Source organism: Sander lucioperca, chromosome 14 (genome assembly GCF_008315115.2).
Source record: "Sander lucioperca isolate FBNREF2018 chromosome 14, SLUC_FBN_1.2, whole genome shotgun sequence".
Taxonomy (NCBI): domain Eukaryota; kingdom Metazoa; phylum Chordata; class Actinopteri; order Perciformes; family Percidae; genus Sander; species Sander lucioperca.
In genome coordinates this window covers 27,347,494-27,408,441 of record NC_050186.1, presented here as the reverse complement: position 1 = coordinate 27,408,441, position 60,948 = coordinate 27,347,494, and the positions used below count along the sequence as shown (strand labels likewise).

Genomic DNA, 60,948 nt, shown 5'->3' with positions numbered 1-60,948 from the left:
GAAAAATGTGCCCGTGTACACTAATCAATAGATTAAATAACGTGACCATTTCACGAACTGCCGTGAGACTGGGCAGTTTCTGAACCGAACATACTGAGAAATACAGAGAGAGTTTTGTGGAGCTGATAGTCTTAATTAGCTTTGTAGCAACTTATTTGACAATGGCTTGAATGTTAACGGACGTTCATTATCATAAAATAGCTGCGCACTATAGCTTTAATCAAAATAATATATCATTTTTACATTGGATGAGTTTCTAGTATTGTCTTTCTCAAGATCAGACAGCTGTTTGTGCGTTATGAGGCTCAAACCTGTAACTTCTTTACAGGACAATCAGTAAGCTCAAAAATTTAGATACAGAAATTTAGAAAAGGCAATCAACAGGAGGCTCTGAGTAATCTGTAATACAGTCTCAACATATATTTCGGTAGAAAACAATATATTTACATTTTTACAGGTGTGTTTTTTTTTTACAGTACATACAGCATTTACATATAAATATAGTGATTTACAACATTAAAGTCAGTGGTGTACAAACTGTATACATTTGCAGAATGTCAACATTTTTGCAATTGAGAAAAAAATCAAATTTGAATTTCTTTATGTTCAGTTTGGCATTTAGCACCATTTATGGTCTGGCTTTATTTCTTAATAAGTGAGATGTTTTTACCCTCTAAGGACTCGCAAGAAAAAAGTACAACTTCAGGCGTTTATAAGTCCTTGGCATAAATCACAAATTAGTTTTTGGACTCTGCACTTGGACAAGAAAGATGTGCATGTGTTCTGCACACTAAATAGGTTACACAGAGATAATAGAGGTACAAAGTCTGGGCGAGAGGCTGAAGATTTGTGTAATATTTAAATACGTTGCTGCCCTCTTAATTATGACTTTTGACATTTGAGGTTCAGGGTATCTGCATCTGTTTGTGTGGTTTGGTCCTGAAACTCGTCCGATTGGAATCGTCTTGGGATGATGAGAATATATGAGATAATATAAGATTGGTCCATCCCAATACCCAAACTATTGGAACACTTAAGCGCTTGCCATGCGCCACCAATTAGTAGGACAGTTATTATTATTATCCCATCACAGCTTCAGAGGGATATTCAGAGGTACGTCTCTCCCACAAATCACCACAGTCCCACCCCAGTCCAGATGTTGGCAGTAATGCACCCACAAGTTAGTTTTAATCGCTGCCGAAAATCAACAGACACAAAAAAGTTGAACTTTTTTGACATGTTGGATTCAGCTTAAAAATGTTTCCTGTCCAAACAATATGCGGTTGGTGCTGAACTTTCAGAGATGGTTATCGCTTAAATATCAAACATATATTCATATTGATGAGACTTGGAATAATAGCACACATTTGACATTGTAAAAACATGTTTTTCTTTTGTGATTTAAAATAAACCAGAAATCATTGAAAAGATAACATGGTTTCTGAGTGTGAGTTTTTTTTTTTCCAGTTCAGCTGCAGTTGAAATAAGGGACTTGACTTCTCCCAAGTATAGAGAGTGGCCATTGGGACAGACCCAAAGGAACTGCAGGTAAACACATGTCAGAGACAGAATCTCAGGATCTTACATGAAGCTGGATTGGATTTTTGGTATTTGGTGTCACGGCGCCCCTCTGTGGACAAAATACATCACATGCATCTGACCACACTTGCTCTTGGATTGGGCTTCATCACGATCATTTCACACGCTCCTGTTAACCCTGTGTCTTCAGATGGCATAAAGCAGCAGGAAAGTTTCAAAAGCAGAGCCGGCGTCCGGTTAATTAAAGGGGAACACTGCCTGAATCAAGAATTCCAATATGTTATTTCCATGGCCTCGGAGAGGTTAGTCGATATGTGTGAACATGAGCTACTCTCTCTCAAAGCCAAAAACCACAGGAAGTCTCAAACTTGTGATGTCATCAAGTATAAAGTCTGGAACTGCTCCATAAACAACAACACTTTGATTTTGTCCTCTGTTTTTTTACCCAAATGAGATTATTCTATTTTATAACACGGCTTTGTTGAATACTTGATTCTGATTGGTCAGTTATCCTATATAAAAGAGACTACAGATACAGTATTAGGGGACCACTAAGGTCTATATAAAAGAGACTTCAGATACAGTATTAGGGGACCACTGAGGACTATATAAAAGAGACTTCAGATACAGTATTAGGGGACCACTGAGGACTATATAAAAGAGACTTCAGATACAGTATTAGGGGACCACTGAGGACTATATAAAAGCATCCAAAAAGCAGCATGTCATAGGACCTTTAAACCAATCACAATCGCCTTGGGCGATGCTAAGCTCCAGACGCAGCAACGGTTGCTCTGCAAAATGGTCTCGGGTAGGAACTTGTTTTGGTGGAACATTTGCACCCCGTAAACGAAAACGCCACATACAATATTAAATGAAGTTAATTGTTCACACAATACAGTAACGTGAGCTATTTAAATTAGCTGGAAACATGGTTAAATGTCAGTGTATCACCGTGTGTACTTGGTCCACAGTAATCCCTCCAATCGGTCCCAAAATGTCCCATTTAGAGCGTAAATGCCGTGAACATATTCTTTGTAAGTCTTTACAATCATTCCCTGAGAGAACCAAGCAGGCCTGCCTTGTTGCACGATCCAAATTTATTTCAAAACTTGCCATTATCAGCATGTAGCTTGCTAGCTCGAAGTTTGTAGCTGTTTCCCTTAGCAAAGGGAGTTTGAGAACAGCAACACACAGAGAATGGAGGCGGAGGGGCAAAGTCTAGCTTTATCCTGGAAATATACTTCCGTTGTTTCAGACTACCAACAGGGTGATGCAGGACTTGAATCAGCCTATAGTTAACAATGACCCACTCGCTCTACATCACCCATTGCGTAGTGTTCTCAGTTCCGAAACAGAAAATCTACCCATATACTCAAAACATTCCCCTGGAAGCTCTCCGTGTCATCAGTGTTACATCTGTCCCAATTCTAGTCTATGGAGCGGTTCCAGACTTTATACTTGATGACAACACAAATTCCACTTTAAGCATTCTGGTTTTTGGATTTCGGAGAGAGTTGTTCATGTTTACTCATAGTTTTGGACTATCTTAGACCATAGGAATAACATGTATGAAGTTTGGAAATGGGCATAGTTCCCCTTTTAAGATTTCTGGTCCAGAGAGTTTGATAGCTTTTAGAACGGGTTTATCGCTGTCAAAACTAAAATATTCCCTTAATAATTGACCTCTACTTTACACGTTTACAGTAGCTGATTTTGTCAGTGCACAAAAGATGTCGATGGCCTGCTGTGTTAAGATATGATTCTAGTTTGTCTTAAAGTGCTCATATTATGCTCATTTTCAGGTTCATAATTGTATTTAGAGGTTGTACCAGAATAGGTTTACATGGTTTAATTTTCAAAAAACACCATATGTTTGTTGTACTGCTCATTGCTGCAGCTCCTCTTTTCACCCTGTGTGTTGAGCTCTCTGTTTTAGCTACAGAGTGAGACATCTCACTTCTGTTCCATCTTTGTTGGGAGTCGCACATGCTCAGTAGCTAGGTAAGGACTACTAGCTTGTCAGTTGAAGAGTATGAGGGAGTGCCATGCTAGCAGCTAGGCGAGCATTATAACGCGTGTTACAAAGTGACGCACGTTCATCACGGAAGTAAAGGCTGGACTACAATAGAGCTGTTTGGAGCAGTTTGTGAACAGTGTTTTCTGTTGGAGATGGTAAGTCCCTCTGGGGTGGACTTTGGGCTTTTTCAATTTGTAAACCTATAACATGCACAAAAAGATATATAACACAATAAAGGGAAAAAGCCAAAAAGCATAATATGAGCACTTTAAATAATGTTCCATTAACTGTTAATTGCTAATGTTTTTTTTTCTTCGTCTTGTTATTACAGTTGACGTAAGTTGCATACACAACACCATGATGTCCGAGCAGTCAGAAAGTTACTGTCCTTGCTGTTTAACATGAAGCTTTGCTGTGCATTCTGGTGCAACCGCAGGTCTCTCCCACTGGACAGTGAGAGGTATGATCTGTTATTTCATCTGCGCGAGCGAGTTGATCTCCATGTGTCGTTGACGGAGACGCATCCTGACTCTCCGTTCTGATTTGGATCGACTGTGTTGATCAGAAGCCCAGTGTCTTTGTGTAGGGCTTCTGCAGGCAGAGCGAGCCGTGGTGAGGAAGCGGATGGCTGTAGTAGTGTTCGATCACAGCTGCCAGGGTGGGGAAGGTGACTTCATTGTCCAGAAACACAGAGTCCTCCTGGCAAAAAAAAATAAAAATAAATCACCCACGGTGAACAGGAGACTTTAATAATGTAGATGTGACATTCAGGGCTGCACAATATGACCGATTTTTTTGTCATCGCGATATCAACTGGCGCAATAAACAAACCGCGAAAGGCTGCGACGTATCGCGATAAGACACTCAGAGATTTTTTGTTAGCTGAAAGAAAGTATCAGTAGAAAACGGCACTTTAAAATGTAACTGTCACTTTTTTAGGTGGTACCCTTTTATATTTAATTTATGGTTCAATGTGTTTGATAAAAAAGAATGTTGGAAATAATTTCCTTTTCAACAAGCAATTTGTTGTCTTTTAGAAGAATAATGAAAGCAGCAGAAATGCAAAACTGAATACATTTTAATATTTGTTTATTTATCGCAAGTAACATGGTTGTCGTGATATTCAACAATGTTATCGCATATCGCATATTTTTCCTCACATCGTGCAGCCTTAGTTACATTGTCACGTCTGCACATAAATAATTATAACTGTATATATAAATAAGTCAAAGAACGCCAGAGAGCAGCAGGCCTCTTACCTCTTCAAACAGTCGGTAGTTTCTGGCTTTGGCTATACTGACATCCCACACCACCAGCACCTGGAAAACACACCAAATGATTTCATTAGGACCTATTTGTCAGTAACAGGTGATGTTTTTTTTTGCATATTGTGGCCCCCTCCCGAGGGCGTGGTTTTCCGAGTATGACGCGTTGCACTCTGTCTCTATGTAGCGACACTCATTTCTGCAGTGGACAGGAAACCTTTTTTTTATTTTCATCATTTTTTATGTCACTGACCACAGCAACCTCTTATTTTTTTATTTTTTTTTTACCTTTGATGTTTTAGTTCCTGAGTTCCTGATGGCGTACAGTCCATCCTGTGGAGGGATGGGGCTCTCTCTGAACAACCTGCAGGTACACCCATCACAGGTTATCAATAGAGACACATACTGTGAAAACATTATCACACGCTAAATATTTTGTCTCTTATTTCAGATTACTTTATGGCTATGAACTGTGATGAAGTACCGCTGCAAATAAGAAAGACTGAACCAGAATACATACTACCTCACAAATAAAGGAAATAAAGGCAATGTCGAAAAAAATAACTGCATGCAATACAGCACTAGAGGGCAGAAATGTTCTGCAAGTAGCAGAGCTGTGGCCTGCTGAAGGAACATTTCAGTTATTCAACTCTATATTACAAAAAAAGGGTATCCTTCTTACTTTTCTACGAAGCTGGATTCAGTCGTATCAATGAACACGGAGTCTGGCAGCTGCATCTGCAGATAGAAACAAGGTTAAACACACTGTGTTTATTGAAGCACTGATATTGGCTCAAATATAGGTCATTAAGATATTGAGATTTAGAAATGCACAAAATTCACTTTGGGAAATTGAATTGTTTCTCAAAGATTTTGTAGTTGTAGAAATATTTAAGTTACAGGTATCCATTTTAGCCCTGTCTTCGGCAATCTCAGCGACCTCTTGCGTGGTTTTCTTGTAATGCCACAAGAATTTATCGAATTCATCGACATTAAATGACTTTTCAAGCGATTCCACTGTCGCAGACAAATTTCCAATATCGGAATGAAATCCTGAGAGTTGGGGCGCGCTCCCGTCGTCTCAATCGTTTGGTGTGAGGTGGTCATAAAAATCAAGTCTATGCAGTCTTTTGTCCATCTAGACGTTCCAACAATATCAAATATAACGTTTGATATTATCAAAAGTTTTAAATCTTGTTGTATAGTCTGTGACTAAAAACTCAGTGACATTATGACAGCTAGTCTTAAGATGTGAGATAGTGTCAGACTTTAGCCTTAAAGTGTATGGTATAAATCTCTCAGTACACCTGGTCTGAGATCAGCACTGGGTTGCACCAGCTATGCGTAAATTCAAACGTAGACTAGTTTAAACGTAAATTCTAAATTAGGTTGGAGTTTGCGCGCTACTAACATTTTAACGGTTGCACCAGTTGAAGTAGTTCCACCGTAGTCCGAAGTTACAACATAAATCTTACACCTTGCCCTTGGTAGCCTATGTGTAAAGTCCTCCATAAAATCTGTTGTCCTGGCGCATCATTTTGAAAGTTGGGATAACTTGGAGGACGAGGAGGAGCGACCGGCTGTTTTGTGTCGGCAACGCGTTCTCCGGGATGGATTACACCCGTTGAATATGTATGATGATGTTGATTTGTATACACGCTTTTTCAACAGAGATGCTGCGAATTCCCGACCTGCTGGCAGCTGAATTACAACATGACACGGAACAGAAACGGGGCACTCGGTCCTTCTCTACAAGTGTGTCTGGCACTACGGTATTTTGCTACAGAATCATTTCAAAACCTGGTTGGTGATTTAATTCAAGTGCATAAATCCACTACGTGTGTTGCAGTAAGAGCAGTGGCTCTTTAATTATGTCGGCGCTTTAACGATTATGTAATGTTTCCAACTAATCATGAGCAACAAAACATGACCCGTCAGAAGCGCTACCAGATTGCCGGTTTCCCCGACATACTTGGTTGTGTAGTTCACTCACTCAATTAACGCCCGGATTGTATGTGACGCTGACCTTATTATAACAAATGCTGTGATCAAATGGCAAGGGGCAAAACATGACAGCTTCATCCTTAAGCAGACTAGCCTGTGGAGAAACTTTGAGGCAGGAAGATAACCCAAGAGGTTGCTAGGAGACTCTGGGTATCCCCTGAGAAAATGGCTCATGACCTCATACCTAAACCCAGCGAGTTGAGTAGTTTGTGCACCTTCCCGTAAACGTGACAACAGTCTGGGACAAAAATATCTGGTGGAATGAGTCGCATTTGACTTAGAGTCTTGTAGTCTGCACGCGGAATAAAGCTTCTATACTTGATGTGTTTGAGAGGCAATCAGTTGTCACATCACTTCAGTCTCTCTTACGTTCTCATAGTCCTCATCGGAGTCGTTTCCTCCGCTGTGTTTGGACGAGTCTCGTTTCCTCCTGAAGTCGGTGGGCGTCTCGTCTCCCAGCGAACGGAAGCTCTGGCCGTCTGGAGATGCTCTTCTGGGGGGAAAACAAAGCCTTAGTGCTGCTGCTTCAACCAGATTTACCTTGTGTGTTACATATCTGTGTTATTTTGTGTTCTTTGAATTCAACTTACTGAAGTGGTGTGCCTGGCTGCTTGGACTTGGCTGCAGGCAGCGGGGGTTTCAATGTTGGCGGAGGAGGTTTAGGTACCGGTGGCTTATTTAGTAGTCCAGCTTTAAGTAGAGGAGAGAGTGGAGGGTGGCCAGGGGGTGTCTTGTTGAGTGACAGGGTGTCTGACATCACAGGTCTGAGGTTAGCCCCTCCGATATTTAACTGAGGAGGTAGGCTCGGCTTGCTGTGGTGGTTGCTGCCCATTGATTGGCTCCCTAAAGCATTAAGAGAGCGGTGGGCGGGACCATTTAGGACCATCCTGCTCTCTAATTGGTCACAGATGGGCAGGGTGGCGGGGGTTTGGACTGATAAGCCCGGCAGAGGCCTCCAGTCTCTCCTTTCGTTCCCAGGCCCCCCCACTGATGCCACCCTGCTCTGAAGAGTTTTCTTTGCGTTGGGGGGAGGAGGAGGCGGCGGGGTGGGGGAAATGGACCTGTGCAGGTGGGGGGCAAAGGGCAGAGGAGGGGGCGGGCCTTTGTTGGGTTCCTTCAGTATGGAGGGAGGGGGGACAGAGGGCGGGGGTTTTTTGGGGAGTGGGCTGGTCGGGATTCTGTGTAGAGGCGGGACAGCAGGAGGCGGGCCTTTGTGGAAACCCGGACTGGAGTCTTGACGGAGCTGGGATACTGCAGGCACTGGGGGAGGGGGGTAGGAGGGGGGTGGCCCCGCGGGTCGACCTGAAGAGGTGAAAAAATTAAATAAAAAAATCAGACTAGTTGTTTGTTTTGGTTAAAGTGTTTTTTTGTAAATGTTTATTGCACTCTGATTTTCCCTATATGTCCAATAGCTACTGATAACTGGTAGAGTGTCAACCGACTATATTACTGAATTCTACATACATGCAGCATACATAACTGTACATTTTATGCATCTGAGGCTTAATACATTTCCAATTTTTTATAGATTTTCCTTGAAAAATGTGCAGATTGTTTAAATAAGTGGTTATCTTTTTTCTGTTTAACAGTGAACAAGGTCCACTGGTGGTGATCAGAATACACTTCAGTTGAACTAATATCAACTAGTGTGAATCTTTCAATACATACATGTTAAATCAACGTTGTTTTTTACAGTCACACAGTATTTTTGCTAATTGATTTTCATTTAATTTTAAAATGTTGTATATTTAAAATCAAATCTTCACACATTTTGTAATACTCACATAAACTATTGGATGTGTTAAAAAAAAAAAAAATGAAAAAAAATAGAAACTGAAAATTACGACCATGAAAATATCCAAAACACGCGTGGGTGTATTTATATGTACAAGTACACTTCCAGTTACAGTTCTCTTTATTGTCCTCGCTTCCTTCAACCAAATTATTTCCCTCTTACTGTCACTTTCACCTCAGCTTGTAGTTCATTTACAGGAAGTCCTAATGCGTATGATAAGTAGTGCGGGACGAAGACACTGTGGGTTCTGTGTCTCCACATGTGACCTTTGTCCTCACTACTATCAGTTCCTCTGTCAGAGAGTCAGACAGTACAGTGTGCGTACAGTATGTGTGGTGGGATTCCGTCACCTGTCGATGTCGGCGAACAGTCACCGTCTGGCTTCAGATAGTCTGGCTCATCGTCATCGTCGTCATCATCCTCCACATAATCTATACAGAGAAAGAAGAGATACCACAGTGTAATAACACGCAGGTACAACGGGTGTGTTACGTGTCTGCAGGGTGCGATTTGCCGTGGGAGATGCGTGGGATTTACCCCCTTTCTGGTCTACATATCCCTGCCTCTGCGGAAAAAATTGACCCTCCCCGCCCCTCAAAGTGAGCATCTACTTCACCAATAGCGTAGACCATATATTAATTATATACCTAAAATAGAAGTATGTTAAACTAAGTAAAGCGCTGTAACGTGAACAGTCTAAAGTGGCGTAGAACGATAAAATCCGAGCAGCAGTTGCTGGTTGGATTTAGCCGCTACAGAGCTCCGGGACGCCGGCTACCAGCGGCAGTTGTTTAGCCGCCAATAGGTGACTGCGAGCCGGGTACAGGCACCGCCAGATGACAGTCCTTTCAGGGGCCATGTGGTGGAGTTAAGCCAGAAAAAGTGAGACAGTTTAGTTTAGGCACCAAAACGACAAGTTAAGTTTAGGAAAAAGGGTGGTTGTACTATTTCATTTTGAGATTATTTAACATTGAATATTGAAGTGCATAAGTGTTTTGGCATGGCCGGCCGGGTGGCACTATATCCATGGTATTGGTATTGGAAGGGGGATTTAATTCTTGCATGTTTTGTTTTGTTGTGCATGATCAAAAAAAACATCCCCACCATCCCCCGCCCCCCCTCCCTTCGCATTTCTTCACGAAGCGCACCCTGCGGGTATGTACTGTATTCATTAAGGTGGTCTCACCATCTTCTGCGTTATTGAAGAGGTGCTTAATATCCATGGGCTTCTCAATGGTGCCATAGAAACTGTCGGCATCTGACTCTGAGTCGCTATGGCAACAAAGAAAATGTTATCATTAATACATAATATTAAAAATAAATAAAAAAAAAAAAAGGTACAAACATCAAGTGTGAGTGGATTTTATTGCCCGTATAGGTTCATGAAATTTTCTGCAGGATGTAGATATATGAATAGCCACTAGTCTGCTCTCAAAACTAGCTGTTATTGCTATAAGCTAGCCAGTTAGCTTAGCTTCCAACTAGAACCGCAAAGATGAATCGATAAATTGTTAACTATTAAATTAATCGGCAACTATTTTGATAATCAGTTAATTGGTTTGAGTCGTTTTTTCAAAATTCTCTGATTCCAGATGAATATTTTCTAGTTTCTTCTCTCTTCTGTGACAGTAAAGTGAATATCTTTGAGTTGTGGACAAAACAAGACATTTGAGGACATCATCTAGGGCTTTTGGGAAACACTGATTGACATTTTTTTTTTTACCATTTTCTGACAATTTATAGACCAAACAACTAATCGATTAATTGAGAAAACAATCGACAGATCGACTGCGATTTATTATGTTTTATTGACTATGAAAATAATCGTTAGTTGCGGACACACTGAAATTTTATAGTTATTAGTTTAGTTTAGTTATTCATTATGTAATTTACTATCCCAATTTGCCAGCTAGCCATGAGCTTTTGAATGAGCGGCTAATGTTCTGAACAAAAAAATCTCTATGCTGGTAGCTTAGTAATCAAAAACAAGCAGCCATTTTTATTTGCCTGCAAAAGTTATAAATTAGCCTGCAGAATGCATTTTTTTAAGTGTCATTAGTCTGCTGGGAAAAAGTTGCATTGGGCTGTTGCAACCTATCGATGAGTTTGCAAAGTTCTCAGTCAAGAGTTAAAGTTGACCGAGGTCACACCGATAAAGGCCGCTGAGCCATTGCATTTTTCTTTTCAGTTCAATTGTGCTTTGGGTCTTGTATCATGTATAGTTGATGCTTTAACTGTTTTATAATATCAACACAACTAGTATTCATATATTAAATACTTTCCGTATCACACATGGTATGACAGTTAAGAGTCTACAGTGTGTCATTACCTTGAAATCTGGGAATCTTTTCTTTCGTTATAGTGACCTATCTCCCTTCGCAGGTATCGCATCCATTTCTGTAAAAACAAAACAATAGGTAATATCAAGAATTTTGGCAACTGAGAGGACAATGTGTGACTTTTGCACCCTATAGCCTGTGAGCCAATAATAGCTCATATATAGGGCTAAAAAACACTATTGGAATTCAAATCTCATTGTATAGGATGGACAAATTCCATGTGTGAAATGGCACAAAAATAATATCAGTTATTATTAATAATGATATTATTATTAAAAAGGCATTTTGGCAATTGAAAATGTTGAATTGGCAATTGTTTGAATTTGGCAATATTGTGAGCCACACATGCACGCGCACACACACACACACACACACACACACACACACACACACACACAGTATATATGAGTACATGTGTGGTTGTCCTCACCCTCCTCTCGTCCTCGCTGGCTGCAGAGAAAAACCACGTCCTGTGTTTCTTACTGAAGTGGACGATCTTAAAAGGAAACACATTACTGGACGTTGTCTCCTCTGCTGCTCTCATCACTCTGTGGAGGAGGAGAAATGTGGGAAGAAATATTTCTATCCGCGAAGGAAAATATGCTAATTTCAACTCTGTTTATGAGCCTGAATCCATCCTTGTGATAGTAAGACAAGAATTTCCGACTACCCTAATGGACTACCTGTACTAGTGGCTGTCTGTCCTGTAGATAGGGCTGGGTATCCTTCGGTTCCTAAACGATTTTTTTCGATACCAATTTTATAAAATCCATTTTAGCAACAAACAAAAAAAAGACAACATTATGGTACCAATCTTTACATCTATGTGACGCACTTTAGTCACGCCTCTCAAAATACAACAACACACGTGAGCCCCGTCTCTGTGCTTAACGCAGAGTTGTTCCTGCCTGCCTCTACAACGTGCGGACAGCCAATCACCAGCATGATTAGATCTTGATAGAAGCATGCTGCGTGCTTATTGGCTCATTGACACTGATGAGATTTACTCCTTAGGTATTGAAATTTGTTACTGAATGACATGGCATTTTTCTATGCTCGATGCTATGGCTAAGGCAATTCGGAGTTTTGTACCCAGCCCTACCCATAGAGCTACTGTCCCCTGTTATGGACGTAATGGCAGCCACAGTCTGGTGATACGCTGAGTGAATAGTTAATGATAATGATAAAGTTCCCTTGGCCTTTGGAATTAAAATAGCCCCATATCATCACATACCTTTCACCATACCTAGAGATTGGCATGGGGTACTTTCCATAAAATCATCTCTTTATCAGGATGCATAGTATCCAGGATAATATGCATCCGGATAAAGTTCCCTTGGCCTTTGGAATTAAAATAGCCTCACATCATCACATCCCCTTCACCATACCTAGTGATTGGCATGGGGTACTTTCCATAAAATCATCTCTCAATGAGATTTCTGTAACAAAGAAAATTGGTGTCCTTAAAGGTTGGATTTTTCCTAATTTTTTTAATTATTATTCCTCTATTTAGTCAACTTTAGCATGGGTTCATAAACTTATGAGTGCCACTGTATATAAAGATGGATGATGCTGTCTCTAATACGTACTAATTCTTTAGTGTGGCCCATGTCCCATCCGCTAACATGGAGGGGGCGGGGTTTATGACCTGTACTGCAGCCAGCCCCCAGGGGGGCGATCAGGATGTTTTGGCTTCACTTTCACAGCCTATGCATCAACCCTTGGTTGTTATCAATACACCTATGCTATTTTAGTCATTTTGTGCTATGACAGGGTACAATGTTATGTATTACTTTCCTACAACATTACTGATTAAGGACTGTCAGCAGCTGAAGAATTTTCACTGACCTGTTGTAGCCGTTGAGAGAGAACGCCCCCTGTGGTGCAGGAGAGGTACTGCTCTTAAAGTAGTAAACGCAGCCCTTATGGATGATGATGTACCTCAGTGGCCCTGTAAGACACGCAACAGATATTAAAAACTTTTCCATCCATCCGCCTGTGTGATGAAATTGAACATGGTTTGACTGAGGTGTAAAAGTTGCTGGCTCAATAAATTAATGCAAAAAAAAAGATAACTGTAGATTACAATACATTGTCAGATCTTCTGCTCATTGTGTCCACCCACACTTCATATTTTCGACATGAACTCACATTTCAATAGGCTGAACTGGCTGCCTCCCTTCTTGTGGAGGTATCCTGAAGTGGAAACTCCTCCCGGCATGGTGAGGAGGTTCTGAGCCCCGATGGCTCGCATCGGCACCGGCCAGCACATCTCTGGAGACGACATGGTTCTACCAGAGAGGAAGACAGAGGAGACGTTGTTATCATTATTGCATTGTTGTGTGACAGATTACCTCAGGAGTCGCACAAGATCATGGAAATGTAGGATTGAATCCCAGCAGAAACAACAGCAACTCTGTTCTTGTGGAGAAGTTAGTTTTGAGGATAAAAGAAGGCAAATCAAATATTTGAAGATCCAGAAAGAATTAAAACCCATAACCACTCTTGTTTCCTAACCAGCTAAGCTTTAAAACCTTAAAATAAGCCCTATCTTACAATGTCTTTAAAAAAAATGTATCTGCACCTGGATTCAGGTTAGCAGTAAAACATATCTTGCTCCTCAGTCTCCTGTAAGCTTTAAATATAAAAAGTACAAACTCAACACAAACTAACTTCAAAACACAGTATTACTGTCCATATAGAGGGGCATTTGTAATCCCTGTGTGCTACTGTTACCTTTAGTTGACAAAAAAATAGATGTTTAACTAGACTACTAGTGTCATTGGTACATTGGTATCAATACAACTATGATATCATTAATACATAGGCCTATATGATATCTTGGCTCCCACCTCTCGTCCACCCTCACAATCAGCTCTGGCACCCCACAAGGCAGCGTGCTGAGCCCACTACTGTACTCACTTTATACACATGGTGACTGCACAGCAATCCATACCTCCAACTCTTGTTATTAAATTTGGTGGGACTCATCTCGGGAGAGGATGAGTCGGCCGACCAAAACGAGGTTCAGAAACTGTTGGTGTGGGGTGGCCAGGTTGGGACAGTGGGTAGAGCAGGCACACATAAATATAGAGTTTTATGCCTCGACGCAGAGGTCGAGGGTTCGAATCTGACCTGTGACGATTTCCTGCATGTCTTCCCCCTCTCTCTCCCCTTTCTCACTTAGCTGTCCTGTCCATTAAAGGCGGAAAAGCCCAAAAAAATAATCTTAAAAAAAGAAAAGAAACTGTCGGTGTGGTGTTCCGACGACAACCTGACGCTAAATACAAAACTCCCCCAAAATAACTCATCCTAGAGTTCAGGAGGTGCAGAGCTGATCCCCCTCCCATCTTCAGAAATGGAGAGTGTGTGGAAACAGTTCACAGTTTTTAAATTCCTGGGAATCCACACATCAGGAGATATCTCTCCTGGTCTCCCAACACCACAGCTGCTGTCAAAAAAGGCACAGCAGCGTCTGCACTCCCTGCGAGTTCCAGAATCAGTTATGTGGAAAGCTGCTGGCAGCCTCCTACCACTCTGCAATAGAGAACATCACAACATACTGCCTCACAGCGTGGTATGCTGGCTGCTCAGCAGCAGACAAAAACAGCACTTCAGAGGGTCATCACAGAAAATCATCGGCTGCCCTCGCCCCTCACTCCAGGACATTGCAAACACCCGCTACCTTTCTAAAGCAAAACACATCATTAAAGACTGTTGTCACCCTCTTTGATCTCCTGCCCTCAGGGAGACGCTCCAGGTCCATCAGAACACCAACCACCAGACTAATGAACAGTTTCTTTCCTAAGGCCATCCACACTCTAAATCTACACACATAATGCATTTTATTATTGTTCTTACATTCATTTTTTGTGCAGTATTATATTATTATTAAAATCTGTGCAATATATTTATTATCACAACCTAACGGCCGTTTTATGACAAATGTTGGTTGTTGAATGAATGTTCTTGTTTTCATCTTCTATATACGGATGTGTGCAATATAATTTAGTTTCTTTTAAGCACCGCTGGGAGGGGCATTTGCAATTTCGTTGATTCATTGTCAAATCATGACAATATAGGCTTCTTATCGTATCGTGTATGATAGATATTTGCGCTATGACAAGGTGCAAACTTACTTATACTGTATACCTCCTTACAGGCCCCTGTGAGGCTGTGCTGTATTATTTCAGGCTGTCCCACATGGGAGTTAACTGGGATTGAAACTGGAAATGTTTGGTTGTTAATTTAAAGTCCTCAACCCAAGATCACACCGTCAGACACATTCAGACCCAACACAACCTGCTTGACAATTCAGGACCAAATTCTCCCATTGCAACTGCTGCTGCGACCGTGCCCACATAATCTCTCTCTCCCTCTCAAAAACAAAACAAAAATCTGAACTGACTTGTTTTTATCTTCGTCTCTGCAATTAACCCTAACCCTAACTAATGAGGAGCAGTGGCTATGGCTGCCATAGTCCGGTGCCTGGGGTTCTCCAGTTGTAATGCCAGTACCTAAGTGAAGGGAGAGGTAGTCTATATCCTCAACGTTTTCTGTTGCACGACTAAAACAACTTTTGGACGTCCACATGTTCCACCAAAACAAGTTCCTTCCTGAGGCTATTTTGCAGCGGCACCGCAGCTTTTCATGGTGCTTAGCACCGCCCAAGACGATTGTGATTGGTTTAAAGAAATGCCAATAAACCAGAGGGGAGCGTGACTATGTTCCCACAGCCCTATGTTCCCACATTTCAAAGATTCTTTTCCAAAATTAGGCCCTATGTTCGCCTAACCCCTAACCCTTGAAGGGAAATGTAGGAGCACAAGACCTAATTTTGAAAATGTCCTAGAAATGTGGGAACATAGGGCTGTGGGCACATAGGGCCTAATTTTAAGAAAAACTTTAGAAATGTGGGAACATAGGACTGTGGGAACATAGGGCCTAATTTTCAGTGGGAAAAAAATTCTTTAGAAATGTGGGAACATAGGGCTGTGGGACCATTGGGATATGGGACCATTGGGCTGTGGGAACATAGGGCTGACCCCAACCAGAGCACGTTTTTCTCATATCCCGGAATGCTGTGTGGACTAGCCAGACCCTCCTCCGCAGCGTCGCGGTGGAGAAAGGTCTGGCAAAGCGAGACTAAGGGAAGGGTAATGGCAGGAGTTCCTATGCATGTCTTTATGGTGGGAGGAAACCAGAGCACCCGGAGGAAACCCACAGAAACCCGGGGAGAAGAGGCACACTCCACGCAGAAAGACCCTGCGCTGCCTCGGGATCCAAACCAGTACTTAGCAGTGCTAACCACTGACCCACCATGCAAGATCTTATGATATACAGTTCATGGATGATCCACTCATTAGGGGTTTGAACTGTATGGGGTGTGCAGTGGTGGAAGAAGTATTCAGATCCTTTACTTCAGTGAAAGTACTAATACCACACTGGAAAAATACTCTGTTACAAGTAAAAGTCCTGCATTGAAAATGCTACTTAAGTATAAGTTTATAAGTATCATCAGGAAAATGTAAGTAATAAAAGTAAAAGTACTTAATGCCGAAAAATCCTCACATTTTAGAAACTGGAAAAGATCCAAACAGCAACTAAGTGTTTACTGATCTGATCATTTCAGCTGGACTTGTAGGCTGACATATTGTTGGGTAGTTTAATTTGTAATAAAACATCATATTTAATAAACTACATGTGTTTTGTGTGCAAAAATCTTAATTTGTAAAGTAACTAAAGCTGTCAGATGAATGTAGTGGAATAAAAAGTACAATATTTCTCTGAAATGTAGCGGAGTAGAAGTAGAAAATGGCATTAAAAAGTAGTACCTCAAATTTGTACTTATAAGTACAGTACTTGAGTAAATGTACTTAGTTACATTCCACCACTGGGTGTGCGTATTCACTCTATATGCTTATCATGAACACAACGATGAAGCATGCAGTTGAGTTTCCAGAATTCCAGTCGTCATTATTATAAATGGATAAAGTGATTGGACGGATGGAGCTAGCCAGAATCAGAAAAAGGATTTATTGGCTGATGCTATGGACAGTTACTTCATATCTCTCAGTCTCAAAACTCTTTTTTTCTTTAGAAAGTCATCCTGACCTGCTCAGGCGTTGCCTACCTCCTGTTGAGCCTCCTGTTGATGCTCTGAGCAGCAGCGCTGTCCCTCAGCAGGCTGACTGTGGAGGCTAACACTGTGGACGCTAACGCCGACAGCAGGTCCATGACAGAGACGACCAACAGACTCAAACTCCTTCTCTTTCTGTCCTCAGTGGGTTCACTGTTGCGTCTCATCTGATCCAAACTGAGAGGGTTTTTTTGTCTGTCTGCTTTTCAGCCTCCTCTGATCCCACTCCCTTTTCATTTCTCTCTCTGATGATCTCTCTTTCTCTCTCTCTCTCGTTCTGGCTGCCTTTGATGATGTTTATCTCTCTCGCCCTCCCTTGCACATAGCACACATTTAAACGGAGATAGTGCAGCCTACTTAGGTGTTCAAGGCTTCATATGTGTGTGTGTGTGTGTGTGTGTGACGGAGATAGCAGTAGTCAACATAAACATCCCAAGTGAAGTTCTTCATCCTCTAATGTGTTTATGTGGAACTTCCAGTCTATCAACAGCATCTGCTGACCTCAGAGGGAGAAGGGAGGAGGTGTGTGTGTGTGTGGGTGCGCACTTAGGAATAATTAACCTCAATATTTACCAGGACTTCTTGCCAAAATCCATTCCATTTCACAGAGATAAAACCCTGCAGGAATGGTTGTCTACTCAGTGTACTGAAACTAATCTGCCTCTCCACCTGTTCTATGCGTGAAGGGACCTTGACATGCAGTGACTGGCAGGTTGTTAGCTTGCTATCTGACAGTTGAAGAGCTGCTATGATTGACTAAGGCCAGCATGTTGTAGTCACTTTATCACCAAGCTTGCAGCACCACCGATTTTGCATGAGTGGATGAACTATAGTCACCGGACGACACAATCTTCTGAACATAGTCATACTGAGAAACACAGAGAGAGTTGTGTGGAGCTGAAAGTCTTAATCAGCTTTGTAGCAACTCATTTGGCAATGGCTTGCATGTAACGGACATTCATTAAAATAAAATAGTTGCGCATTATAGCTTTAAATTGTACCTTTTGTAACCCCTGTTGGCAAAAAAAAGCGACGTTGAGTCAGGCTTCAAGAATTAAAAAAGAAAAATAGAGAGAGAAAAAAAAAAGGAGGAGGGCGTGAGAACGGAAAGCTGATTAAAAAATAAATAAATGGAGGTGAGAAACCTGCCTGATGTAAGACACAATATATAACTAGGGTGGAGCTGCTGCTAGTTTCTGACCACTGGGTGCCCTGTAGTTTGTGTGTGTGTGTGTGTGTGTGTGTGTGTGTGTGTGTGTGTGTGTGTGTGTGTGTGTGTGTGTGTGAGGACTTCAAAAGGACCCAAAGGTCATCATGCGGTTTGTATACTGATAACAAGCGCACGCAGGCCACACACACACACACACACACACACACACACACACACACACACACACACACACACACACACACACACTTACTTAAGTTACAGCTAGCGGACAACACTGAAGCAACATGATGACACTGACTGCACTCAGCATTTTCCTGTTTTCTAGAGGAAGTGGCCTGCAACTCTATACGTTTCAGCATTGGTCCCTTTCCCACAGATAGAGGAAAAAGATGTGCTCGGGTAACAGAACAGACAGACACACGAGGGACATCCTTTTATCTTTTTTTTCCACCCAACAGTTGCCCTGATTTTTTGTAGTGAGTTGTAAATGATAAAAATGAAGTTGTGATTTGTATGATGATACAACTATCTATTAACAAAGAGGAAAGCAGTTTACATAAAACGTAGGTATCAAAGAAAATGTTGAAGTTAAAATTACAATATGATGCACTAATATCAAAATTGTTGTTACTTAAAACATAGCTCTGCACTTTGTCGTCACACTGAACTTTTGGGGTTATAAAAGAAATATTTTGTTTATAAAAAAAAAAAGTCTCTTTTTCCAGAAAATGATGCAAAACTAACAAATGAAAGAAAAACAGCAGAGAGGCAACAGAAAAGGGGATCCTGTCATCGATAAATTGATAAATTGAGAAAAAGTTCTTGTGCCAGATGAGTGACTTCCTCCACTCAGAGGAAATAAACGGTGAAATACAAATTTTCTCTGTCAGTGTGGTTACAGAACACAGTCTAGTACGTTGATGTCGTATTTTAAGAGAATAAAAGTGCGAGTTGAGGCTTTGAACCCTCTCACCCTGCTAGTCCATTTAAAGTTCCCCATCCTGAACTCTGCAGAGATTTATGAGCCAGAGATGCTAATCAGAAAGCAGCAGAGTTTGTCTGGAAGGGAAGCACAGGAGCTGCACACATACCAGACTCATTCAAACATATTTCCTCCCTAGACACACACACAAACACACAATGTAAAACAATGTCTGGGTTCAACAGGGATTTAAAGTCCCCTTCATATTTTAGATTGTAACACTGTGTTTTCAGGGCTATTATGTGATGTTGTGAGTCCATTTTATGGCAAAGTAAGTTTAGTAGCTGTAGAGCAGACACAACTAAATCTAACAGGATCAGAAAAAAAAAGTGTAGATGACTGACAGGCGTTGGGGTGGGAATTTAACCAACATAAAGGCATCATCCTCTGGGTTTTTAAAAAATAATAAAATAAACTGTGATCATCTGAACCAATGAAAGCCTAAAACGGATACAGGACCATTGTGAATACAGCAAGGAAGCTGCTACACTACAGAAATCCTAACAACACACGCTATCTGAGAGGCTACGTCTGCAGAAGGCCGCAAAACAGTTGCTTTACAACCCAAGCATGATGCCTTCGTTGTGTAGTGAAAAAGGATGCGTCTCATGTGAGTTTGTAAACCTAAGAGGTAAGTCTGTAAAGCGCTCGTCTCTCACAGTGAACAATGGACTGACCACAGAAACAGAAGATGAAACTAGTGCAACTGTGAGATAGAAAACCCCTGATGAATCATGTCGCAGGACATTGAATTTCCCCATTACAACATGATAGTGGCAAGATAATACAATACATTTATATCTATGTAAAGGTTCAAGTTCTAACTTTAAGTTCTAATTTAAGGATGTTTACATCCATATTAGGTGAAGAGTGTAGCTTTGTTGTACACAGTCTATACACATAGATATTTGGTGTCAGAAACTTTTGCAGTCAGTGGCTGTCTTAAGTCTGTGACCTACAGACAAACAGCACGCTCTTCCCTGCTATTGTTCTGTCAGGCCTGGACTGTAGCCTGCATCACATCCTGCTGGTTTTGGGAGACGTTGTGCCTTTAGTCTGCCAAATTGGTCATTTGCTAGTCACATGTTTTGGGAAAACTGGGTGAAATTAGATTGAAAAGGACATTTTGTACAAACAAACAAACCTGATCTTTTTGGAAGCATATTATATTCAAATATTGTTATCTGTTCTTTTACCATCAAAACATGTACATTAGTGATAGGCACCCCGAATAGAGTCTGCAGTTTTTCCTTAAAAGTAGTAGCTCAGATTTTTTTGAAGTGGAGTTGTATGAGGTACTTTACAGAGTCCAAAATTAGCACCATCTAACAGCCAACTGCTGGTAAAATATGCAAGTGGCTGGTAGATTTGCTTCACCAACCAGACAAAAAAAACAATGGTAATCTATTGAGTGGCTGGTAAAATTTGATCATTCACTAGCCATTTGGCTGGTGGACAAAAAAGTTAATTTTGTAAACCTGGGTACTCTTTTATAGTCGGTGTATTAGCTACAGTAGATGGCGATCTGCACTAACCCAGTTTGGAAAAGCAAACAGGAGTACTGGCACAGAAGCAAAGTAATGTACTGCTGTGGATGGGGGCAGCAGCTAAACGTATTTTAGCCCACCTTAAGAAAAATCAAAATTAGTTTAGGTGTACGCTATATTTAGAATTTTTTTTTCACCGCTTTATCTTGCTGTCAGACAGCCCTGTCCCACTAGGAACTGAAACTGTTATCTATACTGCCACCAGACTCCATTGAAATAAAAAAAACACAGTATTTTACCTCACAGAACACAGGAGTTCTGGTCTACCGTTGGCCTGCATCGGTTTTGTTTGTTCGTGTTATTGTGTGCTTAAGGTGAATCCGAACTTACCCTTACCCTTACAAATCCGACAGTACCGTTCACGTATACATGCGGGCGGCATCTTGGGAAGGAACACCGTGTAACCAGTAACCAGCAACATAGCTCAAGCACGGCGTTCGTCATTTGACTGGTCGTGTTTTCCCAAGATGGCGCCTGCCTGTATATGTGAACGGTATTGTCTTTATAAGCTATCTTTTAAATAAACTGTCTGTACACTTACAAAGTTCTCAATGCTTCGGTTTACATGTAGGAACCCTCATTATGCTACCGTGGAAGTGTGGTGCTATTTTGAGCCTTGTTAGCGGTATAGAAATAGAGATTGCTTTTTACTTTACCCGTGCCCCGACGACTAGCGTTATAAGCTAATTAGCGGTTTGCGTTAAAACTGGTCACATTCGATTAGCATGAAAACAAATCCCAGAGAATGGTCGACTCGGTACACGTGTTATTAACCCCTAGGTTCATTTTGCGCCGGATTTGTCCTTTAAAAACACCAAAGTCATACAATAACATAAACAAACTAATCAACTGAGGCAGCGGTAGCCTAGCAACTCCTGTGTCCTGATGGTAAAAAATGTTTTTTTGTCAGAAGAGTCTGATGGCTTAGAAGAGAGCATAGATAAGGCTTCAGTCCCCTGTGGTAAAACTGTCTGACAGTAAAGCAGTGAAAATATTCTGAATAGAACTTACACTTAAACTGATGTCAATTTTTTTAGGCGGGCCTTTTTAGCTCTCGCCATCTACTGTAGGTAATACACTGACTATGGATAAGTAACTCATACATGCCCACTTAAAGCTAAAATGTGTAATTATTTTATATTAATGGACATCTGTTACATCAAAGCCGTTGCCAAATGAGTTGATACAAAGCAAATTAAGACTATCAGCTCCACACAACTCTCTCTGTATTTCTTAGTATGGCTGTGTTTACAAAATGGTGTAGTCCAGCGACTTTCGCGCGCAGCAGCTTGAGTGATGCGTTTTAGCAACGTTCAGCGTTGAAGACAATAAGGACATACAAATTACAAGATAATTACCTCTTCTGAAGAATCCATGTTTTTTTTTTATCCTGTGTCCTCCTTGATTTGTCGGGATAAACGCTACAAGCAACTGTGTGCGCGATCACCAAAAGCTTGCGTCATGTGGATGCACCAACAGTGTTGTTGTCATTACTTAGAATTCCTCATGGGGGCGACAGAAACTATGCACTATAGCTTTAAGAAAATCCAAACGGTCCGATAGACAACCTCCACTAATCGGGGGATTAGGACAGCCTGTGCGTGTGTGCCCACGAGGCAAAACCCGGGGTGAAAAAAATCCACTAAACACAGATTGCAACTGAAGAGCATCATCATAAACAACACAATGTGAATACTGAAGAACACAAGCAGATTTCTTGCTAAGTCTGAAATGACGTGGTTTTTAGTGAAGCCTATTAATAAACAGACAGACTTCTCAGTAACCATGAGGTCCTGGATTTGATTTCTAAAACAGCATGCAACCGTGAGCAGGATCATTAATCAGCAGATCCGTCACCATGAAAATGGAGCAACCTCCATCCACTAATGACGACTGTGTGATTTGGCTGAAAAGTTGGAAAATTGGAAGTGGAGTGCATAGAATCTCCCAACTGTCGTAGGGTATTTCACACACTTGTTGTATTCTGTTGAGCTGTTCTGTTTGGCAGCATGGCCTAATTGTTTGTACGGTTATTGTGGGCCAAAATATATTTCAATTTACATGTGTACATGCTACCTCAACATCTGCAATGGTATGACACAGATTACAACAGCTGCCTGGTGTGTGCGGCTAACCAATGACCTTTCTGTGCTATGGGGAAAGTGTGTGTGTTTTAGGCTCAGACCTGATCATCAAGCACCCACTGTGTCCCGGAAACACACATGCAAACACACCACCACGAGCAGATGGAAAGGTCGTAGGTGAACCGCTGTCCGAGCTGCAGCACACGCAGACAAATGTCTGTCCTGCCCAGGATGAGAAACTGTCATGCAGAGCTGCGTTTGCTTCCTGTTCCCCTTGACGACGGACCACAACGGTTCCTCCACTGTGTGAATGCATGAATAGAAACTGAGAGTAGTATTTTCAGGTTTATGTGAACTGATTAGTTTATTTGTCCAGGTGAATGATTAACAGGGCTGTGACGGATCGTTGCACACTGTAAACATGAACAAACCATCAACAAGTCAGAACAATGACTTTGAATTTTTGTATGGTATTGAAAATGCCAATATTGATTGTTTTTGTTGCAAATGATTTCTGCCTGTGGTATTGAGACAGATCATTCACGAATCAAGATATGGACTATGTAGGTTGAGAAACAGTCTAAGTGTGCCAATATTTGGAAAGAATCAAGACAAAATTGCATCTCTGGTGTGCAAGAAGCAACACTTTGGACGCAGTTTTGACCTTGGTCGGGGAATACCTTTAATTTGTATGGGTACCTGGTGGGGATCGACCAATACTGGTTTTCAATGCCGATACTGATTATAAGTAGTTAATGAAACCGATAACAGATATTTGGAACCGATATGCAATATGTAAAAATTGGTAAACTCATTTCAAGCACCGAAACATTTGGTACAACACATCATAAGTTAAGGGTTGTTTTCAAAAGAGATTTGAGGAATTTCAAAAAGCGAACATCAACGTTTCAGCTTTAGCGCCAAATTATCTCTTGACACATTTGGGCCTCACTATACGGAAAGCTGAGTTTGTTCTGAACATTTCGATATAAAACACATGGGGGATTGGTTTTATGTAAATACCCTAAAAGGTAAATTTAAGAAGATTATGTGAAAATGCCCGAAAGCAGAGGGACAGACACAGAGCTGTAGCCGAGCCAAAGTAGCGCACTTTTTAATTCATTATCTTTATCGGTTATCAGGCAATTAAAACACTGTTACAGATAATCTGCAAACGGCCAAAAAACGGCCCCGATAATCGACCAGGGCCGATAATCTGTCTATTCCTAGCACCTGGTGCTGCTGGTGTCATCTGATTGGTGGAAATTAACATACAATATTTACACATATTGTTGCTGGTTCCTTATCAAAACAACAAAAACAGAACAGAAACTGAAAGTTAACTTAATACTTTACACACACACACACCTGCAACAGTGGGCTTAATGAAAGCTGAAAAACCAGGTCCTCTTTCTCTACCTTTGGCTTTTCCTATGCATCATCACTTCCTGTGTCCAAATATGGCCATTACACTACACAGGAACTGTCACACTTCCATAACGGCTACAGGAAGGAATTTTCTCAGTCTAAGAGAGAGAGAGAGAGAGAGAGAGAGAGAGAGAGAGAGAGAGAGAGAGAGAGAGAGAGAGACACGCTCTACAAAGATTAAAAATCATACTGTATGAGTTACTGTATGACTTAGAAAGACAGATATGTATAAAGAGGAAGAGAGAGGTAGAGAGAGAATCAGAGGCAGCAAGAGAGAGCGAGAGCATTGAGATTTTGCGCTGACTGTATGCCCACCCTCCCTCCCCCCCCGACACGGCGTCGAGAATGAGAACACATTTCCTGTAAATGCTCCCTTTTCTCTTCTCTGTCTCTGACAAAAACCCTGCTGAGGAATTACCCTGGCGACTGACAGGTGACGTGACTGGAGCACCATCGTCGAGTCTTATCTCCACTGGAAAATAAAATCTATGTGTCTCTGAGGAGAAGAACACCAGACAGCCGTGATTTATGTTTGATGCCTGTGTCACGCTTTGTGTAGATATTCAAGTGTTTGCTGCATATGCAAACCAAACCAAACCCCATTTGTGACATTGGCACAGAAAAGAAACAGAAAAGTTTGCCTCTCTAGTGGGAACCAAACCTGTGAACTCCCCTTAGTATTTTCTCTTATGGTTTCTGATCTTCAGATAAATCCCTTTGGATTAAACTGGGCAGAACAAGGCACTAATTAAGACTGTATTCACAAATTGACTAGCATCTGAAACATCCAAAAAATAGGACGTGACCTACTGCACAACATACTTGTGTGCGTAATAATGTGCTTTGCAATGTGGTTACATCATATTCAGCCTCTGTATTCAGGCCTCATTCACAGTGATGTGATCAAGTTATCTTTGCTCAAGTCCCGAGTAAGTCTCATGTCATTTGGTCTTGAGCAAGTCTCCAGTTATTTTTTTTGGGCAAGTCAAGTCACAGGTTATGTCAAGCCAAGTCAAGTCCTTAGTTAAGTCAAGTCAAGCACTCTAACCTGTAGTATCTGGTCTTTATTAGAGATGTTCCGATACCGATACCAGTACCGGTATCGCCTCTGATACTGCCTTAAACGCTGGTATCGCTATCGGGAAGTACAGGAGTTTATGCACCGATCCGATACCACATAATAAAGCCCTAAAGAAAATCTACGTTAAAGTAGTTTATTTATGTTCTTTTTCCATTATAACTGACTGTCAAACTGGATAAAAAAAGAAAGTTCTGTGGCGTTCATTGTTTGTGTTTGCTCATGTTTCACAAAGAGTTTAACCTGAGCCAGACCGACAACAAATAATATCACATCCATACAGGGATAGTAGTATACAGTTGTTAAAACATAATAAAATATATGACATGCTGGTATCGGATCAGTACTCGGTATCGGCCGATACGCAAGTTCAGGTATCAGAATTGGTATCGGGAAGCAAAAAATGGTATCGGACCATCTCTAGTCTTTATAAAGAGAAAGGACATCTAATAAAATGATTGGCTAGTTTGTATAACTAGTACAAAACGTATGACAATGAATTTAGTGAAATGAATGTAATCAAAGCCAAAACAAATTAGTATTTATTTATTTCACGTTCCCTCCCTATCACTTCTTAAACTGTGAAATACTGACAGCCAGACTACAACATCACACATTTTAACGTTCAACTTGGTGCATCTACAAACCCCAGTTCCAATGAAGTTGGGAAGCTGTGTAAACTAAAAATGAAATAAAAAACACAATACAATGATTTGCAAATCCTTTTTAACATATATTCAATTGAATACACTACAAAGATATTTAATATTCAAACTGATCAACTTTGTTGTTTTGCAAATATTCACTCATTTTGAATTTGATGCCTGCAACACATCCAAAAAAGCTGGGACAGAGGCATGTCTGCAGGCAGGCCAGTCTAGTCTACTTTTACAAAGAAGTCACTCTGTTGTAACACGTGCAGAATGTGGCTTGGCATTGTCTTGCTAAAATAAGCAGGGACGTCCCTGAAAAAGACTTTGCTTAGATGGCAGCATATGTTGCTCCAAAACCTGTATGTACCTTTCAGCATTAATGGTGCCTTCACAGATGTGCAAGTTGCCCATGCCATGGGCACTAACACACCCCCATACCATCACAGCTGCTGGCTTTTGAATTTTGCGCTCTTTGAACCGGAGGACATGATGTCCATGATTTCCAAAAACAATTTGAAATGTGGACTCGTCAGACCACAGCAGACTTTTCCACTTTGCGTCAGTCCATCTCAGATGAGCTCAGGCCCAGAGAAGCCAACAGCGTTTCTGGGTGTTGTTGATATGTGGCTTTCGCTTTGCATGGTAGAGTTTTAACTTGCACTTGTAGATGTAGTGACGAACTGTGTTAACTGATAATGGTTTTCTGAAGGGTTCCTGAACCCACGTGGTAATATCCTTTACATAATGATGTCGGTTTTTAATGCAGTGCCGTCTGAGGGATCGAAGGTCACGAGAATTCAATGTTGGTTTTCGGCCTTGCCGCTTACATGCGGTTATTTCTCCAGATTCTCTGAATCTTCTGATGATATTATGGACTGTAGATGATGAAATCCCTAAATTCCCTGCAATTGTACGTCGAGAAACATTCTTAAACTGTTGGACTATTTGCTCACGCAGTTGTTCACAAAGTGGTGAACCTCGCTCCATCCTTGCTTGTAAACGACTGAGCCTTTTGGGGATGCTCCTTTCACACCCAATCATGACCAATTAACCTGTTCACCTGTGGAATGTTCCAAACAGGTGTTTTTAAAGCATTCCTCAACTTTCTCAGTCTTTTGTTGCCCATGTCCCAGCTTTTTTGGAACGTGTTGCAGGCATCGAATTCAAAATGAGTGAATATTTGCAAAAACAATAATAAAGTTTATCAGTTTGAACATTAAATATCTTGTCTTTGTAGTGTACTCAATTGAATATAGGTTGGAAAATTTGCAAATCATTGTATACAAAACATCCCAACTTCATTGGAATTGGTGTGTGTATATTTATTTGACATATCGAGCTCTTTGGGTAGGTATATGGATTTCTTATTTCCACCTACTATTTAAAAAGGTGCTGTAAGTGATATAACGTTTGTTAAAATAAGTGTTAAACTGTACATTAATCACAGTCAACACTGGTAGAGTGTTTGGTAGAGCTTTTACATTTATTTTTTTTAGATACCGCACCTAACCGCACCTTAATGTCTCGAGTCATTAACTTACAACACTAAGTCAGGTCTCAAGTCATTTATTTTTTGTCAGGTCGCAACAAAACGGTGACTCGAGTCCAAGTCACCAAGTCTACATCTTTGCTCATTCAATATAACGTGTTTGCCTCTCTGCTCTGCTGCAGTAGAACAATGATGCCTATTACATCTCCATTCTCTTCTTTTTTTGTGTCATACTGCTTGGCAGCACAGAGATAGCGTGTAGACAGTACAATCTAGGTATTGCTCTTCAGCCTGCTTGAAATACAATGGACGTTGCTTATGAATGTTTTGAGATATTTGAAAGCTGTCAAAATGCCTCTACATCAAATGGGTCAAGAGAAAATGCGTACGACATCCTATCAGGCACAAGTTGTTGTAAAACTGATCACTTAAACAAGACAGGTAAGGACAACCTCGAGTCAACTTATCTGGGAACACATACATACATTTAGTCACAAAAAGTCGACAGTCGAGACGAGACGGACAACAAAAGATGAAGTCAACAAGACAAAGTGTGCCAGGCTCACGGAAAATGAAGACAGAGTCTGAACTTACATGACGTCCCTGTGTTCCCGACTACATATCCTGGTGGGCTTGCAGCTCCGCGCAAACGACTTATTCTTCCTCACGGACAGGGCGGACATGTCGGCGGACATGAGGGCGGCAGCACGGCGCAATGTACCACCATACTTTTCAGCCGCGTGGACCGACAGAGGACGGATGCACGGTTGAATGGAGACCAGAATGGTATAGAGACACGGATTCGAGATTTAAGGGCTGGTTCGATTTGGAAGGAAGAAAGCAAGGATACCAATAAATGAAAAAAAAAAAAAGATGGAGTAAAAGATGAAAAGAGTGACAACAAATAGACGGGGAGATAGAACAATCAGTCGTGTTGGTTAGGAAGTCTGTTGGCTCTCTGAACCCCTAATACATTGCCAGTGGTTTCCCTGAAGGGGCCTCTTCCTCCAGCCCAGGCTTCTCATTGGTCGACTGGCTGCGACATGTTCCTTCCTGCTTTCTCAGAGCTGGTATGTGGTTGGCTGCCGGATACAACCCACACCGTTACACACACACACACACACACACACACGCCTCGGACACAAAGGACCTGAGAAAGAGGCTTTGGGACTTTCCATCCCCTAAGATGGAACAATACAGAGGTCAAGTACACACACACCCACACACACACACACACACATACATACATGTGTAAATATATATATACACAACAAGATTATAAACGCAACACTTTTGTTTTCTCTCAAATATTGTTCACAGATCTGTCTAAATCTGTGTTAGTGAGCACTTCTCCGTTACTGAAATAATCCATCCACCTCACAGGTGTGGCATATCAAGATGCTGATTAGACAGCATGATTATTGCACAGGTGTGCCTTAGGCTGGCCACAATAAAAGGCCACTCTAAAATGTGCAGTTTTACTGTATTGGGGGGGTCCGAAAACCAGTCTGTGTAAAAAAAAAAAAAAAAAAAAAAAACAAAGTTGTAAGCCCCTCTAAAATGTGCAGTTTTATCACACAACACAATGCCACAGATGTCACAAGTTTTGAGGGAGCGTGCAATTGGCATGCTGACTGCAGGAATGTCCACCAGAGTTGTTGCCTGTGAATTGAATGTTCATTTCTCTACCATAAGCCGTCTCCAAAGGCGGTTTCAGAGAATTTGGCAGTACATCCAACTGGCCTCACAACCGCAGACCACGTGTAAAGTAAAGGAAAGTTTTATTTATATAGCACATTTCACAGATTAAAAATCACAAAGTGCTTCACAATAAAATGTAATACAGTACAACAAATTAAAATACAAGAAAATGAAATACAAATAGAAAACATAACAAACAACCATAAGAAACCCTCGACTAACTAAAAGCCTGCTTGAAGAGCAGAGTCTTCAGTTGCTTTTTAAAAGATTCAACAGAATTCACACAACGCAGAAAGGTAGGCAAAGCATTCCACAGCCTAGGTGCCACTGCCTGGAAAGATCGGTCCCCTCTAGTTTTAAAATGAGTGCGAGGAACCACTAATAGCCTCTGACCTAATGACCTCAGACTCCGGGTGGGAGTGTGAAGCTGAATCAAGTCATATTATGTAGGTAGGAACTTGACTATGCAGGGCTCTAAAAGTAAGGACCAGAATTTTAAATTGAATTCTATACTGGACTGGTAACCAGTGAAGTGCTGCTAAAACAGGTGTGATGTGTGCAAGGGCGTAAATCCCAGGGGGGTCGGGGGGGTCAGGACCCCCCCATCTAAGGGTTGCCCCCCCCCCCCAGAAAACCATGCTGTGTATTGTAAATAACATTAAGATGTATACTTAACATATCTGTGTAAGTAGTAAAACAATACAAACCCCCAAAAATGCCTTTTTAAGTTTAGGAACATTTTGAGTTCCCCCTCCTTTGCCTCACAGTGGTTTGGTCCACTGCATGCTGTACTAGGAATCGGATCTGCAGCACTCGACTCACAGTCACATCTGTAGTGACAGGAATGTAGTAAGTAGGCGGTTCAAGGCTGTTTTCTGTTTTATTCACATTAAACATCGGATGACGTTCTTTTCTCAAATAGAAATGATGCTGAGTAATTAATGAATTAGTCATGACAAAACGTTTGCTATGTTAGTAATGTAATGTAATGTTACCTAGCTTGTTTAATAGCTTGTTGGATAGAAATGCACCCACTACAACTAACGTTACCATGGCGATAAGCCTAACGTTATGTGTGTGAACTAATATTAGGGTTATTATTATAGCCTGTATATTGAAGATCTACAGTTGTGTTTTGTTAAATATGATGTTAAGTGGCAGATCAGTGGGTTTGCTGCAGACAGTGTGGCTCATGTGGCTGTCAGGGTGAGCAGATGAGCTTTACCAGTGGCTCACTAATTAACATTATGATCAGCTAACTTAACAAGTGTACAAAAGTATTGTATTTCTTTTATATGGGGACACTTTTTCAAAATAGGTCATTATGTTTTAAGGTATTTTTGTGGCTTGATTGTAAACAACTTAAAAATAAATACATGGTTTTAAAGAAGGATATTTTGTTCAATTTTGTCAGCTTTTTCATTGAATCAAGAGAAACACTGAAAAGAAGGATAATGGTAGTCTCCATGCTACACTAATGATAGTATTAAGGCTTTCCTCTGTGTACACATGTCCTCTACGAGTATAATTGTGGCTGTATTATTTGTGTCCCCTTCAAAAATTGCTCTTCAGAAATTTTATGTTTATTGTCCCCCCCTACTGTCAGAACAGATTTACGCCCATGGATGTGTGCTCTTTTGTTAATGTGAGTTAAAAGCCTTGCAGCCGAGTTCTGAACAGCCTGGAGACGGTAAAGCTCCTTACTCAAACAGGTAAAAAGACTGTTGCAGTAATCTAAACAAGAGGAAATGAAAGCATGAATGATCATCTCCAACTCACCCTTAGTCACCTTTAGTCACCCTTAGGCAGCCCAGGACCTCAATATCCAGCATCTTCACCTCCAAGATCGTCTGCGACCAGCCACCTGGACAGCTGCTGCTGCTGCTGTACAATCGGTTTGCATAACCAAAGAATTTCTGCACAAATTGTAAGAAACCATCTCAGGGAAGCTCATCTGCATGCTCGTCGCCCTCATCGGGGTCTCGACCTGACTGCAGTTCGTCGTCGTAACTGACTTGAGTGGGCAAATGCTCACATTCAATGGTGTCCGGCACTTTGGATAGGTATTCTCTTCACGGATGAATCCCGGTTTACACTGTACAGGGCAGATGGCAGACAGCGTGTATGGCTTCATGTGTGTGAGAGGTTTGCTGATGTCAACGTTGTGGATCGAGTGGCCCATGGTGGCGGTGGGGTTATGGTATGGGCAGGCGTATGTTATGGACAACGAACACAGGTGCATGTTATTGATGGCATTTTGAATGCAGAGATACCGTGACGAGATCCTGAGGCCCATTGTTGTGCCATTCATCCACGACCATCACCTCATGTTGCAGCATGATAATGCATGGCCCCATGTTGCAAGGATCTGTACACAATTCCTGGAAGCTGAAAACATCCCATTGAGCATGTTTGGGATGATCTGGATCGGCGTATACGACAGCGTGTTCCAGGGCCTGCCAATATCCAGCAACTTCTTTTTTTTCTTTTTTTACTGACTGGTTTTCGGAACCCACCGGACCCCCCCCAATACAGTAAAACTGCACATTTTAGAGTGGCCTTTTATTGTGGCCAGCCTAAGGCACACCTGTGCAATAATCATGCTGTCTAATCAGCATCTTGATATGCCACACCTGTGAGGTGGATGGATTATCTCGGTAAAGGAGAAGTGCTCACTAACACAGATTTAGACAGATCTGTGAACAATATTTGAGAGAAATAGGCCTTGTGTGTACGTAGAAAATAGTCTTAGATCTTTGAGTTCAGCTCACAAAAAATGGGGGCAAAAACAAAAGTGTTGCGTTTATAATTTTGTTGAGTGTGTATATATATACATCCAGTTTAAACACATTCTGTAGAGTTGGGAAGTGGGAGATGTTGAACAGTTGGTATTGTATTTCCCCCCGCTGTAAATTCCTGTTTTTCCTGTTACATTACCAACCATCCAGACCTCTCAGGTGGTCTGGGACGGGTCTACTTTCTTTTATGCACCACATTACTGAACAAACTCTCAGAAAACTCGAGGTCTGCTTCAACTTTAAGTTTTTTTAAATCACGGCTTAAAACGTTTTTGTGTGACACTACATTTGACTAAGTTACAAAGTGTGCGACCACACAGGGCCTCACGCCTCTAGGAGCCTGGCACCTGGCCTGGAATCCTGCAGTTTTTTTTTTTCATGACTTGACCCAACATGCCTATGAAATGAAATTCATGTGCTTTATACTGTATAAAAAAAAGCTTTATTAGTTCATGTAATCCCTGCAGCATCTAAATGCAGCAGGACTGAAATGTTAGTAAATCTGAAGCCTCAGAGCACAGTGCCATTATGCACGGCCTTTCACTAGGTTTACCTTCATTTAGTATATCGACAATGTTTTACTTCTGGGATTGTTCAGGTGCCGTCGGAAATTCCGCCGGATGTCCCTTCTTTTTCGGCCGGATGGCCGTTACCTTGAGCTTTCTTTGTGTTGGAATTCTAAACTCCAGTGGATTTCTGAGGACTATGGTTAACTGCTCCTCAGATCTCTGCAGGGTAAATCCAGACAGCTAGATAGACTATCTGTCCAATCTGAGTTTTCTGTTGCACAACTAAAACAACCTTTAAACGTACACATGGTTGTTCCACCAAAACAAGTTCCTTCCCGAGGCTATTTTGCAGAGGCACCGTCATTGTGTCCTGGGATTAGCGCCGCCCAAGACGATTGTGATTGGTTTGAAAGACAGCAGCAATGAAATTCTGAATGGCGCTTTTTATTTTCCAAAACTCCCGGACGGGTCAAAAGCCATATGCACATTGTGTAAAGCCGAATTAAAATATCACCGAAGCACATCAAGCTTGAGCTACCACCTCCGAGCTAAGCATAGCACAGTTAACGTGACTCAGGTTGATGCTAGCAGGCTCAGGCAAAGCACTATTTTGGAGAGTGCTACTTGCTGACCTGCCGATGAAACCAAATCCAAAAAAATGACTACCGCTCTTGCAAAATGGGTGGCAACTAACTGCAGACCTGTCCGCATCGTAGAAGACTCTGGTCTTAAAGACGTACTACGTTTGGCATGTTCTGACCCGTCTTATACATTGCCGTCGAGTTTCACGCATGCATACAGCCTGTACGACACGGAGAAAGCAGCCAAACTGGAACTGCTGCAAAGTGATGCAAGGTGATCACTGGACGTCAGTGAGTAATACTAATTATTTAGGAGTTACTGCACACTATATTGACTCTAGATTCAAATGTGTGACTAGATTCACACATTTTTCTTTTGTTAACAGCAAATATATAAATAAATAATAAACAAATACAAATCTTAAAATCAAGTTCATAAAGTAACTTTCTTTGCATTCATTTGATTGCCAATCAAGATACACTGGTAAGAACTGCTTTCCATTGTTAATATGTACTTAAAAACAGTTCTGAAATGCAAAATAATAGAATTTTAATCATGTGATAAAACATGCTATTAATCGCGATTAACTATAGAAATTGAGCGATTAATCGTGATTTAAAAAAAAATAATCGTTTGGTAGCCCTAATTATTAGCTAAATTAAATCGGCCTATTTATGAAAAAGATGTAAGGCAATCTCTAAAGTATCCAAAGATAAAGTTTATCCTAAGGATTCACTGTGCCACATTTATGTTTAGTATGAAAACATAAAATCATGCCAACAATTATTTTTTGAATAGCTTAGTATTCTTTTCACTAAAGAGGTATGTATATAGGCTTTAGGCCGCCCTACACGTTATTGTAGGCCCAGTTTAATATGCAACTTCATTTTAAACAGTAATGTAGGGGGTCCCTGATCCATCTCTCTCAGTTAAGGGGTCCTTGGCTTAAAAAACGTTGAAGACCCTTGGTCTACACACATCCGATTGGTACTTATAACTCGATATTCTGCTTTTCGGTTAACAGGGCTCATCATAGCCTCTTTTCCAACTTTCTTTTTAACAAAAGTACCGTCTGGTGTCTTATCCTAGAAACCGATTGCAGTACAAACGCTGTTGTGTAATATTAATTACTAAACTATGTGACCATTTACGAGGCGAGATACATTAGTCATTGCCAAAATAGCAGTGGTCTGAATTAATATAAATGGTCTCACCAAATCAATGACTTTATTTTTTGATTTCTATCGTTATTATAGTAACTACCTGATGGTTGCTCTAAACCATCCAGACATTTCCTGAGGAAAAGCCTTCCGTTTGATGAGCTTTCTTCATCACGTTTAACTGTGATTGGCACAGCTGTTTCAGAGCTATAAGACCATTGATGTGAGTATCTAATAAAAATAATGGTCACAAAACCTGCTGATGTACTGTATATTCACCTTCACCCAGTCCTATTGGTCGTCACACTGCTGCACATACACAAACCAAAATAGAGGCTGAGCACGGAAACGCCCACGCAGTCTGTGCACCTAAAAATAGTGCATTACATTTAGCATTTATTTACAAAATTTAAATTGGGAAATTTTAAACAAAGGGTGCAATGCATGCTTTTGCCCCCCCCCCCCCCCCCCCCACCCCACCCCCCGTAAATCTGAAACTAAAATAGCCATGTGGGTGTTACAGTGATTCATGCGTATGCATGTCAATGAGCAGGGCCTCGCACCTGCACACAAAACACATGTAGTTTATAAAAAACTAAGTTTATTATCAATTTAACTACTCAACAATATATAGGTTTACAAGTCCAGCTGAGATGAGTAAACAAGACTTTTTTTCCTTTTCTTTTTTTTCTTTAAGTGCTTTTTCCTGATGACACTTACATATGTTTACTTAAGAAATGCTTTCAATGCAGGACTTTTACTTGTAACAGAGTATTTTTACATAGTGGTATTAGTACTTTTACTGAAGTAAAGGATCTGAATACTTCTTCCACCACTGGTCATGAGGCTGGCAGGCCAGTGGTGATAAACCCAATTCCTAGCAGACTGCCAGCATTAAGAATCTCTGAGACCCAACAGCAAGTCCAGTTTGTTGTTTTAATGACCTAATTGGACATTGTGCTTACTGTAAGTAAGTAAGTAAGTAAGTAAGTAAGTAAGTAAGTAAAGTTAATTTATATAGCACTTATCACAGACAGAGTCACAAAGTAATTTACAGGCTAAATAAATACATACATTAAAACAAATCGACTGTATGTGTGTGTGTGTGTCTGTGTGAGTGTGTGTGCGTGCGCACGCGTGCATGCAATGGCATTTGCAATTTTGTAAAGCAACTCAGTTGCTGCTTTGTACAATGTGATCTGACCTCTGTTGCAAACTACAATGAATAACTCAGCAGCACAAAGTCTAATTTTGGTTGCTAGACTTCTAACCACTGCCTCAGCTAAAACTGAGGCGTTACACTAAAGTTAGTATTTGAAACCAACTAAAGAGCAGGTTCTCTTGCTACTGCTGCGGCTCAGTTGCATCGCCAGGTTTAAGATAAAGAGTCAGAGACTACATCACATAGCATACAGTCCTCTGTACTCAGCAACACTTAACAGATTATGTCTCTGGGTCTAAGCAGGCACCATACAGCATTAGAATGAAACATGATCGAAGGGTAGAAAATGTAGTCCTCATGATAGAGTTTTAGCCCTGAAATCTATTGTTACTTTAAATTCCAGCGTCTTTTCAGTATGTACTATGGTAACATGATCATCTTGAGCGACTACACACACACTTTCACAGTTTGTTTTGCACCTGGCTGATAGTCAACTTGGTCACATGCAAGTTTGCAAAAGCCTTAGTTGTTTGTTTTGCAAGGTGGTTGACCGAACTGAAGCTTGATCGGTAAATGCTCAAGGGGAAGCTTGTGCCCAGTACTTTCTGCATCCTGTCTTAATCCTCCCGTTCAACTCAAGTTAGATTTCATTAGAGGGGTTTTACTTGATATTCAGAACATTAATATAGCATCAAACAAGTACTTGATATGTAAATATGTAGTGAAGTAATGGCATCCTGAGCAGAGAATGTCACACTCCTTCTGTGTGTGTGTATGTGTAATTCGAGCTACTCTGTTCTTTGTTTTGATAGCCGGTCCACCTGCGGGTGCATGTGGGTGTAAAAAAAAAAACATAGGTAGTGGTATGAGTCCATATTTCAAAAAGAAGTGCTTGCCCACATTTGGGCATTACATCTTTTTTATGTAAGTCAAGTCTGGAGTGGTTATCATTCAGGTCAAAAGAGGAAACTACAATGCCCCAAACAGCCATTGATGACAATATTTTTTTAAACTTTACATTCTTGTCAAGTACACCTGTATAAAATCTTAGAAAATAGAATTACATCAAAAAAGAAAATGTTTTTGCAGATCCGTCAAGCGGAAAAAAAAAATAGTTGAGAATTCTTTTTTTCAGGATATCGATGACGCAAAAGGACCTCAGGCTACAGTTGTTTTGGAATTTAACTTTTGAGTGTGTTACTGCAATTACTGACAAGCATGCTGGTTAACCACAGGAAATGCCACTGCAGCTGAAAATAGATTAAACTAATGATGTTCAGTGAAGATGTAGTTAAGACTACAGATTCTACATACAGTATGAGCCCACTACGAAGATTTGCACCGCAGTGCTGTAACACACAGCAGAGACACAATGAAGTGTGTGTGGTGTGACTTATGATAGTTACATTAGTGAGGACTGGATTCTGATTACAGTGAGTCATCTGCCCTGTCTCAAACCACAAGGCCTTTGTTTGTTAGCAAGCAACAGACTGAGTCAAAGCAAAACCGGCTGGCACTAACACACTCTTCTTGCATCAGCTTACTTACGTACTGTATCCAATCAATTAAGTGACTACCAACTACTACTGTCCATGCTTTCATCTTAAAGAAGAATTCTGGTCGATTTCAACACGTAGCTCTGTGGTTTGTAAATTCTCTTTTTGGTGTTGTAGTTTGTAGATGGTCCCTAAGCACTCGTCTTGCCGTCTCAACACCGGAACTAAACAGAGCTGAATTAGCACAACTTCTCCTGGGTGCTAACGCTAGCAGGAGGATGACACGGTGTGGGCAACACCGATTGTTTTCGTTTTTTTTGGTACTGACAGCAGTCCAAATTTACAAACCACAGAGCTATGTGTTGAAATCGACCGGAATTCTCCTTTAAACTTTGACCGTCTCACTGTGTGTTTTCACTTCATTAAAGTTAATTGGAACATTTTGGTCACCTAGAAATGTCGTCTTCAGAGTTCTTCCAACCGAACTAGCTAGCTATCGCTAGCGGCACCAGTACCCGGAGGCCCGCGTTTCCCCGCCAGATAAAACTCTGCTGGATCACTCGCGTCACAAGGGTATAAATTAGCCGACTTCTACATCTTCAGTGGCAAGCTTAGCGCAGCGCCATTGAAACCGTACACAACACTGGTTTAGACATGTCATCAGCCCCAGCTCTGCCCTTTTGTCCAAATATGGTCACTTCTGGCTCCAAAAAAACAAAATGGCGACAGCCAAAATGCAAACTCCTGCTTTCGAAACGGCAGTCCACAAACCAATGGGTGACGTCACCGATGTTCCATACGTGCTTGTGCAAATGACAGGGAGAGGCCATGGATGTATACAGAGAAAAGCCATAGGTGGGAGAAGGACAGTCAATCTGGGGCTAATTTGTTTCGGTGTGGAGTTAAAATGTCAACAATCTTTCTCCAGAACCGCAGACTCCACCTTTAACTTCCTCCTCTCTTTTTCTACCTGTATGTCTTATGCTAGAACACACAATATTTTATTATAGTGACATAAATGTTTGTTGTGACTTGGCTTGGAGACATGGCAGACTACTACTACTGTAAAGTTTGCTGTCCTCAAACTTAGAAACACCTTATTCAGCTGCATACTGCTGTGGGAAAGGCAGAGAACCATGTTTCAATGGATTAAACATCAATCCTCTTGGCTTCTCAATGTTTACAGTTGTGTTCCACAAGTACATGTGGAGGTTCATTAGCCCTACTTGTGAAAAGAACCTACAGCTTAACAGCAGGACTAGCTGGAGGGCTACATTATGAGGACACTGTTGCACACACTGATAGAAAGCAACACGCACATGACGGCTGAAATAGCCACATCTAACACATTTGAACAGCGACAAGGGCTATGATCCCATCCCAATACAGTACACAACTACTTGTTATTGTGCGTCTTAAATGTCACACTTTGAAACGGCTGGAACCTCAGAAAGCTAGTAATTGGACTCGTGAGTTTGGATTGTTTTGTTACACATACTGTTCCCAAAGGCCAAAATGAACTTATACGCTCAAAACTCTTTTGTATTAAGAACAGTCCAAGTTAAATCCAACTCTACATATATTTTACCGCTTAACGTTCACGTATAGAAAAAAGGCCTACATGCCACAAAACATTTGACATCAATTTATAAAGGAGACAACAGCAGAACCATGGCTACATGGCTTCATATAAACCATATGTTGTGTGAAGTCGTGTTTAAACAAGAGTAAACAAAGTTTATTATCTTCTTACCACAAACTACCCAATAAAAAGCCATTAAAGAGTGAAAAACAGATCAGCACACACACTGTGTCCCCAGTGCTACCACCAGCATAGCTTAGCATGGCAACAAACAAGCTTTACAAATCTTTATCAACTGTATAAATAAGGATATTTTGTGACATCAATATATATCAAAGTATTGCATGTGTTCAAAGCTGTGTCAAAGCTAAACCCCTTCACTAGTGATTATCCAGTCATATGTTAGCAACCTAGGCACGATAGGCCTGTCAGGTTTAGATTTCTTAGCCTGCCAAAGCATGGGGCTGTATTAAGATTGATACTTAAAATGTGAAAAGTTTAGATGCTCCTATTATTTTTAAATAACCTTTCCACAACCAAAACACAGATTAAAGGACAAATCCGACACAAAATGAACCTAGGGGTTAATAACACATGGGTACCAAGTCGACCGTTCTCTGGGATATGTTTTCATGCCCGCTAATTAGCTTATAACGCTAGTCGTCGGGGCACGGATAAAGTATAAATAAATCTCTATTTCTACACCACTAACAAGGCTCAAAATAGCACCACACTTCCACGGTAGCATAATGAGGGTCCCTAAATGTAAACCGAAGCATTGAGAACTTTGTAAGTGTACAAAGAGTTTATTAAAAAGACAGTTTACAAAGTACCATTAACGTATACAGGCGGGCACCATCTTGGGAAAACAGTTATGACCAGACGACGCTGTGCAACCAGTAACCAGTAACAAAGCTCAAACACGGCGTTCGTCTTTCGACTGGTCGAAACATTTAAAGGTCGCAGTCAGAGCGTCCAACCAACTCACAGAGCTAACATTAAGTAAGCTAGCTAGCTGCTGACAAAATCTTCCAGCGACAGTTGTTATTTCAGTCAAGGCAAAATTCATGATCACAAGCTAAAATTGAGAAGCCTGCTTTTCTCTACTCTTGTCTGAAATCAAAAGACCCACTCTTTCAGAAATGTACAATGAATTTTGAGTTATATATCTGCCACCGTATAAGAATTAACGTTAGACTATTGGATATTATCATAGACTGTTTATATTAATGGACAGAGCATGTGTGACGTCACCCATTGGTTTGTGGAGATCTGCTATGTGTCGTCGAGTTTGCCGTTACGGGCGCAGCCATCCTGGTTGCGGATGTGACGATTTTAGACGAGAGGGAGGAGAGAGGGAGGAGCCCTTACACTCTACGTTACGTTACACACTTTCACTGGCAATCACATCATAGCCACGCCCTGAAACACCCCCTGCTTTATTGACGATTTTAAAATCAACGAGACCATACGAGACCACCATCATTCTGTGTTGCAGAAGACTTAAAACTAGCGATTGAGACCATAAACTCATTATGAAAATGTTCACTGAGGTAGTAAATCAAGTGATAAGTGGGTCACTTTCTCATAGACTTCTACAGAAACCAACCTCATTTTGCAACCCCACGTGTCGCTCCCTGCTGGAATTCAGATAGAATGCAGGTTTAAGGCAGACAGGGCTATGCAGTGGGGAAAGGCTAAATTGTGTTCCATTGTTATGCATTACATGAGATGAAACTATTCATATCTTTGAAGCAAACGCTTTGTGGTAATTATTTCTGTACGACAGCAGTTTATAAAGCAATTTTGAATCAAAATGTCGTGATACAGATCGGCTGAGTAGGTAATGGTGCAGTGGATATGCCACATGCCTTTGGTGTGGGCGATCTGGGTTCAATTCCCACTGCGATACATCAACCAATGTGTCCCTGGGCAAGACGCTTAACCCCTAGTTGCTCCAGAGGTGTGTGGCCTCTGACATATACAGTACAGCAATTGTAAGTCGCTTTGGATAAAAAAAGCGTCAGCCAAATGACATGTAATGTAATGTAATATTACATAACTGCCCTGCCTTACACTTCATTGCATAGGAACTTTACTAGTTTGTCTCATTGGTCTAGCTTTTCTTTCCTGATCCATGTATTGGTCCGTTAAAACCAACAGAAACAGCATATGAAATATAACAGCATATAAACAGAAAACGCTATATAAATGACTTGCCTATCTATAGAGTGCGAGTGCATAGAGAGAGTGCTACACACAGCAAGTGTTAAAACAATCCTAGCAGCAATGCAGCTATCCTTTCAAATAGAAAATAAAAGAACACATATTGGATAAAGTCTTGTTAAAATGTGTAATTAAACTCACCCATGGAGTGCTGCGTCAGCTGTGTAGCTCCTCTGTCTGTGTTTGTGTCATCAGTGGTTTGAGCCCTGCAGAACTCCGCTTCAGCCTGGTTCACTTCCTGGCGTGGCGCTTCAGAGCTACTGTATGAAGTGTCATGACACCCTCCCTTCAACCACAAGAGAAACTGGCTGCAGCTCTCATACAAAACACAGCCAGGCAGACATACAGTGCTGTTTTATGGTGTAACATTAACCTTAGTTTGCAGCATTTTGAGTCAGGCTGCTTGAATCCTTACTAGAGATGACAACACTGTGAGAACATGTATGTGTGTATACATGTATCATGTTTCGCTGGCTGTATGACTGCAGCCAGAACATCATGACTAACTTCCCCTTTACAGTATCGATGGGCCACTCCTAGCATCTGGTCAGCAATTATGTCATGAATAAACAAGAAGATAGCAAAAAGAAAGTGGCATGAAAAGCAAAGACTCAAGTAAAGTACAAGTACCTCAAGTGTGTACTTTAGAACAGTAATTGGGTAAATGTACTTAGTTACATTCCACCTTGGTACTTTCCACAGGTCACATTAACTTCTCCTTTCATCATCATTTTCATGACAAGAATACTGTTAATATGCTGTTACTGAGAAACTGAGAAACTGATAATGACTTATCAAACGCTGGTGCATTTACTTGTATCTGGTGCTCTAAAATACAGTCTGGTTTGTTGATGTTTTATTTGAAGAAAAGAAAAAAGTGTTGATGTTTTGAACACTCTCATCCCTCTAGTTGTTATTTCTTTTAGTTCCCCATCCTCAACTCTGCAGAGGTTTATGAGCCAGAGAGCAGCAGAGTTTGTCAGGAATGGAAGCACAGCAGCTGCACACATACCAGACTCATTCAAACATATTTCCTCCCTGGACACGGACACACGGACACACACACACACACACACACACACACACACACACACACACACACACACACACACACACAGTAGTTGTGAGTGTTTGGTGTCTGAAAAGCATCAATGCATTACAGAATAGCGATTTGATGTAGATGTGTTGCTATTCTTACATCCTTTGTTGCAGAGTTAAAAATGTCAATTTTGCCCTGAATGTGGCACTACAGGGTTATGAGGTCATCAAAATCAGTCTGGTTCATCCTCTGGAGGGCATGAATGTGAACTGTTCCTTTAGGGAGCAACTGATATTAAATAGCATAGTTTTTTTTTTGCTTTCTACTCTGATATACTGTATAATTCATGTATTGTGTTCCCCTTTGAGAAATAAAAAAACAAAACAGGAAACAACCTTTTTTTAAATTTTAAGGGGCTACACTCAACATTCAGAACATTAATATAACAGCAAACATCTTGAATATTGTGGTTACTGTGTCATCTTGTCTTGATTTTTGTCTGGGTGGGATATGCTCATGTTGCAAATTGTATTGTAAATGATTTTTGGTATTTCTCATATTGGGGTCAGAACTGTGTGGAGGCATTCACAGCCCACTGTTTTTTTCAGTATTTCAGGTACAGCCCCTTTAAGGTACCCTGCAACGTGACATCATGACTTCGCGTAAACATACACACCACTTTCTAAAGCCAAGTGGTGTGTTATCTGTGCGCATTTTTAGCTATCCACGTGTATGTCTACGCTGTATACAGCGGACGGGTTGGGTTTAGGAAAAGAAGAACGGGACGGTTGGGTTTAGGAAAACAATAACGGGACACGGGAAACAACGGCACGGTTGGATTTAGGAAAAGAAGAACGGGACGGTTGGGTTTAGGAAACGTGACACGCAGGACACGATCCCCGGTCTCCTGGGTGAAAGTCCTCTGTTGTTTGACCCATCCACCACCCCAACCAACCTCCCTATGCAGATTTTCTGGCTTTCATACTACTCGCTACGGCGTAAATTGACACGCAATCGCAAGGTAACTTAAGTCAATGGAGGCCAAACGGCGTTGAAAACATGCTAAAAAGCGATTACGCTTCTTGATAACACGCCAAAATGGCATACGAACTGGCGTGTCATACATACGCCACTTATTGAGATCAGTCCGTGGTAAAATGAAATAAAAAGGCATGTATTCAGTAATCTGTAGTGGAATATGTTTTAACAGTAACCCTCCCAACACTGTGTGCAAGACTCTGAACAGAAGAAGAAAAATGTTTTCCCATTTGTTAAAACTTGTCTTCTTGTGTATAGCCTGATTATATACGATACATCCGTAGTGTTGTGGTAGTGGTGTCGACGTAAGAAATCTGACTCTGAACTGTAAAACAATCATCTGCAAATCAACAGAAGGACTCCCAATAACCGGTTGTGTTGATCATAAATCTGGCTTCAGGCCTGCTTTTTTTTTTGTTTGTTTGTGTAAAGGCAGACACATCCTTCTGTAGGATGTATGGTGTTTACTTTGTGTCAGTCTAGAATTTGAACATCAATCACTTGACAGGAAGAGTATATTGACTGTGGCTTGTCTTTGTCAGTGCACAGGGAATAATCACAGTGACTGTATGGAAACTACAGTGACTGAAATGGAGCTCTCCTCCACCGCAGCTTGTCTGTCTGCCTGCATCATCTGTGTAGTCTGGATTTTATGCTGGTTTGGAGAACTTGGATAATTGTGCGACAAGATAAACTCTCTTCTTAACAAAAACTAGAGCTAGTGTCTGTAGACACAGAGCAAACCCTTTTTTTTTACTTTCACTTAAACCCATATTTAACAGCACACACACACACACACACACACACACACACACACACACACACACACACACACACACACACACACTGATTTGAAGCCAAAATGAGAGATTTAAATACCTTTGCTTGGATGAGCCAACATGTGGGGATACAGACTTGCTGGGTTTTAAACTTCTGCCTTCTCTAGCTGCCTGGATTTAAAGAAAGCCAGAGACTTTTAGAGAAAACCATAGACACGCCCATACAGCATGGTGACCACAGCTGTTTCAGAAATGTTGGAGCAATTAAAAGAGGATAAAAATGGCAAAAGTAAGAGCAAAGTACACTTCAAAATCGTATTCATAATCTCACCTGCAGTCACAAATGTTGTTTGGTTGGGCTTATCTTGTTTTCTTTGTGGGAAATAGCGACTGTATAGCACTACTGATGATCCCTTTCAAATGCTGAGGTTTGTGACCGGTTTAATTTTCGTTCCTCCATTTCAAAAATAGCATCCCAGCTACACAACAGAACCAGCCTGACCGACCAGAGTAGACACAGCACATGGAATTACAACCAGTCATTATATTTTTCTACAGCTCTGCAGTAATATCTGCCAGGCTACGCCACTATATGACCCTCACTGCCTCACAATTGCTAACCCACAAGCCTCTTAGTTTTATTTAGTTTCCCCGTCTTTGGCAAAACTCTCTCTGCTGTGGCAACGAGCCTCGATAGGAAAGCAAGTATGTGCACACTTGGACAGAGGTGGAAAAAGTACTAAAATATTGTACTCAAGTAAAAGTACCAATACTTTGATGAAATATTACTCAAGTACAAGTGAAAGTACCTATCTGAAAAATTACTCAAGTAAAAGTAATAAGTAGTTCATTTAAAATGTACTTTAAGTAAAAGTTACTTAGTTACATTAAAAAAACAACTGTAAAACGGGGCGGGGGAGGGGGGATCTCTCCCATGTAGTGAAAATAGGACAAGGGGTCATAAATCCAAAACTATTTTTTTTAATTGTGTTTTTAATTAAAGAAAAATCTATACAAATGTATAAACATCTATACAAATGTATACACATGTAATAACAACATAACACATGTCACACATGACATTTCATGCTACAATCCTCTCCAAAAAAACTGAGCTCTCCCTTTACCATTCACACTGCTGATACATTTGATGTGACTGTAAATTCAAAGCCTTGTTTACATTCAAACCGGTGACAATTTCAGGTGGGGCACGGCCTATTTGTTCAACCGAGACTAATGTTCACAGCCCAGACTAGCAGCTAGCTTCTACACACCTAAATAGCCCGTATGAGCTAATTAGATGTATTAATTTAGCCACTGTCCTACATACGTTGTCCTACGCAGGCCCTCCAGGATTTCGCAGCCTTTTTTTGAGATTGTTGCGGCCCAAAATGCCTGATTTCGCGGGAGCTTTTGTAAAAAGTTGTGATAAAAGTTGCAATGTCTTTTGTATGTTTGTTGCAATGAAGTTGCGGGAGACAGTGAAAGTTGCAAAATAAGTTGCAATTTTTTTTTTTATTATAGTTCTTTAAAAATAAAAAGGAAACTTGTTTTGGGGAGAATAAAATTACTCTGGGCTGAGATTTCCTATGTAACCTTACCAGAAAGGCTCAGGATGCTGCAAATGTTGGTATAATATGAAAATGGCTGGTGGGTTTCAGACAAAAAATAATAATTTATTGAATGAATCAAATCTGAACACGTGTCAATGGCTTGTTGATCTTTACATTGTTAGTTCATTTCCTATCCTGGCCTGGCCTGGGACACACATTCATACGGTTTGATAAAGTAATGTTACTTATTGGACTTTAACTTATCATTGGAGTTACAATAACGAGCATAGCTGTCCTCAATTTAGGTCATCGTGTTGTTGCAGCCACCATGTGTGATTGTGTGTGTTTGTGTGTGCGCGCATCAGTCGCGGGGGGAACTGAGCAGCCCCGCCCACTGCAGAGAGCCGACAGGATTGAACAAGCAGCAGCTTTCAGCGACTTTAGAGAGAAAAAACGTCACAGGTTGGCAGGACGGTCTGAAATGTTTTACACGGTCTTTCGCTGTACGTCATGATGTCATGTTGAAATGTGAGATGTTCGAGTCAGTCACACACGTCTCGTCTTCATCAGAAACAAGGAAATGATCAACCTACGGGTTGTAGGCAGTCCCTCCAGGATTTTGCTAGTGCTAGACAAAAATTAACAATGCCACGAAACATGTTGTTTTGCTAACTGGCAATTTGCTATTAGTCATGAAAACTTAGTTTGAAGTACCAATGCAGATTAGATGTGGAGTTAGTGAATGCTGCCAGTTCGGTTACCTTTGGCAGGCACATCTGGCATTGCATGATGATACTATTGGCCCTCTTGAATTTAAATGAAAAACAGTCTTTTAAATGTGGCCAAGGATTTTCGTCGTTTTGGGCAGCAGAATTCGATGTTTCAGCTAGCATTTCTATTGAAACTGTCGTCGCTCCCCTGATCCACCTCCATCTCGTTCTCAATCTTAGACTTAGTGCCTGGTAGGCAGCCTAGATGCTGATCATTCCTCACTGTAGTGCAGGGGTCATCAAGTACATGTTTCCAAGGGACAGAATTTTTCTAAGCAGACTAAGCAGGGGGTCGGACTTTCAAATAAAGAAAATAAAATGTATTTATACCTAATTCGCCTATTCTTATTCTAAATTTTCACTTTCTTACTGAATTAATGCTATATTATTTGTTACATGTATTAGTGTGAGCAAACTCCTAAAAAACATGGAAACTCCATAATGATAACTGGCTCTTTAACCAGAAAGTGATCTCAGACTAGGGGGCAGTTCAGTTAAAGTCTGTGATTACGGAAACATGGTTGTCGTATGCAGCGTCCTGATTGGTGGAAAATGCTTGGAGAAAGAAACGGCTGTTGTCAGGTGAAAATGTCAGTGTCAAAGAGGCTGAAGCGAAAAGTTGATGTGGAAAAGCCCAGCTTTAATGATGAATGGACTGATAAGCAGGCTATGCATTCGTCCTGTATGCCTCGTTTGCAATAAAACGATGCCGTTGCAAAATTATACAACCAGCATCATCATCAAGAATGAAGAACGCGAACATAACGATTGCGTTATTCACGTGCATATTAAGTAGCCACATGCATCTGTTTTGGTCTTATAATACATCCATAGATTTTAGGGGTGGAACGGTACACTGAAGTCACGGTTCGGTTCATACCTCGGTTCAGACATCACGGTTCGGTACAACGGAGGGAAAAGCAAAACAAAAATGCAGAAGGCAATTTTTTTTATTGTGCATGTCTCAGGCTGTCCACTGAGCTAGCTGTAACAGCTTGAAGTGTATAAAGTAAGATGTAAACAGTAAACAATAAGTACCCTGCATCATCTCCAGACTCCATCTGTAACTTGTAAACAAAATAAGACAATCGGCTAGTAGTGTGATATGGGAGACAAGCGCTGCTCTCATATGTGAACGCACAGAGCATGGGTGTTAAAAGAGCAGCTTCGGTTACACAGAGCAGTTGACGAGTTTTGGTGTTAGCTTCACACGCTAATGGCGAAGCTAACAGCTAACGGCGGAGCTAACAGCGGAGCTATGAGCTAACGGCGGAGCTAACAGCTAATATCGGAGCAAACAGCGAAGCAAACGGGCCTGGAGGCCATTTGTGGTCGAGGCGAGAGGGGATACAGCTACTTCAGTGTTTGGTTGTATATGGAAGGGACTAGTTTGCTTCATGTGGACTCACTGGACATGTAGGCGGAGCTCAGGAGCTTCAGAGCTAAGGGGGGGCTTCTTTAGGTGTCCCTAAAGAACCACGTGTCTAACAGTAGTTCTGCATTACATTAATTAATTTGCAAGCAAGTTTTATTTATTTTTATACCGTGTATTCTCCGTGTAAATTCATGGACCGAACCGAGACGCCCGTACCGTTTCGGTTCAATACGAATACATGTACCGTTCCACCCCTAATAGATTTACCGCTCCAGCGGAAAGGACGGTTTGTTCAGCCAGAAGTTAAGTTTATAAGAATTTGTCCAAATTTCAAGATTCCCGGCAAACTAAGAAACAGTTAGACTACAAACCGACAGCTTTTGTTTTAGCTTGCTGGTAAAAATTCGCTATTTGCAGAGTAGAGCTGTGTTGGCGTAAAACAGCGCTATGGACAAGAGTGGACTGAGCAGACAGAGCAGATTGAAATATCGCTTTCTACATGTTTATGCCTGTCTATACAGGTGAGTGCATTGTTAAGTATTGACTTTTTACTCACGAAGGTTTTATTGTAGCCTACTTACAGTAACAAGACTAGCGTGAGTTCAGCTGCCCGAGCGGCCATTGGTAATCCTCTTTGTATCGTTCCCTGCTGTAGTTGTTCCGGGCGCGATTTTTTTTTACTCAGTAACGGATGGGATTTGTAATGTAGCAAAATACAATACTTCACTGAAAACGTAATCAAGTACATTTTAAATTACCGATTTTAAAAACTACTTGAAAAATACAAAATACACAACAAAACAAGTGGCGGTTTCTCTAGGAGGCCAAAGGAAGCCTGGCCTCCCCATAAAAATATAAAACATAATTTAAAATATAAAATAAATTTTATTTTTAAATAAAATAAAAAAAAAAGTATGATAAATGTTATAATTTAAAATATATTTGTATATTTTAAATTATGTTTTATATTTTTAAACGTAGGAATTATAAATTTACGGTTGTGTCTTTTACTGATTTTGTAATTTCCTTTATCAAAACATTCCATTATCATTTGCTGGTAGAGCGAAACAGCGCCCCTCTGTCACTGCGTGGGTGGTGCAGTCCTGTCTGTGCTCTGTCTAGTGGCCAGTAAAATGCTACGAACGCTCAAAGGAGGCCAGCTTTTCCTGGCATCCCTTAGAGAAAAAATTAATATTTTCAGCCAATCAGATTGAGGCTAGGTTTGACCAAGCTCGACACTGAATGGTCAATTCATCGTAAATAAAAAAACCAGGGAAGCCAGGTTGAACCTGGCTTTTCACCAATCACATGCCTCAGACAGATGCGTAACTATGGTAACAGTACGCTACTACGCAGCGGTGCCGGCCGGCATCAGCTGAGCTAGCAGTCAGTTAACACTAGAACGGCCATGACGGTCATTTTGACCGTTTTGAAATTTATATGTGTAATAACTTTGCTGAATAAAAAAATACAATCCTGCTGCTGCCTGACTTTTCCTAAAAGAGTCTGTATTTTAATTTAAAATTGTTTTTATATACATTACACAAAAGGCAAAGAAAATAGAGTCACTTTTACCTATTTCGGCCATACACGGTCATATTGACCGCTCGGATTTTCGCGGTATTGTTTTTAATTTTTCGCGCGGTTGAAGATGCATCTTGGTTGCTTAGTAACTACCATAGTCTCTGTCAGAGCAACGTAACTAGCGGTCTCGAGTAACAAGTGTGGGCATCACCGTTGGGCCGAAGGCAAAGCCAGAGTCGGTAACGTAGGCTACTACGGCGTGGATGGACTCTGTTCTGAATCAGAAGGCAAACACCGGGCGCTCGCTCTGTGAAAGGCGCGGAACACGTAGATGACCGGTGGCTGTTTACATGTTCATATAACTTTATACATCCTTGAACTGACTGGAATCGTTGCACACATCCTCTCCAAGGACTGCACCAGCAGTAACATTGCCCGGAGGAAGTTTATGCAGCAACTGGCAGAGGAGCTGAGAGCGGAGTTTATGGAGGAAAAAAAGGGCAGCGGCTCATGGTCCGAGCAGCGCTGCGCACCGCAGCAGACGCCAAAACAGAGGCAGTGCCAGGTTAGGTTATAGCTAAATGTTCAAATAAGATACTTATAATTGTTATTTGGCTGTTATGAGTTAAGCTGAATGAATTTCCACACCATATTTTCGGGATATGAATGTATGAAATATTTACGGTTTACTATGCCATGATATGAATAACTGAAACAGGTATTACTACTCAAATGTATAATTAAACTCGTAAAAATGTACATTTCGGATTCAAGATATCCTAACACAATACATAATACAATATTGCAATTAGGTATTTATCATGAGAGATTATAGAGTTTGGAATCTGGTGGTCAAAATGACCGCTCACGGCAGTTCTAGTAGTTATGGAATTCCGGCACTTCTAGTGTTAACAGCAAGGGGGTAAGCTTCGCTTCAGAGCTCGAATCTCCTATGGCGCCATTTTGATGCTACAAAGCGATCACCCCCCGTTAGCATTCCATTGACTGCCATTCATTTTGGCGTCACTTTGACAGCGAATAACTTTACATCTGAAGCGTTTAAAGACTTTATTTGTCCATTGTTTATTTCTAAAGAAACTCCATTACCTTGTACCTCACGTTATGGCTCCGTAGCAGACGTAACGTGAGGTACAAGGTAAGTAACGCTCAGCGCTCAAGTGCTTCTAAAGGCCTTCACTGGTCTCCGTCCAGAGCAACGGGATCTGTTGGTCCATTCTTATATACAGTCTATGGTTAACAGCAAGTTTACACAATGGATGGCGATCTTGAGTTTCTTGTTAAAAATGACTTCACTAAACTTGCTTTTGAGCTACAACTGAAAGTTAAACAAACCGGTAGGCCTACATCGAAGCTGGATTTAACTCAGGGGAGAGCAAAGGGAAAAGTGCGATCTTTTTGTGATGGGAACTATGCGAAAACTGAATGGCTAACGGGAAGCGCTAAATTAAATCGGCTTTCTGCTGGCGTCTGTCATAGTGTGATTGGTAATGTCGGTGGCATTGATTCTTAATTTACCAAGAAGCTGATCGTGGTTACGTGTCAGTTAAACTTCTCATCTCCAATCCTATCTGTATTTGTGAGGAGTGGCGCTGTCCTGAGTTGAAAGCCTACTTTACGGCTTTATTATCGAGTTAATAGGCGTGTGTGTTCGTGTTGGCCGCTGTCCATTTCCTAAGGTTCTGAAATTAAAGGGCATGCACCCGTGAGCACCCACGGAGGAAAACATAAATCGGCGCCTATGTAAGGCAATATGATCTCCATACTAAGCTCACTGGCTTCCTCGGTAAAATTTGCCACGCACCGTCACTGAACAAAACTACTCAATACAGTAACGTGAGTAAATGTATTTTGTTACTTTCCACCTCTGCACTTGGACCTACTTTTGTCCTCACTCAGGATAAGAGCCCATCATAATAATATAATAGTTTCCCAACCATGTGGAAATTTGTCACATGGAATTTGTTACCTCAGTTATTGTAGATATAGCTACTGTATGTATTCCGTTAAAGCGTAACTCTGGCCAAAATGTAACCTAGGGTCTTTTTGTGAATGTACCCGAGTCAAACTTTCGTTTAAAAGCATATTTGGGACGGAATCGCCACTTTTAAGATTTACCGTAGTTTCGTTTTTCGGTCAAATGGCCTTTTGAATGGGAGTGCTATGGGCACTTTTATGCTAGCCTCAAAATAGCTATTTTTAAAACACTAAGAAGGCTCGACACAACATGAAACTTGAAGTATTGCCAGGGGCTCTACACCTTAACGAAAGCATTGAGAACATTGTTTGTGTACCCAGAGTTTACTAAAAAGGCTTTGAGCAACTCACGTTAGCAGTTGTTGTTTATGCTATCTGCCATTTTCCCAGTCAAAAATAGGCGATCTCCGAATGTGAATGAACGGACTCCATAGGAGGAAATGTCATTCTTATATGAGGCTCCTTTTTCTACTACAAGGTCAATATTGTGTTTCACTAACGACAAAACAACGAATTATCCTTGAATTTATATGGAAGTAAGCTTTTGGATCTTTCCATCTTTACTCTCCTCCCTCGACTATTTTTGACTGGCTCGATAGACGGCGACCAGAAGAACAACAGCTACAGTGAGTTGCTTTCTTTCTTTTTAGTAAACTCTGTGTACACAAACAATGTTCTCAATGCTTTCGTTAAGGTGTAGAGCCCCTGGATACTTCGAGCAAAGTTTCATGTTGTGTCGAGCCTTCTTACGGTTTTAAAAATAGCTATTTTGAGGCTAGCATAAAAGTGCCCTTAGCACTCCCATTCAAAAGGTCATTTGACTGAAAAACGAAAATACGGTTAATCTTAAAAGTGGCGATTCCGTCCTAAATATGCTTTTAAACGAAAGTTTGACTCGGGTACATTCACAAAAAGACCCTAGGTCGCATTTTGGCGAGAGTTATGCTTTAACGGTCATGTCTATATGAAGTCCCCAAAGTTATTGTTGTAGTTTCCCACTCTGAGTGTTCAAATCGACTGCCATGGGAATAAGGTCAGTGTCTACCACCACTTACTTCCTGTTTTGCGAGTTATAGGGGCACCGCTGGTAATGTGATCAAGGTTTCTTAGATTTGATAAGACAATATTCAAATATTGCTTGTTGCTTGAAAATATTTCTGTGTGGGAGTTACCATGCAATGACTGATTTGCATGTTGCAGTTTTCTTCTGAAAAAGGGACTTTGGGAGATAGATATAAGAAAGGTGTGGGTGAGTGTACATGCAAACATGTGGTGGGTATGTGGGGAAGTGGGTGGTGTGTTAAAGGTACTGTAGGTAGGAGAACTGATGGGTAAATAAACTGCTCAGGTTTCTCATATGTTTAGGGACTGCCTTGTACAAAATAAATATATATATATATATATATATATATATATATGATGATACAATCTAATATTTAAGCATCACTTTTTCAGTCATACTATAAAAGCTTTTTCTAAATAATTATGACCTCCTGTATTTTCTGTGCTGAAGGGTATGTCGAGGCAGATTTTGTTTCATTCGCTTTAACTGAAAAACTCTAAAATGTTCTTGTTTGCAGGTTTACAAAATGGCTAGTTAACTCAGGTGAGTAACTTTTTTCATAGTTTCAACTACGTTTTTTAATCTCTAAAGGGTTATGCTACACGTTGTGGAGTAAGTATATGTTAAATACTGTGTACATACTTGTAAGACATCCAATATTTTATGTGTATTAAAATAAAATAAACCTTTATTTATCCCCAGTGGGAAAATTCTGTTGTTGAAGCAGCACAAGGACAGCAATACCTATATATAGAGAAAGTCAAAGAAGTAAATAATATATAGGCTATATAACATAAAATAAGAATAAAATATAAAATATAACTATACCAGAGCATTTGGAGACAAGAATTACAATGTAGTGGTACTAGAATAGACAGTAAGAACAGTAAACCAGGATTATTGTTAAATATGAAGGAATTTGCTTCCTTCAGCTCTTCAGTATGAAAATGATCAGGATCAGTTTGAAGAAGTTACCAGTCTCGTATAAAGTACTTGAAAGCAATACTTGAGTAAAAGTGCAAGTATCTTACAAGAAAATGAGTTTGGTAGAAGTTTGTCATGATTGTTATTTTCTGTTATGTTCCGTTTCCTGTTTTATTTTGTAGTCTGTCTTGTCTCCCTTGTCTTGTCTAGTTTACTTCCTGTCTTTGTTTGTTTCCCGCCTTTTTTGATTGTTCCACCTGTTGTGTCACCTGTCCCTCATTAGTCCTCGTTACCTGTGTATTTAGTCCCTGTTCTGTCTTTGTCTCTTGTCGGATCATTTCATTCTGTTTCCTGTTCATTCTGTTTGCGGTGTATTCTCTTGCCATGTTTCCTGTTGGATGTTTCTCTGTGTTTTTGTGCATTCTGTTTTTCGATTGTTCCAGCCTGGCTACCTTCCTGAGGACACTTTGTGTAAGACTCTTTTGTTTTAATAAATCCTCTCACTGCATTTGGGTCCAAGCCTAGTATTTCCTGACTAAACCTGACAAAGTTAAAGTCACCTTTTCGAATATTACTTGAGTAAAAGTCTATAAAAATATTTTATTTACTGTACTTCACTATCAAAAGTAATTTTCTGATATTAAATGTACTTAAGTTATTTACTTATGTTGTTTTATGTTGGCGGCAGAGCCTGCAGCAGATGCTTCCATGAGGCTATCAGTTATTAAGCTTCCTCCTCTTCTTCTTTAGTTTTGGTCTATGGTTTTGGCGCTTGGCAACAAACAGGCATTATGCACAAACTGGAACGGAGCGTGCATTAAGTTGCAATCTATGATTCACCAAACCTGCTTTTTTGCAGTCTTAACACATTTCTTATAAATTTATTTTGCATTATCGAAGTAATGATCATGCTTATAGGAAATGTAGTGGAGTTAAAGTATACATTGTATTTAGGAAATGTAGTGGAGTAAAAGTAAAAATTTCCAGAAATATAAATAACTAAGTAAAGTACAGATACGAGAAGTACAGTAACAAAGTATTTGTACTTTCTCACATTACAATACTGCTTGTTATAAAATTTAATGTTGCACATCAATTTACTGTACAGACTGAACAAACCGATTTAATAAATCCACTATAAATCCTCAGATGGATAACATTTTGTATATAATGCTTTATCTTCCAGTTCTATAGTTAAACACGGAGTTCCACAGGGATCAGTACTTGGGCCGCTTTTGTTTTGTGTGTGTGCACCCTCCTGGTCACAGCTTCAAAAAATATTACATAAATTATCATTACTACACTAAGAACATAAATCGATCTTCCTGTAAATGCAAATGACTTGCAGCTTTTGAAAAAAAAGAACCGCTTGTCAGAAGTCCATGATTTTTATCAACTTCCTATTATTCAGAAGATAAAAGTTGCTTGTTTGTCCATACAGACAGATAACATGTTTTATGGATGTTTCTATGAATGTTGACTTAATTTATGAGAGCTACACAGTCAAGTCACAATTAATCCTCCCATGAACAACATTTAACAGTTCTCAATTTAAAGTTTAAAGTTAAAGAAAGATGAGTAGAAAATTGATTGGAAAGTTAAAGCTATTTTAGTAAGCATCATTGTGCCCTTTTGAACCAGCTTTAACAGTCAAGGATGGAGTAAAGGAAAAATTTACAGCATGTTTTTAAAATGACCTTCAGTTTTCAAGCATTTTCACACGGCTGTAAATTATGACGTCTGAATCAGTTTCACAAGTGGTTTTCAAATTTTAAAGTTATATATAGTAGTGTTGACTTAGTTGTTTGAAGATAATTTCTGTGGGTGGGGGGAGACAGGCTGAAATGTGTGTGTTTCCTTATAAACAAGAATACATGCAGCACCAAAATAGCCACAAAACTTTTGACTTCCTGTGCTTGAAGAACTAATTCAAAAATTCCCGCAGTGTCACATTCTGACCACTGAGGCCTTTATCGATCTGTCCATTGTTCCATAGGAACATATGTTCATTCATACATGCATATGCTTAGCTAATGATTCGTTAACGATTAACCACTCAGTATGATATATCACTTTATCTCCAGGTATGCACAATGCTTAACTAATGGTAGTGAATGCTTAACTAACCATTCGTTAATGATTAACCACCACTCAGTACCAATGGTAGTGAATGCTTAACTTATCATTCGTCAATGATATGATCAGTATGATGCATCACTCTATTTGCAGGTACGCACAATGCTTCAGTAATGGTAATTGTTAGGTAATCATTCGTTAATAAGTAGCAGCTAACTAAGGATCAATCCTTCTTTGGTCTTTAACTACTACTCAACAGGGCACGAAACCCAGGGTGGCAGGATTAAAGCATGCCCTGCTGTCAGAATCCTGCTGTGACTGACTGCCTTTGTGCCACTCTGGTGGCCATTTTGTAGATTGTGCTGTGTTTTGTGCTTGTTGCTGTTTCCCATGTGCTCTGTGGTTACCTGTCTGTCATGTGTCTTTGTCTCCGCCCATCCCCTTATGTAGTCTGCACTTCCTGTCTAGTTAGTTTCCCTCCATTTCTGCTCTCACCTGTTCCCAATTATTGTCTTGTTGGTCTTGTCCAGTCACCCGTCTTCCTGTTAACTGGTCTGTGTATTTCTACAAATGCTGTTCCTCTGTCCTTGGTTGGTTCGTCTCTCCTGAGTCCTGTTCGTTTGTAAGTTGTAGAGTCAGAATAAAGCATGTTTGTCTGAACTTCTGCCTGGAAGAGTCTTGCATTTGGGTCCTCCTGCTGAATCGTGACACCTGCAGCAGCATACAATTGCTTTTAAGCCTTCAACAATGACAATGCTACAGAATATACCTTGTTTGTCAATGTAAATGTTTTGTGAATATTATTAAAATATATTATGAGAATCATCCTTTATCACGTTGATTCTTTTTATTACTATAAATCCCATGAACAGATTTCCTAATGATTCATTAATTCAGTAACACAGTCTGTTTAACAGTAACCAATTAGTGCTTGAATCACAGTCAATCAGTAACTACTCATTAACTAACCATTCGTTCCTCATTCGTTAATCATTAACTACCTACTTTTTTGTGTACCATATTGTAAAGTGTTACCAAATGTTGTTGATGAGCGAGTTAAGAGGTCGCGGCTAGCTCAGTCTGTAATAACAGAGGACCTAACTGTTTTTCGACAGGAGAAACTACAACTAGACAATAGGAAAAATGACTTTAGAAGAGCGCTTTAGTGAATTATGGTGAATTTACCTGGGCTGTTCAAGTGGTGAATATTCATGGGCTTAGTTTTTTCTTTGCTTACAAAGTACTAATGCTGAATGAGAGATTGCACTGAGTTACACAAGCAAGTGGAACAGAGGCTTTACAGGAAGTCACGTCAGGACTTTGGCTCTATATCAGAATCACTGAACAAATTGGAGATGTAGGTTGTGTAGGGGGCTTTTCAATTATGTGCAAAAATGTGTTCAGCGTGAAATGCATTTTTAGACAGAAAAAGGAAGCGTCACCTCGAACCAGATTGAGATCCATTTTTTAAGGTTGCTTTGGTTGTTTGGTTCCCCCCAGAGTTTACAGGTTGACAGCTTTAACGCCAGCCTAAATGAACTGAACCATCTGATAAATGCACCAGAGTTCATTATACGCAAGTTAGCTGTGAAGGAATGGAGCACAATGATTTTACCTTGGATTCTCCATGAAGGTTAATTTTCGTCCTCGAATACAACACAACACAGTTTGTTGTATTGACAGCTGATAGCTTAAACACTGAAATGATTTGGTCACTCAAAAGTCATGTTTGAGTCATCTTCAGAGCTATCCCTCTTGAAAATGCCACACCAATGTTCACTCTCCTCCATATGTTTTATTGTCTGTTGTCTCTTTGGTTGACTTGTTTCTCTTGACACTCAGGTGTCTTGTGGTATAACCATCATCTTTCACTTTTGACTTGCTAGCCTGCTACCACTGCAAACATGTTACGAGACCACCAGCTGCCTCTTCAGCCAATGATTGCAAAGCTCCTCTTCTGTGGTGACCACAGATGGTGTTGTACGGGGTGGCCTTCAGAACAGACGGGCCTGAATATAAACCTGTTCTAAACCCACATTTACCCATTCATACTTATCCTGTGACTGAACTATACAAAACATTAGCAACTCCTTTATATTCATTCTACCCTACCAATATTGTGTATTGGCCCTTCAATTGACTTATGCATTTCAGAAAATGCATAGAGCATTCTGGGATTCCAAAGAAGCTGCATAAAAATAAATGCTTGCGTGCAGAGAGCCAGTGTGTATGTGTGTGGACGTACTGTATGTTAGAGTGTGTTAAAGGGGATGTTGCCGTTTCCCCTGTAGTGACAGCAACAAGCAGCCGTCCCACGTGTCACATCGCCACTCCTCCCACGCTTCTCGCAGAGAGGAACACACAGCGCTATTATTATCACTGACAGGAAACATGTTGAACCACACCAGCGATCTGAGCCGACTATCACAGTGCCTTTGTCTCTCTGCCTCTGACTCATCTCTTCCTTTCTGTTGTTTTGCTGATGCTCTGCCCTTACAGCTCTCTTGCTCTGTCTTTCTGCCTCAGTAACTTTCTGTTTTCTGAATTTTTTCTTTTTTTTTTCCCCCTTTGTCTTCTTGGTTTCTCTCTAAATGGACCTTGTCAGTCTTTTTTTTTGTCTTGGAACTTTTACTGTAACCCGAAAAGCCCCTGGTTTTCTCACTTGCTGTACTTCTAGTGGTATCTAGCCATGCAGACAGTTTGGTTTTTGTTGAGGGTCAAACGCACAGAAAGGGATAACTGATGTGCCTCATTTGACGCTCATCAATTGATGCTCCTACGGGTCAGGCATTCAATTTGAAATACCAACACCACAGAACCAGCAGTATTCTGGGAAAAGGTCACTATTTATATGTAGGCAGACACAATTTTGTATATAAGATAGGCAGAAGGGCAATAACTAGGTGCGTGCTGCTGCTTTTATCAGTCATAAAGACAGTATAGAGTCATTCCGTGCGGTTTGCTAGCCCTGAACGGGGGTAAAGGTTTGCTAGCTAACGTTAGCTTTAGCTACCGGTTGGGTAGCTTAATTGATATTATACCTGTTGCCCCGACGGCCTCAGAGATTTCACGCCATGCCTTGTCCCTCTTGTCCATATTTTTACAACTTTGTAGTCTGCACTCATTTATCATAGGTAGGTTTTGGGCTTCATTGATGAGCTTCTCCTTGTCCATTCATTGATTGACGCTCCTACGGGTTAGGCATTCAATTTGAAATCCCAACACCACAGAACCAGCAGTATTCTGGGAAAAGGTCACTATATGTAGGCAGGCACAATTTTGTATATAAGATAGGCAGGAGGGCAACAACTAGGTGCGTGCTGCTGCTTTTATACAGTGCGACCGTTTCACTCGCACTTGCAACTAAAAATAGATGACTGCGAAATGCAAATGTATTTAGGAGCACATGTGCGAATAACCTAACGTTAGGGTATTTTCATTCTTGCCGTTTTTTGCAGATGTGGCCACCAGTAGCTCCCATGAACTTCTCTCCATTTAGTTTTACATGGTTGTCTTTCTGTTTTTACTAGAGCACATACAGCGTGTCTCAGAGTGGCCGGTCTTGGCTCGTCATTATATTATGTTGCAGCGAGCCTGCTGCCAGCTTTGCAACATAATATAATGACGTATGTGACTCTTCATACCAAGATCATGGACTGTATTAAACATGCATCCCTGAGTTATGAGCCGTTCAACCAAAATGGCCATTTTCCCCTCTCACATTGTTTCTTTAAAGTTTGATTTGAATAATTGTTAGAGGCCTGAAGAAGTAAAACTGTAAAGTATTTGACAAGAAAAAAACAAATCAGAAAAAAGCCTGAAAAATAAAAAGCCTGTGTTGCAGATTGGAAATTACAGCTTTAGACAACTTGGTTAAAGGGATACTTCACTGATTTAGCATTAAGCTTTGTATCAGTAGAAACCCAGTAGTATTTTTGAATGACCGTGCTTCCCTCCCTCATGTCCCCCTGAGACGAGAGATCTCTGTATTGTGGGTCTAGAAAAAAGCCTCTGATGATGCAAAAATCATCGTTTTCCATCATCGGAGTCATTTTTGCCCAGAGGCAATGGACTACAGTCAGTAGTAGGAGCTACTTCTGCATGTTTTCAACACGCCCATAGGGGGTTGGACTGTATATATATGAATATATGAATATGCAGGACACTTTATTACAGACGGAATACTCAACACACTACGCGAGCTTCGCCTGCTACGGAAACCAGCACCTCAGCCTGCGGTGTCGCCTGGGGAAAGGGACCTCGACAGCGGTGTGCAGAAGTTCGAGGCGAGCTAGGTGGAAAGCTAATGCTAGCCGGCCACCTGTTCCATCAATCCTGCTTGCAAATGTCCGCTCATTAGACAACAAACTGGACTACATCCAACTTCAATGAAACTCCCAACGCGAGTTCAGAGACTGCTGTGTTTTTGTTGTTGTGGAAACATTGCTGAACAACAGTTCCAGCTACCAGGCCGGCTGCTCTGTCAGACTCTGTCAGCCGGCTGCTCTGTCAGACTCTGTAAGACTTGTGGAGGTGGGCTGTGTTAACACGGACTGGTGCAGAAATGGGGTGATTTGTATCCAACTAACTGCTCACTGCTGGTGGAGTATGTGACTGTTAAATGGCGACCATTCTACATTCCACGCAAATTTACGGCTGTGTTTATACTCGGTGTTTACAGCCCACCAAGCGCTAATGCTAGTATGCGTTAGCTGAACTTTACGGAGCCTATAATGTGTGTGCACTAGCTAAATGTAGCCTTTTTCGTATGTCGTTTTTATATAATGTCGTTTTTATATATTTTAAATGTGTAACACCACTTGAGCCACGGTGAAACGTTTCGTGTATATGGATGAAATGACAATAAAACACACTTGAGTTGAGTTGAATGCTGCCTCATTGTCTGTCTGTAAACGGTAGGCGTGGCTTCGGAGTGGACTCCCAAAGCAGCGAAGCAAGTGCATTCTGGAATTTGGTGTCTTTCATCCATATGAGCCAAAAACACATTTTCTGGCTTATCTCGGCCTAGAAGGCACCGCTTTCTAAAATGTTTTCACATTTCTACTACATAAGTGACCCAACTTAAAGATATATTCGTCTTTCCAATGGTGAAATATTCCTTTAAGTAAGGGAACGATGCTGGTGTTGTTTAAACCTGCAATAATTTATTTTTGGTCACAGCAGAAGCAATCTGTAAACACACCTTTGACATATTATCAACTTATTAACTTAGGGTTAGAGCAAACTTGTTAGCAAACAGTGGCCAATTTTACACATCCAGCAAATACGGAGCAACATTAGCGGTCCTTTGGAAATGACACTGATGAGAGCAGTGACAGTAAATCAAACCAAAACAATGAGCTGAAAGACACTATCAAGCTCTGTAAAGCTGAGGGGAACTAACGAGTTGGGGGTTCACTTTCTAATGGTTTGTCTTATAAAAATGTTAATTCTAGCAGCTATTGCACGAGACAGGACGGGTTGACTTTGGAATATTTATCTAAAACCCTAAAATCTAACAAGACAATGTCTAGACAGAAGTAATGACAACAAAACTGTCGGCTCGTCCACATGATACATGTTCATTAACCAGATCTGTTCTGTACCTGGGTGCCATGTCATTTCTCCGACACTCCATTGTTTCGACCTCTCAATGAATTGAAAAATTCCCTTTGGTCCTACAGCCCACTAGTCCGACGTCCACCAGCGATATTACGAATCCCACTATGGCCATGCCAAGACCCGCCCTTCAATAGCATTTATTGGCCAGGCGTCCATGCTTACGCAAGGTAACCTAACCCCATTTGTACAGGTCCTATCCCCTGACCAATCGGCTATCCTTACCTTAACCACTCGAGGTCAAATGCCTAACCCCAACCAATCGAGCTGCTTCGTAGGGCGGGTCTTGGCGTGGCCATAGTGGGATTCGTAATTTCGCCACCAAAGGGACGTCAGACTAGTGGGCTGTAGGACCAAAGGGAATTTTTCGGGTTATTGAGAGGTCGGAACAATGGAACGTCGGAGAAATGGGCAGTCCCCTTGTACCCGCAGTTAGTCAGTAAA

General features: G+C 40.8%; 1 protein-coding gene and 1 long non-coding RNA gene across 5 annotated transcripts; both read right to left on the bottom strand.

The window, feature by feature from the left end:
• Positions 1-610: 610 nt before the first annotated feature.
• Positions 611-2,083, bottom strand: LOC118493117. The gene is made up of 2 exons (XR_004895079.1): positions 1,586-2,083; positions 611-1,542 (listed from the first exon to the last, which is right to left on the bottom strand). It is a non-coding gene; the product is annotated as an uncharacterized LOC118493117 (long non-coding RNA).
• A 1,793-nt stretch (positions 2,084-3,876) lies between these two features.
• On the bottom strand, positions 3,877-41,031 carry sh3bp2 (SH3-domain binding protein 2). 4 transcript variants are annotated; one of them, XM_035991664.1, is made up of 13 exons: positions 40,891-41,031; positions 13,114-13,253; positions 12,811-12,913; positions 11,393-11,510; positions 10,953-11,020; positions 9,810-9,895; positions 8,974-9,054; positions 7,419-8,130; positions 7,198-7,321; positions 5,507-5,562; positions 5,113-5,188; positions 4,819-4,878; positions 3,877-4,258 (listed from the first exon to the last, which is right to left on the bottom strand). In XM_035991664.1, the coding sequence occupies exons 2-13, from the start codon at positions 13,247-13,249 to the stop codon at positions 4,121-4,123; spliced, it is 1,758 nt and encodes a 585-aa protein (XP_035847557.1). In that variant the 5' UTR covers positions 13,250-13,253; positions 40,891-41,031; the 3' UTR covers positions 3,877-4,120. The 4 variants fall into 4 exon arrangements, with proteins under 4 accessions (XP_035847557.1, XP_035847556.1, XP_035847555.1 ...); XM_035991663.1 differs by lacking the exon at positions 40,891-41,031 and adding an exon at positions 28,128-28,511; XM_035991662.1 differs by lacking the exon at positions 40,891-41,031 and adding an exon at positions 17,096-17,432 and having other exon boundaries at positions 7,198-7,318.
• Between the last annotated feature and the right edge of the window lie 19,917 nt (positions 41,032-60,948).

What these genes read in the sequence shown, in the direction of transcription:
- sh3bp2 (XM_031277564.2), bottom strand. Translation starts at nt 17,268, where the DNA reads ATGAGACGCAACAGTGAACCCACTGAGGACAGAAAGAGAAGGAGTTTG. An exon ending in AAAGATTCCCAGATTTCAAG is followed by an intron (nt 9,896 to 10,952) that starts GTAATGACACAC and finishes TTGTTGCCATAG; the next exon opens with CGACTCAGAGTCAGATGCCG. An exon ending in GAATCCAGCTTCGTAGAAAA is followed by an intron (nt 5,189 to 5,506) that starts GTAAGAAGGATA and finishes GTGTACCTGCAG; the next exon opens with GTTGTTCAGAGAGAGCCCCA.